Raw genomic sequence first — 72,089 nt, forward strand, 5'->3', positions numbered from 1 at the left:
AAATGACTAGTTGTACATGTTCACAATGGGCCGGCAACACAAAGGTGTCGCGCAAATCCATCTATTTTTTTTCGGAATCTATTTCGAGAAATCCAAATGGACCTCGTCGAACTGTTGCGCCAGCTCCTCCAAGTACCACTTTGATCTTTAGAAAATGCGGACCTGAGAGAACGCATCATACCGTCGGAGTGCGGATAGACTTGATTACTTGCTTCACAATGCGCTCTTCTTTGGTAGACAAAACCCAGGGAGCGCGAGGAAGCTGCACTCTCCCTTCAGCACTCGACTGCGGCCAAAGCGCCTCCATCTTACCTACCTCCTTTAAATCCATTCGTGACCCTATAGTGTCTCTCTTTCCTGTGATGTGGTCCCATAGCAAGCTGCCCACATTTTTGAAAATATGCATGGGATCCAACAAGTGGTTGACCTGTAAGTGGGTCCAATATGGCAACTCATAGAAAACTGAGAACCGTCGCATTCCATTTGGATGTGATTCCGGGTTTACCATTTTCAGCTCGTACCAGCTTGCAGCGTTCATACGTGCTGGAGGTCGTCCAAGAAAACCTTCCCTGAGTTCATGATCCTCCGGCAAGAAAGCGGCGTGTCCTTGATATACCATCTTCTTCATGGTTCGTGACCTTCGGGAGTCTAACTATGGCCCACACAATGGACATGCATGATAACGTGAGGTAACGAGACCTGCAAGGCGATCCACAACCTAGTGAATACTTGATTGAATGAAATAAAATATAGATATTACCGGCGAGAACAAAGGTCTGCTCACCTGAGCACTCTCCCAATCCCGGAAAGTCATGCATCATCCACATGAGAATGGCTCGAATGTTGGCTGACCGCCGACCATCGCGCCTGCTCATATCTTGCACCGTGACCCCCTCCTCCCACAAAATCTTAAGCTCATCGACTAATGGACGAAGATACACGTCCATATTTTTTACTTTGTAGCGGCCCGGGACGAGCAAGCTAAGGATGAGATGTCCTTTCTTCGTAGAAAGCCATGGAGGAATGTTGTAGTTGACAAGCACTATAGGCCACACACTGTAAGAAGTCGAGCGCAGACCGAATGGGTTCACACCATCCATGGCGAGACCGAGCCAAAGATTCCTTGGCTCTCGCGCAAAGCCTGGGAAGGTAGAGTCAATGTGGCTCCATGCGCGCGAATCTGCTGATATTCGTTGCTTCTGCACATGCCACGTTGTCAAGCTTGCCATGGCAGACGCGCGAAACATGTGGTTTATGCGGGGGATGAGCGGAAAGTGTCTGAGGACTTTTTGAGGGATGGTCTGCCCTTGCAAGTCCTGTCGATACCTGTGAGCACCACACTTTGGACATGTCTCCATAGTCTCGTATTCATCTCGAAACAATATGCAGTCGTTGATACATGCATGGATGTTATTGTAGTCCATGCAAGCTTCCGTAAAACATGTCGTGCATCATCACGAGACTCAGGCATGGTGTTTGCAGGTGGCAATATATGATATTTCAATAACCTGAAAAAATCATAAAACACCTTGAAAAATCCATCCATGTTTGCAATAATACTGTTTAAAAAAAAAAACCTGACATAGTCTGTGTGCAAGGTACCTGAATAACTCAGTCACACTCGTATCGCTCCAATCGTATTTTGCTTGCACACTTAAGAGTGCAAGCAATGTCTTCAACTGAGATACTCGGCACCCATCATATAATGGTATGGATGCTTCCTCTCTAAGCGGGTCAGATGTCTCAACATCCATGGGAATCAATGCATCGATCATTGCCTCCATCTTAGGCTCCAAGGTTGTAGGCAAGTCGGGAAGGTTGTCTGTCTCCTCTGGCATTGACGGTATAGATGGGCCTTGCAAGTGGTCGATTGGCTCCTGCAATCCATCCATCACACGTCCACGAACTCTTCTAATTGGCCGCAAAGGGTGCACTCCCCCTTGGGTCGAGACATCACCCCTTGGATACAAAATTTGCCAACAAGACCCAATCTTATTGTGTATGGTTTTCAATTAGCTTGAGAGTACAATGCATGAAAAATGCTAACTTCAAATTACCGTTTGCTGAAAATCTGCAATCGTCTAATCAATGATCTCAAATTGAAACTCGCCAAATCGTCGTACGTGTTCTATAGACAATCGGCGTTTTCATCTAATTCCCAACTTGCATTGAGAGCAAGGACATGGGACACGCTGATTAAGATACGACTCGCGGTCTTGAACAATAGGACCTTCTTCGTTTGCCATCTTATCTACATTACAGCAAATGAGGCTTAAATGGATAGCTTTATGGAGATGTACATCAAGTTGCAAGTTGACCATAAACCTTGCATTGTATATAGTAGTCGAGAGATTTTCCGATGTTATATCTCGGCCTTGTATCATGCTCAACGATTTGTTTGTCCCGGTAGATAATTTTTTGTTATATCTTGGCTTTGAGTATAAGTAATCCATTTTAAAATTAATGCGCGCCATCTATGAAATTTTATAACTATAGTAATAAAATTTATTTCAATCAATTCTACTCATAGTCATAAGACCTGAGAGAAATTATCCTATACTCAATTTAAGGGTTTCTTCTTCTATAACAATAATTTTGGGTTCATTTTGATGAAGTACGTGGCCGTATGCAAAGCACATTGCATACCATTATCAATACGTATATTATCTTAAATTTCCTTCCCCTCCCTCTCCCTCTCTTTCTCTCCCTCTCCCTCTCTTCCTCTCTTTCTCTCACCCTCTCCCTCTCCCTCTCGTTCTCTTTCTCTCCCTCTCTCATTTCCTCCCTTCCCCTCCCTCTCCCTCTCCCTCCCTCTTTCTCCCTCTCCCTCTCCCTCCCTCCCTCTCCCTCTCCCTCCCCCTCCCTCTTTCTCTCCCTCTCTCATTTCCTTCCCCTCCCCCTCCCCCTCCCTCTCCCTCTCCCTCTCCCTCTCTTTCTCTTTTTCTCCCTCTCCCTCTCTATCTCTCTTTCTCTCTCATTTCCTAAACAAGCAAAAAATAAAGTGATTTAAACATCCTCCAAGCAAAAGGGAGAGGGAGAGATACAATGCACTCTCCCTCTCTTTCTCTTTCTATCTCTCTCTCATTTCCTTCCCCTTCCTCTCCCTCTCACTCTCTTTCTCTCTCATTTCCTCTCCTAAACAAGCAAAAAATAAAGTGATTCAAACATTAAACAAGCAAAAGGGAGAGGGAGGGAGAGAGAGAATGCACTCTCCCTCCTTCTCCCTCTCTTTCTCTTTCTCTCCCTCTCCTATTTCCTCCCCCTCCCTCTCCCTATCCCTCTATTTCTCTTTCTCTTTCTTTCTCTTTCTCTTTCTTTCCCTCTCCCTCTCCCTCTCCCTCTCTTTCTCTTTCTCTCTTACTCTCTCGTTTCCTCTCCTAAACAAGCAAAAAAGAAAGTAATTTAAACATTAAACAAGCAAAAGGGAGAGAGAGAGAGAGAATGCACTCTCCCTCTCTTTCTCTCCCTCTCCCTCTCCCTCTCCCTCTCTTTCTCTCCCTCTCTCTCCCTCTCCCTCTCCTTCTCTTTCATTTCCTCTCCTAAACAAACAAAAGAGAACGATTTAAACCTTCAACAAGTAAAAGAAAGAGAGAGGGAGACTCACCAATGAGATATGGCGAGCGTGGGCGGCTTCTCTTTGCAACGAGGGCTCCTCCTCTCCTTCGCGAACAACGGCGGCGGCGGCGATAGCAAGTCTCTTCCTCCTCTTCTCTCACAATGCCTTGGCTCTCTCCCTCGCTCTCTCCCTCGCTCTCGCTCTCAAAAGGCGAAGAAAAGAAAATGAAAATGGCGCTCTGGTTTCGGCCGCGCTTTTTTTCCCTGCGGCGTCGCTATTGGCGTCCCTATATGCGTCGCTGCAAATGGCGTCGCATATAGCAACGCCATTTGCAGCGATGCATATAGCGACGCCAATAGCGACGCCTATAGCGACGCCTATAGCGACGCCGATATTCGCCGTCGCTAATCGGCGTCGCTATTGCCCCATTCCCTTGTAGTGAATCACAGTGCGTATGGTTGCCATTTTGGCAACAGGGCTGAATGTTTCCTCATAATCAAGTCCATATTGTTGGGCATACCCCTTAGCAACCAGCCTGGCTTTTACCTCTCCACACTGCCATCTAACTTGCATTTGATTTTGTAGACCCATTTGCAGCCAATGGTCTTTTTTCCTTCAGGCAGTGGCACAAGATCCCATGTCTTATTTTCAGCCAAGGCATTCATTTCTTCATCCATAGCTGCACACCAGTTCTCATTTTCCACTGCTTCAGCATATGTACCTGGTTCTTTGATCTCCATCACTTCTGTCATGTAAGCATAATGCTTTGTAGTGTAGCCACTATATGTCAACCTGTCAACAGGGTATCTAACCCTCTGTGAGAGTCTAAGCTGTGGTGCACTGCTCGATTCCCCTCTCTCATGAGGCGGAATGTACCTGCTCTACCTTGTGCCAGGCGTATAGACAGTCGGAATACCAAGTTGAAACCTGTAATTTTTCAGTAACCAGCAGTGAATTTACTATCAAAAACCACTTTAAAACATGTCATACATGCTCCAAACTTTCCCAGACATTTGCTAGTATATGTAGGCAACTAGACATAGTCATACGGGCACAAAACAGTGCATATCCAGCAAGTACAAGTGACATAAATTGCTAAACCAAAAAAAATATGAACTTTGACATATGAGACAATTAAAACTAGATCAAATATAGAGTTTATTAGCAAGAAAATTTCAAATCATTTGAAGGGAATGCATCATTTGGAAATATTTGGTAGTGATTACACCATGAAATATTCTAATTCTATTCCATATCTCAGATGCCCAATGGAATTCATTGTATCATGCCTTCCTTAGGCATTAGTGGGGCTCTTACACCTAAGCCAATTTTTACCTACCTACAAGCGACTAACCAACGTTTAGGTAGGAGGTCACATATGGAAGGTTTCCAATGCCAAGCAATGGCATGGATACCCTCATCCACTTGACTATTATTTGAATAAACCATGAGTATGAAAAAACTACACCAAACATCAAACTAAGTATTCGATGCAAATTCCTACACAATTATTCGCAAGGTGGAGGTTGAGAAAGACAAAAGTGATAAATCCATATCAGGAACTGACATGTGAATGATTAGCTACTATCAACCAATATGAATTTTGATAGTGAAAAAGTGTTCGATACCAACCTATAGAGTCCATTATCTACTTGGTTAACTAAACATAGGTTAGGTCATAGACCTTTAGGCTCTAATTATCGAGGTATTGCAATCCTGCAAGTAAGAGTCACACAGGAATGGTCATCAAATAGTCATACCTTTGATAGCCTAGATGATATCCTTTGGTCCTTTCTTTAAGAAACAGATCAGACAAATGTTGCACCCTACACACACACAAGAAATCAACAAAAAAGTTAAGAGAAGATAATTAATAAGCTCAGTTAAAAACTAGTTGAAAACCACATCTAAAAAAGCAAAAATATATGCTATTACTATTATTGCAATAAAAAATCATGTCAGACTACATATTAACAAACCCCTATGGCACATTAAATCAAGCATCGAATGCCTTGTGTGTTGTAAGAGAAAAATAGTTTTTATATCATAAATATCAATAGCAAAACCCACTAAAAATCGCATTGAAACACGATAATATCTTCATCAAAAATCATGTTCAACAGACCTCCATTGCTGCGACAAAGTCCACATTAACACAGATGGCAAACATGCCCTTTGCTATGAAAAAATTCCAAACCCTCATTGCTGTAGTGCCATTTTCATTTGTGGATACAATAAGGGAAGAGATTAACAACAAGAAGCACAAATTTTACCTTGTAAGCTTGAATCAAAGCAAGCAAGTGCCATCTTCACTCCAACTCCTCCTCTTTTTGCAAAGCTCAAGCTCCTCTGCGTGCGTGCGTGCGCGTGTGTGTGTGTGTGTGTGTGACTTCTATCTTTTTGCTCAAAGGAAAATTTGAAAATAGTGCATACATGATTTTAAAATTGGAGTCGTGTATATTCAAGTGTCTATTGTGTCAAAAAGGTGTATGTTTCTTTGTGCTTTTAAAATAGCATTTATAATATCATTTGTAAAAATAATTGTCTTGCACCTTCACATGTGAACTTACACATAAAGATAAACACACCTGCTATAATGCATATCATGCCCTCATATCCTTGCTCTGATTTTGTTGTGGTATTACAAAAATCTCATATTACTATGAGATTCAGCATGCAAGTGTGATTGTGTATATTCTACAAATGAAAGCCCTTTGAAAAAGGCTATCCAGTTCATTGTTGTGCACTTCTTGTAAATGCTTCTAGAAGACTTGCTTGCCATCTAGTACTTAGTTTTGTCATAATATTTGAGAACAAGGGAAATCCTATTATTAAGAAGGCAAACAAGAATAACTACCCATCATGGAAGTTCTCTATGATGAATTTTCTTATTGGAAAATGAATTTATGAGTTTGTTTCAAATGAAGAAAAGAAAATAGAGATAAGTGATCCTCTGACTATAAAAGAATTAAGGGCGTGAAAATAATGGAATGCAAAATATAAAATACAGATGTATTAATTGTCTGCAGTCATTGATAATACTATGATAGGGTATTTAAAAAATGCAGAGAGTTCACATGTAAGTTGGACCACCTTTGAAAATATTTTCTCTGTAAATAGAAAGATAAGAAAGATTCAGCTCAAGCAAGAGTAAGCAAGAGATGAATACCTTGAAGAAAGGGAAGATGTCTGTAAATGATGAAGGTACGAAGCATTAGAGATTATTTGGTAGCCATTGATGAAATGCAAAATGATAATGATTTGCTTTTGTGTACTTTGGGTGGCCTTAATAATGAGAATGCTTGGAAATCTTTTGTTACTTCTATGTATGTATGGAGGTCATTTCCAAATTTTGATAAGTTTGTCCCTCTCATTATTTACTAAAGAGATAAACATACATGGGAATCATATGAAAGAAGTGTTGAACAAGTCCAAGCATTCTACTCAAGTTTAGGTTGGGGGCTCTCAAGTCCTCTTTAGGAGACCATGATATGGGATGTACTAGAGATAAACCAAAAAAAGTGATTGAATCACTAGTTTGGTAACATGTAGATTTAAAAGGTCATTGCAATTTTAGAGGCAAGGGAAGATGCAGAGGAAGAGGTGGATGGCGAAACATAGATTCTAGTAATTTTGTTATGGTCTGTTACTACGAAAGAACATGTCATATTACAACCCATTGTTATGAAAATAATACACCTAACAAACACTTTGTCTAACCATCATATAGGGTCAAGGAAATTTTTCCAATGTGTGAGATCAAGTGGCACGAGTCATCACCTATCTCTATATATCTTAGACAATAAATCTTGTCTCTCTCCAAATCATTCAACATGGTTGGTCATATGATTAGATGTACCGGAATCAACATACCATACATTATCATATCTTCCCTTTCCTATAATAACATTTATTATATACTACATGATAAATAGGCGTACATTTTTATCACTATTCTGTCTTGAAGATGATACATAATTTTCTTGTTGCAATTTACCACTATGAATGTCATTCTTCATATATGCCATCCATCACAAGAATTCGGTATCTATTGGTCAAATGGTAGAGCAAGGGTTGCGAGCTAGATTTAATACAAAGGGCTATTTTCTAGAGGACTTCAATGACAAGTGCAATTAGTTGCAAAAGGAAGTAGAGTTAGCCACATGTTTAACTTGGATATTGGAATTCTTGTTATGAATGTTGTCATATATGCCAAAGGTAAAGTATATTTGTAGACATTGAAATATAGCACAAATGTATTGGGCATGCAAATGTACAGAGGCTAAAACATTTACCTTGGATATTGAAATTCTTATTATGAATGATGCTATGTATACCAAAGGCAATGCATAATTGTAGACATTCACATATGGTACAAACATGTTGGATATACAAATATACAAAGACTGAATTCAATTGATGAAGTCAAAGGGTTAGTTATAGGTTGGCTTGCATTAAGAGTTGTACAATTGCTTAAGGTCTATGAAGCATATCAATTTGGGAAGTAGTCAAGATAACCTTTCACATGGCATAGATGTAAGCAAAAATATTCTTGATGCTATGCATACATGTGTTTGGGGGCCTATGCAGAATGTATCTCTTGGTGGCAATATTTTGTTACGTTTATTGATGATTGTTCTAGAAGGTTGTGGGTGTATTTCATGAGGGAAAAGAGTGAAGTATTTTATCACTTTAGAACTTTCAAGGGGACTATTGAAACAGAAATGGAATCCAAGGTGAAGTGTTTGAGATTAGATGGAGGGATAGATTTTTTAATGAAGCCTCATGGGATAAAGAGACTATTTACATGTAGGTGTACTCCGCAACAAAATGGAGTTGTGGAAAGGAAATATATATATATTGCAGAAGTTGCACAAGCATTGACAGTTGGTGGTAAGGATTTACCAAAGTATTTTTTGTTTGAGGTTATTCATGTTGCTATGTATATTATGAATAGAACTTCCACAGTTGTAGTTCATAGTATGACGCCTAAAAAAAGCTTTATAGGAAGAAAGGCCGATGTATCTCACCTAAAAGTATTTAGTTCTATTACACATGTTAGTGTGTGTGATGAGTTGAGAAAGAAATTGGACCCAAAGGCTCAAAATATTATCTTCATTAGATACTCTATTGAGTAGAAAGAGTATCAATGTTATAACCATATTACTAATCAGTTAAAAGTAAGCAAGAATTTTATTTCTGATTAGATGATCAATTCGCATGCATCTAGTAGCAATGCATTAGATGATATCAACCTGCAGTAGTCCTTGGTCTAGGAGACTAATGACTGGATCCACATCTTCAGATACATCTAGAAAAAAGTATATGATGGTAATGATGCATCTACTAGTCATTCAATTCTTGATGGAGACTCTAGTGGATTAGAGAGTTTGGATAATGACTAAGACCACCTTCAAGCAACCTTCATAGACCAATCCAAGAGAAAAGGAAGAGTCCCTACTGGACCCAAAACCCACTGACAATGCCTTGTTAGAGATGTAGGCAAGATGGCTGCCCTTCATCACAATCAAACCTCATTTTGTTATAAGATTCGAGATATACGCTCGAATTTCTTATATACTTGAAATATATATGGTGAATATTATGCTAGCGCAGAGAGAGAATAGATGAGAGAAAAGAAAGATGTAGAGAGAGAGAGAGAGAGAGGAATAGAGAGATTGACAACACACTAGGGACTGGAAGATGGGCCAGTCTCCCCCCCCCCCCCTTGTGGAGTTATATTATTGACAAGGAGCAAGCTCCTCCATTACATATAAACCAGTTCTTACTTGTAGATCTTGGGAACAAGATCATAGTTCCTTGCACGGTATACAACTGGCTAACACTTGCACAACTTGGAAGTTGGCACCATTTGATCCTTCTTGAGTCTCTCCTTCTCTTCTACACAATATGTGTAGGGCTCTCCTATTGGAGCTTGATTTCAACAGAGCTTCCGCAGCACTTGCACCTTCTCTTATCCTCTTGGAACTTGATTTCAGTAGAGCTTCTGTAGCACTTCCACCTTCTCTTCTCCTCTTGGATGCATGCAAAGTGATGTTTTCTTCACCTCCCCCACACCCAGGAGAGCCTCCTCTTTTATAGGCTTTCAAGAGCTTCTCTTCTTGGAGAGAGACTTGAGTGCCAAGATTGAAAAGGTTGATCTTCATGCAAGATGTGGCTATTCTAGGACCTACTCGGCAGCACCAATTTCAAGATATCTCTCTGTGCATTGCTCAGATGAAAAAATGTCCAATACAAAAGTTGTAGATCTCGTTGTTTCCAATAATCCGCGCAAGCTGTTCAAGAAAAATAGCCTTTTAAATTGTACTCTTAACTTGTGGTCATGCAACCACCTTGAGCCATAGATAAGGAGAGTTCATTAGATTGCCTTGGGCCTCAACCTTAAGATTGAATTCCACACAAAATCTTGTGTCATTTTAGACCTTACAAAGAGAAAATCACTTCTCTCCTCACGTCCAGAGGAGCATGTCTCTCGTCTTTCTTAGTGAGAGAATTACCTCTCTTGTCTTTCTTAATGAAAGAAAAGACCTTAAACCTTGACTTGTAAGGGAGAGGATGACCCCAAATGAATGCAATGCTCTTTACACACAAGTAAACGTTCCTAGGCATCCCCGAATGCACACATAAATACATATACATAATGCTAATGCACTCCCTCTTCTTAGAACTCAATCCATCTTCATTTATGTGTAAGTCCTTGGTTCTTGTGTACACTCTTACACTTGGCAGACACTTCTTTCCCCCTTCATGACTTGTATTGCTTGTACCAAATATCCCCATCACAGTGCTCTGATCACCCCATTAAGTGATGCACTAAGAATACTGGTCTTTAAATGGTCTCATGGCCATGCTAGATCATCATCAACACTTAAAGAAAAGTGAGTCATTAATTTATTGACATAAAATTTTTAAATAGAGAATGTGTAATAAGCAATCAATTTAGTGACATCCCTCTTGCTTCTATATAGTTGACCTCAACTGTAGAGGGGATACATAGTCCTTAAGACTTAACCAAATACTTCCGTAATACCTTACCTGATCTTAGAGTATTTTCCTAATGGTGTAAAATTCTTTCAGGAACAAGGAACTCTTTTGTTTCTTCTATGTCAAGTAAATCTTCCTTGATTGGTTCCATTGGAGGTTCTCCAATATGGGGACGTAGCAAACTTATATGAAAAGCATTATGAATGTTCCAATGACTTGGTAGATCCAAACAAAAAGTCACATAGTTTATCTTATATGTGATATTGAAAGGGTCATAATAGCGATTAGAAAGCTTAACCACTTTACCCTTTTGACATTTCTACTTCTTCAAGCGAGCCTTCTCAAACTTAAGAAGAACATATTGTCCCAACTTGAGATCTAACTTACAACGATGCTTATCAGCTTTGCGTTTATGCTTCTCTTGTGTCCTTTGGATAGCAACTTTTACTTGAGTGAAAGTTGTATCAATGTCTCTAACAAACTCATCTATTGCAAAGATCTTATCCTTCGTAAGAAGAATGGGTGGTAAATGAGGCTTACCATAGATGATCTCAAAGGGTGCCTTACCAATACTAGAGTGCATCGTATTATTGTATGCAAACTCTATTAAAGGAAAATATTTTTCCCATTCTCTTTGATTATCAGAGACATAGGATTTCAAAAGGTCCAGAATAGTAGAATTAGCACTTTCACTCTGCCCATACGTTTGAGGATGATAAGAGGATGAAAACTTTAACCGAGTCCTAAGGTTCTCGAAGAGAGCTTGGCAAAAGAGGCTCGTCATATGGGGATCTTGATCACTTATAATGGACTTAGGTATGCCATCATGCTTGAAAATATGAACAATGAATAGCTTAGCCATATGATCGGCTTTGATTGTCTTGCACACACGTATAAAGTGAGCTTGCTACTGAACCTATCAATGATAGTCCAGATTGCATCATTGCCTACTTGTGTGCGAGGAAGCTCCATGATAAAGTCCATGGCTATACTTTCCCAAGGCTCATTGGGAATAGGTAATTGCTTCAGTAGACCAGGTGGTTTATGCCTGTCATACTTTACTTTTTGGCATATCTTCCACTCACGGACATATCTTTCAATGTTAGCTCTAAGAGTGGGCCAAAAGAAATATCTTTCCAACACTTGAGTAGTGGGTAGAATACCCCTATCTCTAGCGTATGGAGATGCATGTACTTCATCCATTACCTTGTGTTGCAATGGTAATGCTATACAAATTGCTTGATGATGATACAAATAACCATCTTGAATTGAGTAAGGTGTAATTGACTGACCTAAGTTAAGGACCTAAGTTAAGATGATCCCATATGGTTGAGAAGTGGGAATCAATTGCATACATTTTGGGTAAATCCATGAACTTGTTATGGTAAACACTTGTGATTGCATTCACTTGAGGTCGCCGTGATAGAGCATCTGCTACCACATTCTTAGTTCCAGATGTGTGAAGGATTTGAAAATGAAACATAGATAAGAAATTTGCCCAACACATATGTTTCTCTGAGAGCTTCTTCTAAGTGAGGAAGTATCTTAGACTTTGGTGATTTCTTTTAATAACAAAATCTGCACCAAGTAAATAGTGTTTCCATACTTGAAGAGCATGTACCATCGCCATAAGCTCTTTCTCATATACTGGAGCATGTATCTCATGGTCCTTGAGGCATTGGCTCTCAAATGCTATTGCATGATACTCTTGGTTAAGCACAACTCCAATGCAATCCCCAGAAGCATCGCAGTGAACTTCAAAAGGTTTTTGAATATCTGAAACTATGAGAACTGGTTCTTGAGTCATAAGAAACTTAATTCTTTTAAAGGCTTGTAGTTGCCTTGATCCCCAGTGAAAAGGTATTTTCTTCGTAGTAAGGTCATGTAGAGGAGATGCAACATACGCAAAACCTTGTATGAACCTCGTGTAGTATGAACATAGGCCCAAGAAACTTCTAACTTCATGTACAGAAGTAGGTGTAGGCCATTCAACAATGGCTCGAATCTTCTCAGGATCCATTCTCACCAAATTGTGAGAAACAATATGGCCCAAGTAATGAATTTTCGAAAGGAAAAATTCACTCTTCTTAGCATTGACCTGTAGTCTACACTTGTGAAGCTCTTGAAAAACAATAGATATATGTTTTCTATGCTCTTCTTCAAACTGTGAAAATATTAGAATGTCATCAAAGAAGACACCTGTGAACTTTGAGTGAGGTCTGAAAATTCTCTCCATCATTCGATTGAATGTGGCGGGTGCATTAATCAAATCAAATGGCATGACTAAAAACTCGTATAGTCCAAACGATACGAAAGCTGTCTTATGAACATCTTCAGGTCCTATCCGTATCTGGTGATAGCCACTCTTGAGATCAATGCAACTAAAGATAACAGCCCCTTGCAACTTATCCAAGATATCATCTATCCTTGGGATAGGAAAACAATTCTTGATTGTGATCTTGTTCAAAGATCTGTAGTCTATGCACATACAGAAAGAACTGTCTTTCTTTTGAACAAGTAAGACTAGAGAGCAGTATGAAGAAGAGCTAGGTTGAACTAACCCTTTTTCCAATAGTTCGTTTACTTGTTTTAGGATCTTCTCTTGCTGACTTGCACTTACTCGGTAATCACCAAAACAATCTTCATATTGTTTAACAAAATCATGTCTGGCTTGATCAATTAAAGAGAGGGGTTCTTTTAAAGTCTGAGACTTAGAAGCATTAGTTGGTATTGTGTGTTCATTAGAGGCATCAAGTGCCCTTGAATCATTAGCTTCTTTTGACTCTCTCACAAAAATCATGTACACAGAAATAGCTTTCTTCATTTCTTTAGAAATGCTAACATGACTAACCATTGGCACATGCCAATCTCCAGCATCAGCAATGCATACTATGTTTCGACCCTTGAATTGAAATGCAAGGGTCTTCTTAACAAAATCGGGAAGAGGTCTAATCTTGTAATGCCAAGGCATGCCTAAGATAACATCACAGTTACCAATGGGTGCAAGTAGAAAAGATTCTTGGTCGCGATAATCCCCAATTCTAAGATTCAACTTCCCTTGGATAGGAGTAGAATTGGTTGTAAGTCCTTCAAATGCAAAACCTGATCCAATTGGTGTTTCCAATGTGTAGCCTTTGAACAGTATCTACTAACACAAAATTATCTATGGACCCTGGATCAAAGAGTATCAAAACTCATTGATTGTTGTGTCCCCCAAGCCTTTAAGAGTTGTCTTTTCTGAATCTCATTTGAATGAGTATTAGCTTACACATCTGGAATAGGATTTGGGGATGCTAGAGGAGGATCTTTAATCACATTTTCTTGCTTCCTTTTGTGAGGACAATCAGGCTTCATATGCCCTAACTCACCACAAAGAAAGCGCCTTCCTTTCTCTTTGTACTTTTGTATCTGAGAGGGTGAGAGATACTTGCACTTCTTCTTGTTACCCTCTGTCTTTGAATACTGGTCATGGGTAGAGGTAGGTTTTTTTTAATTAGTCATGTCTCTTGGTTGATCATAGAGCTACTCTTGTCTAGCTCTATAAGAACTCATCTCCAACTTTCGAGATGTACCAGGTGTATGCAAACTTTCAGCTATGATGGCAGGCTCCATCATGCGAGATAAGGTTTCATGTGGATACACCTTCATGGTTCTGTGTAAATGAGGGAGCAGGCCAGCTTCAAACTTCCTTTTCTTCTCTTCATTGCTGATCTCCATGAAAGGAGTAACCTTGAGAAGAGTAGACCAAAACTTGTCCACATAACTAGTGACCTTCTCATGCTCTTTCTAGCTTATCCAATCCCACTCCTTGATATCATTCTCAAAATTAGGAGGCAAGAACTGAGCATAAAACTTCCTCTTGAACTTTTCCCAAGTCGTAGGTTTCCTTCCCTCCAAAATGAGAGTCAACCACGAATTGCTAGCGATGTCTTTCAAGTGCATGCCTACATGCATAAGCTTGGACTTTTCTGAGAAATTACCATCAGAAAAAGCAACTTCAAATTGCCTGACAAAGGCTAACGCCTTAGCAAGATCTCTCTTACCGGAGTAAGAGTCAAATTTTATGTCCTTATCCCAGACTTGAAAGTCTTATGCACTCCCTCTGCTTAGAACTCAATCCATCTTCATTTATATGTAACTCCTTGGTTCTTGTATACACTCTTACACTTGGTAGACACTTCTTTCCCCCTTCATAACTTGTACTACCTGTACCAAATATCCATGTCACAGTGCTCTGATCACCCCATTAAGTGATGCACTAGGAATACTGGTCTCTAAATGGTCTCATGGCCATGCTAGATCATCATCAACACTTAAAGAAAAGCGATTCATTAATTTATTGACATAAATTTATTAAATAGAGAATGCGCAATAACCAATCAATTTAGTGATATATTTCATCTCCTTTGCTCTCCTTTGCATACACAACTCCAAATTGTGGTTCTATTCTCTTGCCTTACTAAACCCTTACAACTTCCACAATCCCAATAGCTTTTGTGAAAGGCATAAATGTGAACACCTAATACAAAAGCAAAACACAAACACGAAAGCATTACTTCTTAGAAAGCTATAGATTTGCCTTAAGCCTCTTACTTTCCAAACCCCCTGCTTTTGATGTCCTCTCTTTGTGGGGTTTATAGAAACTAAAAAGTCTAATTTTAAAGTGAATGTTTAAATATTAGAACTAAATATCCTACACTTTTTACCTTCTAAATAAAGTCCAAACTACGTATAACTCCAAACTAAAATCCAACACACAAAAGACAAATTGATTGCCTTTCGACTCACCCATCCTAAGCTAATCCATGCTATGTTTCAAAGTGCAAGCTCCTATTCAATCACTCGACATAGAGAATACGCACCCCATTGATCAATTTTTTTTGTCTCGGCAATGAAACCAAATTGGCATCACTTTCACAAGCTACACATGTCGAACTTAATAGAATGATTATTGTTTCAAGCACTTCAAGCAACGTGGCTATGGCTACCTCTCACATAACCATTGCATACTCTCAAAACAAATGTAGTGAACTCACTAATTTACCTACTCGTAATCTATCTGCAAAAAAGGGTCATCAACAACTCCATGATTTAAGTGATGCACCTCAAGAGTTGGAGAGACACTATGGTTTCTACTTCTCTTTCCATTCTAAAATTTTGTCTTTCTTTTTGTGCCTCCTTTGTCATGTCTTCTTAGGAGGACTTAACATTGGAGCTTAAAGTATGTTGAAGTATAGAGTGAGCTCTTGAAGTAAACGGGGCTGCATAAGGAACATGAGACCTTCTTCAACTTGAATCGAATAGACTAAAACATGATGGAGTTGCATTGGGAGAGGAAAGGAGAGTGTCTAGGTGAGAGCTAGTCTACCAAAGTAGGTTGAATTCTTAAAACAATAGGAGCTTGGCTCATGTCCCAATGTTGAGTATATACGTAGCTCGATAGTAGATTTATGATGAGGTTTGTAGGTTCATATCCATGATGCATGCCTTTGTTAATGACTTCCTCTATATAGTTGTTTTATGTACAATTGGAGCAATAGGTACTTATTTATGTTGTAGTGAAAGCAATCCTTATTTGTAAGGGTATTGTGTGCATCTTTAGCACACATTTGCAAGGATGAGTAAAAGGCAACAAATGGACTAGTGACTTCAATGGGAAGGAGGTTTCCTTGACAACACACACTATGTGTATCTCTCCTCCACAAGGAAATCCTTGTGCTACTCCACAACTTGTGCTTCCCGTTTAGCTAGCTCCATATGCACCGGTAAGGTATGTGTATTCATGATGTCTTGTCCTTACATTTGACTTTGTACAATATATATCATAGATAAGGCACTATTTAAGTGTATGAGCACTTTAGTTGTACCCTCTTTTTGTATTTCAAGCCAAATGCTTGCTTTGAATGTGTGTGTGTGCGCGCGTGCGTATATGCGCTGACAAATGATTTTTGACATCGAGAAGTGCTTAAAAATAGCCAAAAATTCTTAATTTTAGGGGAAAAATAGACCCTGTTGAAAGGGCAACTGCAATCAGTATGATTTTAAGCGGCAATGCCCCAAAAGTGCTTTAAAGACCCACGAGCGGTGGTTGGGAAATTTTCATAATTTTTTTGACTGTCAGACGGGACTTCTAGAGATGCCCGGAAGGGCGGGACTTCAAGATAGATGCCCATAATTTTTCAGTGGTCAAATCCGAGGTCAGACGCGGGAGATAGGCCGGCAAGGAGGGCCAACACCAAATGGCCAAGTGGAAATGGACTTAGGAAACCCCAAAGGGTGTGACCTTTGGGGCCGACCTTTGGAGGCCCCTTCAAACTTGATTTTCGTGGAGGGGGAGGGGGGTCCATTTTTTGCGCATGGCTGTAGTAGGGAGACGCCATGGCGACGATTTGATGAAGAGGAGGGGAGAGGCCATCTACCACCTCAATACACCTCTACCAACTAATTATGTAAGTCTGATGCTTGCTTCCTACGCTTCCAATTGCCAGTCTTCGCACGTGAGATGGATGCCTGAAGATGAAGAACAAAAACCAGTATTTCTCTCTCCTCCCTCTCTCTCTTCCAAGAGGCAATTCATGTGGGAAGAATCAAGAAGAGAATTGGGTGGTGAACGCTTCTTTGGCATGGTACCGGATCACTCCCAAATCAATGGAGGGCTAGAGTTGGCTGTTTGGAGGTGGGCTGAGCCTTGAATGAGGGTTGATCTGTAGTCCCACATTAGATTTTAAAACCCACAAAGAAGGAAAAAATCGGTAACTCTATTTTACAATTGAAAATTATTATTATTTAAATATTTGATTGAGCCAATGTTGTTCTTATAGAGTGAAAATTGGTAGACATGCTATTTATTGTTTGTTCTATGCTTGCATAGTGAAAAAATCAAAAAACATAAAGTCAAAATGCTGGAAATAATTTTTAGAAACCCGTAAAACACTGTTTTTATGAGAAAAATGGTATTTTTGGTATTTTTGGGTTGGATAAACTAATACACATGGGATAAAATGCCAATAAAACCTATATTTTTATTGTTCTAAGAATCAAGAGCCACAGTTCTAAAAATATATCAATTTTTTATTGGAAAAATAGAGAAAAATGAGAAAAAATAAGAGAAAAATAGAAATACACCTTAGAAAAATACGAAAAAATATAATAAGTGGTTGTGGATGTATGGTAGTGACAAAGCATGAGGTTTGGCCTTAGTTTGCCCTATCTTTTTGTCACAGTGCATGATTTATTGCCTTTTATACATTAAACCATGACAAAACATGGTGCGCAGATCGGTCGCAGATAGCTCACGTGGTGAATCCCGGAAGGTCCCCAAGAACAAAGTACTCTACCTTTTTACACAAAAACCCATGTAAAAGCATGCACGACAAGAGGCAAGAGACAAATTGGGTTCAATCTCCCCCATGCCTTGTGTGAGCGCTTCACAAAGCATGTATTTTATGTATATTTCCAATCTTCATGCTCAATAATAGCCCAATTACAAAAATATGACAAGCTTTTAGCTTTTGAGTTTGCTTTCTACAAAAATAGGAAAATAAAGCTAATGGACGGTGCCCATAGTGTCTGGCACGCCCAATCTCAATGTCCAAATAGAAATAACATATCCGGGCGCATAAGCGCATAATAATAAATAATCGATGTCTCAATAGACATAACAAAATATAGGCGTGGCGCCTATCAAAATCTAGTCCAAATGTCGAATACCCGCTAGACTCCAATGCTTTCCTCCGCCACTGCTGCTATCTCTACACATCAACTGAAGCATTCACAATCGTTAGTAAAATAATACAATTAAACCGACAAAAGTGAATACCTAGCAGTCTTCAGCTACATAAATAAATCAACTGGTTAGAAATAAATCCTAACCTTAATTTATTACGAGTGCGCACTCTAAACTCATAAACGTTTATTAATTTAATATGCATTTTGCGGAATCACCCGCTATGGAATCACCCATGTACACACTAAATTAATGAAACGCCCGAAAAGGACAGGCGTCCCCATCAACTTCTCGCACAAAGAATCCTCTTTGTGTATGAGCCCTGGTCATCTAAGTTTACGGAATCCACCGTAAAACCTCACGGAATCCACCGTGGCACGGAATCCACCGTGGAATATGCCTCCTGGCATCATACCCCCGGGGTGGGATAGCAATTGACCTCAATTGCTATTAGCTCAATGTGGAGCTAACAGAGTGGGGAAAGCATTTAAGTCTCTAGCGTGCATCCATTGTGCTTCCTCTACAGGATGGTTCTTAAATTTCACTAGATATCTAGAATACCTTCGGCCAGTTCTAGTGGTCATGTAGTCAGTGTCTATGATGGCTTCTGGTTCAAGTATTTCAGTCTCTTCTTCTAGTAAAGGTGGGTTTTCATAAACAGGGTGGATAGGTAATTGGCCTCTAAATGGTCTCAATAAACTAATATGAAATGTATTATGAATTTTCCAATGAGATGGCAGTTCTAACTTGAAGGCATTGTCATTAATCTTATGAATAATTCTAAATGGTCCATAGAATCTAGGAGCTAATTTGACAACTAGATGTCTATCTACACTTTGCAGTCTACGCTTTTCTATTCTAAGCCAAACATAATCATCAACTTTGAAATTCATAGCTTGTCTTTTCTTGTTGGCTTGTTTGGTATATGATTGTTGGGCTTTAGCAATCATATCCTTTACTTCATCAAAAATAGAGTTATGCATAGTAGTAATATCATCAGCACTCTGAATTCTATTAGACAAAGATGCAACAGGTGTAGATAATCTATATCCATAAATAACTTCAAAAGGTGCTTTCTTTGTAGATGTGTGCGGTGTATTATTGTAAGCAAACTGTAATAAATGTAAATGAGTATCCCAAGTCTGAGGTTTAGAAATAGTATATACACGTAAAAGATCTAAAATAGTGCTATTTGTGGCTTCTGTTTGTCCATTTGTTTCTGGATGAAATGCAGATGAGAAATCAATCTTTGTGCCTAGATTTGCAAATAGTGTAATCCAAAAATTATTACAAAATCTAGAATCTCGATCTGAAATAATCACTTTTGGCAATCCATGGTTAGTAAAAACAGTTTTCAAAAATAACTGTGCTGCTTGTGATGCTGTTAAAGTTTTCTTACATGCAATGAAATATGCTTGCTTACTAAATCTATCTACAATTGTCCAAATCATGTCATGGTTAGATTTAGTATTTGGTAAACCAGTAATGAAATCCATAGATATATGTTCCCAAGGTTTAGATGGAATAGACAAAGGCATTAATAATCCATACTGTTTACCATGATGTCTCTTTATTCTTTGACAAATCAAACATTCAGAAACGAAATTAGATACATCTGCATCCATATGTGACCAATAAAAATCTTCAGTTAACATGCGTAATGTAGAAATGATACCTCTATGACCTTGATATGGGGGACAATGAATTTCATTCAAAACAAAAGATCGGAATGGAATGGTAACACACAGTCTCTTTTCAAAGAACATAAATCCATCATTATATGACAATGAATCAACAGGAATGAAATTATTTTGAACTAATTTTTGCCAATCAGAATGAAAAGTAATATCCTGGTGATATGTGTCTTTCATAGCAATCAAAGAATCAAAAGATATGATGGAAATATTATGAATTGCAGGTCTTCTACTCAATGCATCAGCAACTACATTTTCTTTTCCAGGTTGGTATTGAATGATAGGATGGAAACTTTGAATGAAGGAAGCCCATTTGATATGACGGTCAGAAATTTGGGGTTGGCTAAGTAGATGTCTAATGCTTTGCTGGTCAGTCTTTATCATGAATTCTGAACCCATTAAATAATGCTTCCATTGTTTTAATGCTTGTACAACTGCTAATAGTTCCTTGTCATAAGTGGAATATTTGAGCTCAGAGGGTTTCAGCTTAGAACTAGAATATGCTATTGGATGGTTGTCTTGCATTAATATGGCTCCTATTCCTGATCCGCTAGCATCGGTCACAACTAGAAAGAATGGTCTATTAAAGTCAGGCAATTGTAGAACAGGGGCATTGGTTAATGCACGTTTCAGTAAATCAAAGGATTTCTGCTGAGTTTCAGTCCATTGATAAACAATTCCTTTCTTAAGAAGTTTTGTTAATGGTAAAGCAAGTAATGAGAAATTACGTACAAACTTCCTATAGAAACTAGCAAGACCAAGGAATGAGCGTAATTCATGTACATTTTGAGGAACAGGCCAATGCAATATTGCATCAATTTTCTTAGGATCAACTTTAATTCCTTCTTTTGATACAATATGACCTAGATATTCTATTTCTGTCTTAAAGAATTCACTCTTGTCAGGATTTGCAAACAATTGATTTTCTTTCAGTAATTGAAAAACTAATGATAAATGCTCATAATGCTCTTTTTCACTTTGACTGAACACTAAAATATCATCAAAGAAAACAATCACACAATACTGATATTTTAGAAAAATACGGTTCATCATTCTACTGAAAGTAGCAGGTGCATTAGTTAATCCGAATGGCATGACTAAGAATTCGTAATGGCCAAACTGTGTCCTGAATGCAGTCTTAAATATGTCGGATCTATCTAGCCTCACCTGATGATATCCAAACTTAAGGTCAATTTTACTAAATATAGAATATCCTTGCAGTTTGTCCATAAGGTCATCAACTCTAGGTATAGGATACCTATTCTTTACAGTGATCTTATTTAATGCTCGGTAGTCAATACACATACGATAAGTATTATTCTTTTTCTTGACTAAGAGCACAGGTGCACCGAATGGAGAACTGCTAGGTCGAATTAGGCCTCTATTTAGTAATTCTTCAACTTGACTCTGGATTTCTTTTTGCTCTATTTGATTGTGCCTATATGGTGCTTTGCAAGGTGGTTGTGTGCCAGGTATTAGGTCAATCTTATGGTCTTCTGGACGTGATGGAGGTAAACCTGGTGGTAGGTCTTCTGCAAAACAGTCCTTAAAATATGCAAGAAATTCCTTATGCCTAGGGTGCATATGATTTTCCTTTGCATGCAATTCATTCACCCAAATAAGATATGATTTAGTATTCTTGCGTAGTGCACGTTTTGCTTGAGTATGCGAAAGCAGTGGAAAAATATGAGATGCATGCATACCAAATAATGTAATAGATTTTCCTTGAAAATTAATATTCATTGTGTGTGTGGAATAATCTATATTGGGATTATGTTGGTGTCTCCATGGCATTCCTAGAATAATGTCGCTTGACTGTAATGGGACAACTAAGAAATTTCTTCTTTCAATGTATGGACCAATTTGAATTTCTAAATCTTGAACTTCTTGTGTGCCATTGTACCTAGTGCCTAAAAATGCAGCTTTTATGCGATAATGCGTAGGTACAGTATGCAATTTCAATTCCTTTACCAATTTTGCTGAAATAAAGTCATGGGTACTACCGTCATCATGCAATATAGTTCTTTCTTTTCCATGCACCATACATTTCATAGTCAACAATGAATGTGAAGTAAGCATACCTGGTAAAGTGTCGGAAGTAGTAGTAGGATCATCTTCTTCTTCAGTGAAATCCGGCATATCCTCATGCTCGTCTTCATCCATAGCTCCAAGGTAGTTGATATGTGCTGATGGCTTCTTTGAATGACAATTTGCTGCGAGATGCCCTGGCTGGTGACACTTATAGCATACTATTGGCTTAGCTTTGGTCACATTATTTGCAATGGCTGGGAGTCTGGGTATATTTGGATTTGCTTGTGGAATAGGCTTAGAATTTGAATTGACAGTGGATGGTAATGCAGGTGGTTTAGGCCAATTCTTGCGGAAAGATGGTGATGAGAAACGACCTGGATTAAACCTTCGAAAATTGGAATTGAATTGTTTAGATCCATAATTACCGTTGGCTTGGAATGGCTGTGGTCGTCGATCTCTTCCGCGTAACTTATCTTCAGTGTCGTGAGCTAAGGAGATGGCATCTTCAAGGGTAGCAGGCTTGAACATGTTTACTTCAGCGTAGTAATGTCCAAGAAGTCCAGACATATACTTCCGCTTATGTGTCGTCTCTGGTACGTCTTCAAGCATGTGTAACTGTAAGAGTGCATTCCAAAAATACTCTGTATACTGTGGAATAGGCTCACGATCTCTCTGTTGAAGTAAATCCCATTGCTTGATAGCCTTCTCATGAAATTGCGGTGGAAGGAAATTTTGCATGAACTTCTTCTTGAAATCTTCCCAAGTAACAGGACATTCTATACTCTTGCGGACTACAGTCCACCAAAGTGATGCTCTGTCTATCAGATGATTAGTAACACACTTGATTTTATCTTTTTCGGGATAAGTTTCCTCATGGAAATAGTCACCAAACTGGCTAATGAATGATAAAACAGTCTTTCCTTCTCTTATGCCATTGAAAGTGCGAAACTTGAAACTTCGTTTACTTATCTTGGATTCCTTGCGAATGGTTTGTGCTTCAAGAGTGGCGTCGATGGTACGTCGAATCAAATCTTCAGCTTGAGGTTCTTCTTTATCGGTGGACGCTCTTTGTAGCTTTGTCAATTGGGCTTGCAAGGCTTGCCTAGCCCTTCGCTCTTCTTCCAATTGCAGCATGATAAGATCCAGCTTTTGTTCCATGGCAGGCTCAGGTAGGTCGTCTTCAGCCATAGGTTCATCCATATGTGGGGTAGTCATCCTGTAAAACTCAACAAACCTTTCTCACTCAAAATCAGTTAGCGGGATGAGCGTAGCTCAAATTTGGGGTTACAAGGCTATGTATTTTTGGGTATTTTTTTCTTCAATTTTTAGAAATTCTGCAATATTTCTGTCTCTGTTTGCTGAAAGTACTTCAACGAACTTGTAGATAGGTAGAACAGCTTGCTGCGAACAACTTTCCAGTTCAGAGTTTTTGCATACGAACAAGTCTTCTATGAGTTTTAAGCACTAGTCAGTTCTGATTTAGTCTGACTTGCAGAGTTGCAGAGTTGCAGACTTAGCAGACTTGCAGAGTTGTTGACTTGCTGGACTTAGGCCGACTTGCAGAACTTGCAGAACTTGATTACTGTCGACTTGAGGAACTTAACTTCAGAAGTGCGAGACCCGGAGTTTGCCGACTTGTCTGATCTGTGTGACTTGCAGAAAGTAATTAAGCTTAAGCTTATGAGCTTAAGGAGGACTAACAGGCCGCCGTTTTTTATCGTGAGGGGGGGGGGCCGTTTTTTGGCCGCGCGAGATTTTCGGCCTATCTTCTGATACCTCGATTAAGATTTGTGGAGTTTGAAGCTTGATAAGCTTGTTGAGCTTTGTCTTAAGCTTAATTGAAAGAAATAATGATAAAAACAATGGAGCTTATCTCTGTAACTCCACGACTTGATGATGAAGATGATTGCGTGGTCCTCTGCCTGCAGAGCTTGGTCCTTCGCGATCTGACAGTGGAAACAGGGGTTCTTGATCGCCAGAAGTCTGCCTGTATCGGCGGTTCGCGACGAGATTGACTGTAGACCCCGTTTGTTCCTGGAGCTCCACCTTCGCCCGAGATTGGTAGCGATTGGAAGCTCTTGGTCTCTGCTCCGCTCTGATACCACTGGTGCGCAGATCGGTCGCAGATAGCTCACGTGGTGAATCCCGGAAGGTCCCCAATAACAAAGTACTCTACCTTTTTGCACAAAAACCCATGTAAAAGCATGCACGACAAGAGGCAAGAGACAAATTGGGATCAATCTCCCCCATGCCTTGTGTGAGCGCTTCACAAAGCATGTATTTTATGTATATTTCCAATCTTCATGCTCAATAATAGCCCAATTACAAAAATATGACAAGCTTTTAGCTTTTGAGTTTGCTTTCTACAAAAATAGAAAAATAAAGCTAATGGACGGTGCCCATAGTGTCTGGCACGCCCAATCTCAATGTCCAAATAGAAATAACATATCCGGGCGCATAAGCACATAATAATAAATAATCGATGTCTCAATAGACATAACAAAATATAGGCGTGGCGCCTATCAAAATCTAGTCCAAATGTCGAATACCCGCTAGACTCCAATGCTTTCCTCCGCCACTGCTGCTATCTCTATACATCAACTGAAGCATTCACAATCGTTAGTAAAATAATACAATTAAACCGACAAAAGTGAATACCTAGCAGTCTTCAGCTACATAAATAAATCAACTGGTTAGAAATAAATCCTAACCTTAATTTATTACGAGTGCGCACTCTAAACTCATAAACGTTTATTAATTTAATATGCATTTTGCGGAATCACCCGCTATGGAATCACCCATGTACACACTAAATTAATGAAACGCCCGAAAAGGACAGGCGTCCCCATCAACTTCTCGCACAAAGAATCCTCTTTGTGTATGAGCCCCGGTCATCTAAGTTTACGGAATCCACCGTAAAACCTCACGGAATCCACCGTGGCACGGAATCCACCGTGGAATATGCCTCCTGGCATCAAAACAACCTCTATACACCTATGCAACGAAGCAAAACTTAAACGGTGAGGGGGAGGAGGATTTTGTGCAATAGGTTGAGGGTTGAAATAATACAAACTTTGATTGTTTTTCTATGCATAGCATTTAGGAAACGGCCTATTTGGAAATAAGGGATCTAGTAGCACAAGGTTCGCCTTGGTGCTAGATTCTTACAACGAAGCATATACGTATTAGTTGGAATTCATGGAAAGATTGTTTGCATACCATCACATAGGCTGATTTCGAAACATAAATGTTTGTGCACGATGAGACATCCACTATTGTATTGATCATACATATGGTATCAACTCCTCGAAATGCATAGCAATTGTTTGAATTATAGTTGACCCACGCTTGAGAGGGTGAGATTCCCCTTGCCGTAGGTTAGCCGTTCGTTTCTTGGGGGAAATTATTGGTGAGGAAACATGGTATCTCATAGATCTTGCTAAAAAAAAAGAGGAGTCTTGTGCGAATGTGTTTATATGTAAAAGTAGCACATCGAGGGGTCAATCCCCAAGATGTAGGAGAGCTATAGTGGGGCCATGACAATCAATCGATGGGATGCCTCCTATGTCTGTGATATGTGGCACTTCTTGCCAATATGTATGGGATACCCCCTTTGAGGGGTTTTGGGGAAGGTGCCATTGGACTCTTATCCAGCTACAAACGCAAATATTAGATGTATCTGTTGTGCATTTAGTTATTAGAGACGCTCCTGGCCCTTGAGGCCATGTGGTGGTAGAGGTATCTATTGTGCGCATGAGGTCCGGCTAGTGCCATAGCCAGTGCTGGCCCATTTTTGGTCCCATCACGCGCGCACACGCGCTTACATATGAGTTCCTAAGTATAGTTTAAGAACAATGCATATAGTTTAAGAGCAATGTTTGGGATTAATTTGTTTTTGTTATACCATATTGGGGTCTTGAATCTTCTTGTACATTTCATCCATCATTTATATGAATATTTGTAGGCTTTAAAAAACCAAGGACCTATTAATTGCATGATTACACCTCAAAGTGAGAGCCAACAACTCCATGTTTTTCTAATGCTAGAAAATTTTGCACCTGATTGTATCATGTAGTTCCAATGGATGGGATTTAAAAAATCCATTTTTAAGAGACTTTTACACATAGAACAGTCTCGGTTGATAGGGATAGGAAATAAGTGTTTCTTTTTCTATCAAAATATCTTAGATAATTGGGTTTTTAATTAGGCCTTGAATACATATGTAGGAAGGGATTATATTTTTAGCTCTCTAAGTACAAATGCGGTCTCTTAATATGGCTTTAACATATATGGAGATGTGCTTGTAATTTTTTTTCTTAGTTCAAAAAATGTGTGTATTTGCCCATGAATCTATATGTTTCCTTGGAGTGACTTGGCAATCTCCTCTCAATAGACTTGGGAATATGCTTTGACCACACCTTGATTAGTTGAATAAGATAGAGGAGCTTTGCTTCTAAAAAGATTCAACATACCAAAGAAATTTGTGCTTATATATTCCAAATTGTGACAAATAGATCCACCAGAATGCCATCTAGATTTGGTGCCTTACCCTTTTTTATCTCCTTCACAATAAAGTTAAGTTGTAACATAACAAATAAGCACTCGAGAATCATTACCAAATCTACCTCAACTTTTCCTCGTATCCTTTAAGAAATCTTGTGCATCCAAGCAATAATAGCGATACGAAACAAAAGGTTGAGTATGGATATTCCCCAATCTTGAACTTAAGTTTGAATGTTCTGCAAGAGACGAAGAAGAATGTCGTCCGTAGGGATGAGAAAGAGAGCACTTTACTGACGTGGCAATAAACCCCAATTTATGGATAAACAGATTTCAACAAAGGAATCCAATATAAAACCGCTGTCGATCCCTACTCTTGGCTTTCTTAAACACATGTAGGATATAGTCACGCGGGGATTGATTGTGGCATGTGAAGCGGCCCTTATGGCCTCTGACACTGCCCGAGTGATGATACATGGAACGACGCAACCAAAGGAGCGCCAAATAATAATAATAATTTGTCATTAGCTAACTAATTAATTAATAAACTCTAAAAATTCTGTGTTCGTTGGAGGAAGCACAGGGCGACACGTGGATGTGCCTGCGCGACAACACCTCGCCTTGATACGCGGCAAGCTCCCATAGCTCGACCTCTAGCATCTCTCCACATTCCTCTCTTGCCTTGCATGTCCTCCCAGTCTGCTTTTTCTCGTTGTCATCATTATGTTGATGATCATCGTCTTCTTCTTCTCGAGGTTTGTTTCTTCTGACCAGTAATAATTGTTTTTCAGGTTGCAGGTTTCCTTCTGTATCATCAATATCCCGGACGGACGTCCGTAGATCGATTTCTGCAGAGCTCCTGTAGTCGATCTTCTTATCGATCATCATCGTCATCGTTATCTATCTCTGCGCTTCGACCTTCTCGCATTGCAAAAAATCTTACAAGGTTGATTTGTGATCATGATCAGTTTCTGAGATTTTCTCTTCCACTTCAGTATCGCATTTATTCTGATAAGGTTTTGCTTCTCATCAGAACATTCGTCCCTTGTTTAATCTCTTCTTTACCTCGTTGGATATCTGGCATGCATTATTTATCTTTTTTTCGCAATCAGGTTGTGCGGCTATGTCCAAGCTCCCACAGATCGCATGCCTTTGCTTGCTTTTGCTCGCACTAGTAAGCGACCCCTCCTTCACGAATGGCATCTCTCATTCGGTTGACGAGAAGGTCAAGGACTCTGACAGAAGTGTTGGCGAGCATGCACAATCGCTGAAGGATTCTGCGAAGGACTCAGCCAACCTGAGAGCCGAAGAAACTAAAGAGGCCGTTGACAATGCAAAGCGAAGGAGCCAGGATATCACCGACAGTCTGAAGCGAACTGCGGATGAGGCCGCTCAAAGGACCAAGGAGGTTGGACAAGATGTGAAGAAGGGGTCGGAAGGTATGGCAGAGCATGCGAAGGAGAAGGGATGGGAGGCGATTGAACATGCCAAGCAATTTGGAAAAGAGACTGTGCAGAGCGCCAAGGACAAGGGAGAGGAGGCTACTTACAAGGGGAAAGAGAGTGCGGAGGCAGGTGCACACAGAGCCAGTGAGACTGCAGGGAGGACCACAGAGAAGGCCAAGGATAATGTGTGGGAGGCATCAGAGAAGATCAAGCAGAGTGCTTGGGAAGCTTCAGAGAAGGCCAAGAACAAGGGCTATGAATATGTCGAGAGTGTTAAAGAAATGGCTAAGGACAAGAGTGAGCAGGCCAAGCAGAAAGGCTACGATGCCGGTGAGAGTGCAAAGGAAGGTGCTAGACACGAGAGTCAGGAAATCAAGGATAGTGCTTACCATGCAAAGGATCGTGTGGAAGATGCCCTTGAGGATGCAAAAGAAGGGACCCAAACGTGGGCTCAGTGGGCCTTTGACAAGGCGCAATCCATTGCTAATGCCGCTACCAAGTAAGTGCCCTAAACATCTTGGAATTTATTGCTTTGCTTTGTTTGTCATGCCATCTATGACTTGGAACTCATTGCCTTGCTCACTTGAGGCTCCATAAGTCAACGTGACTTTGGAGGTTGAATAACATGTGCAAGTCTGAACTTGTTGTGGTTGCACCATGAGCTTGTGAATGGATTGTCCACATGCATGTCAATTGGTGATAGACTTAAGTCTAAGGTGGCTGCATGAGAAGAAGTGTGAGAAGCTTGCTGACCATCATCCATGACAAAGACTGCTCATCCACGTACTCAAATAACTTCCAAGTTGATGAAGTCACTTTATGAGGATACTGAGACTGCCATGAATTAAGTTGAATAGACTTGCTCTTTCAACTTGATTGACCCAACTTTGTGCACGTTGAATTGGTCTGTGTGTGTTATAGAAGATACATCCAAGTGCCCACAAGTGGGCATGCCTCCTCCAAAGATTATTTGAGAGGCGGCAAGAAGCAGCAAGAAGCACACTGATATTAATCCAATGTGTAGATGGGATAGCTCTCAAGGTTAGAGCGTGAGAATTGTGAACATAGATGTCCAATCAAGCGCTGTACCCATCAAGACTTGAACCCAGAGCCTACCATCTACGAGCCGAAGTGTTACCAGAACCTCACATCTATGAGCCTAAGTGTTACCACTAGACCATCATCTTTGGGACTGCAGTGGCTAATCTCTCTCCAATAAATTTTTAAAGTTACAAGATTATCACGCTTTAAAGTGTTTGTTTATTGTTTAGTAAGAAATAAGTTCGTCTTTGATTGTTATCTTCATTGCATCACCCTGATTTTTATTGTAACATCTTCATTATTTTCTAATTTTCATTGTGACATTTCAGGGAAGCAGAGGAGCTTAAGGATCAAGGAAAGACCTTTGCAAAGCAGGCAGGAGAGCAACTGCACTCGGTGAAGGAGAAGATAACTGGTTTTACAACAGGTTAGAACAGAATTGAGTTATGGAGATGTGATTTATGCATATAGGATGTTATATGGGGCCTTCATTATATAGGGGAATTAGGTGTGGCCTGCATTCTATGGATAGCTCGTGTATTTGGCAGACACTTTTTCAGAATGGACCTGTATCCTGTGGGGGTGCTGTCTGGCCATTTCATAATGCAAAATTTGTTTGTACCATGTTCATGGCTGTGTGTGTTTGTCATGTTTGTCGTGGAGCTATATGACAAACTGCAAGTCTGTTGAAAGTTGGGGGCTATGTGCATTTTGTTCTGAGGTCTGGTTCATAACTGTGTGGTTCATACAGTCTGATGCTAACCACACATGCTGATGCTCAATGCACATTTATTTGTTGGGCATGCACAGGTTTACTCAACAATGAGAGAGAGCACCTGTTCAACTTTCAAGAGTTTTCATTAGTCACGATGAATTGTGGTTCTAAAATTATTGTAATTAGTTTGGTATAATGTGACCCTATTTCAGGGACTGCAGAGGAAGGGGCAGAGCAGGTTGAGGAAGCAAAAGAAAAGGGGACAAGCACAGGGGAAGCACTCAAGCAGAAGGTTGGAGAAGGTACTAAGGAAGCACAACGGCAGTTTGAGACAGCAGCTGCTAATGCTGCACAGAAAATCAAGCAGACCATTGGCTACGATGACAAGGAGCTGTAGGAGGCCTGTGGTTGGAAAATTTCCAGAAAGGCATGAAAAGGTTTTATTGTTCTTCTTAGTAAGCGCCCCCATTGTTGCTCTTTAGTTGGCCACTATCTTGTGAATACAATAAACTACTCAAATTGGCGAATGTCCCTTTTCCTCCTGACATCCCCTCCTGCTGCATATGGTGTTTGCCACAAGAGTTTTAGGAGACAGCTCTGTGTAATATTTTTGATGCTTGATTCTTGCATGTAAAAACAACAAATATTCATGAAAGAGTTATTTGCTAGGGGCGTGGAAAGTTATCATTGCTCCTTGATCCACGGTTCCTGTTCTGGATCGGGAGTATAAGTTCTCTGCTCTGCAATGTACTGTTCCTGTCTATGAGTTTCCTTTTGTTCATGTAATGATCAGGTTTACATACGAGTGAATATGTCAGAGACGTACCTATTCACTGTTCATATTTCTGGGGCTCCATTTGTCTTTATCATGATGGTTCTATGTTTGAATGTGTTGGAACGAATGTATCTGATAAGTGCTGTTTGGGATATTGTAAACAAGGTTTGCTTGGGGTATTATAATCAGAACGATTGGGACACTTTTGGGATATCATAATCATAACGGTTGGATACATGTTTGAGTGAATTGTGGTCTTAAGTATTGTTTGGAATGTCATACTCAGTTCAACCATGTAATGGGCATTTAGTTCATCATTGGAACGATGTTTTGTATTTATCTTTCAGTAACTCATTTGTCATTTTATGATGTTTCTGGATCTTGGTATCACAAAGTTTGTGAGAGAAGTGGGCTAAGGATCGAGTGTGTCTAACAAGTACAATTGGTATTACAAAGGTTGTGTGAGGAGGGGCTCAGGTTGGAGTGTGTCTGACACATACAACGCGGACCTTTGAAACAGAAGTATTGGTGTTTGTATGTTGTAAACTGTGTGAAAGAATAAATTATGGGAACAAGGTGATCTTACCTTGAATCAAGGTGTTTTGTTGGTGGAGTTGTACTTGTTGAGTTGTACCTTTATATAGCTGTAGGCTTCTCTTGGCTGAATTATGTGACATGTCCCTTCATGAGGCTGTCATGTTGTGCATGATCATGGTTTTTTGTTGTAAAGCGGCCAGTGTATTAATGGTCAATGTATTAATGGTAAGAAAAAGACATACGTACAGCATCCTATGAATGGTCCTCAAAACAGAAAGTGTCTGTTAGCAGCAGCCTTGTATGCTGCTACCTGATTCTTTAGTACATTTAAAGACCCTTTCAACTCCTTGAGAATACTTGTCAACACTATTCTCTACATTTCCTTCCTAAATCTAGCTTCCTGTCTCATCTTGCAATTCCTTACTGACCATATATTCTTAACGACAATTGCTTTTATTACATCCTCTCAGCCTCTCACAATTCATTCTTGCTATTGGCTAACCAATCCTTCTCCTTAGTAAGCACGAACCTCATCTACTTCACCTCATGGTCCGTATGCTTGAATTCTGCTTGCTTCATTCTTCAGTTGCATCTGTCACTGTTCGCACAGCTCCATCCAGGCTCTAATGCCTTTCTCGATAATTGTGGTAGCTTGTTGTGGTTAGTTGCGATTAGCAGGTATTTGTCCTCATAGGCTTTACGTATGCTCGAAAATGATTGAAGCAAAGGGGGAAATCGCCGCCCCTATCTGCACCCCACTTCGCCTGCCCAATGACTCTTTTTGCTAGTTGTCTACTACTAAGAGTGCATTCCAGCCTCTCATGCACAATCTAATCCTCGTGGCAAATAGCTTTGGCATCACTGTAGGTGTAGTTGGGCCTTATTGTAATTGGTCCTCTTAAGTAATTATTAACTAGGATTGGTTGTGGAAAATAAACATCCATTGGGACTGGACTTAATAATGCTTCAAGGCCTAGGCGGCCCACTAGACCAGTCTATTATTCTTTTTTTGTCTTTGTAGCCCTAGTCAAACTTCCTTTTGTCTTTGTAGCCCTAGGCAAATGTCAAAGCCTATAAACATGGTGTACGAGAGTAGAGTATTTTGCATAAAGATTATCCTCCTTGTGAGATCCCATGTCTATCCTAGCCATCATTGTAGGCTTGCCTTAATGTCTAAAAATCAGGAAAAGTTGTGCTAGCGTGATCTGACTTCTATATGGCACACCCTAAATACTTGATTATTAGTCCATGCCAGATATCCTTCAAGCCAAGTTTAAATAGCCTCTACAGTGGCTCGCCCCATCTATATAGAGCATCTAAGTTTTGCTTGGGCTAATCTTAGAGCTCAAATCAATCTAGAAGTTATCATACAGTTACAGAAAAGCCTTTGATCGATTGTCCTTTGGTTTCCACAAGGTTTAAAATTTTTCCCTGCAAACATATGCACAAGAACTAGTTCCATCATTAGGTAGATTGATCCCTTTGATTAGCTCTTGCTCCATCTTCATTGTTGTTGAGCTTGCATTACAAGGCTTTTTGTTGACCGAGTAGTACCCTATCCAATCATGGGTATTTATTCCCCTTGTCTTAAAGCATCAATTTGTGCTACTTTCTTAAAAGGTGAAAATGAGTCATTTTATACATGAAGTGCTTTAGATGAGGAGAAGAATGGTAAAATGGTGAATGAGGTATAGTGCTAATTGGTCTTGGAACCAAAATTGGTCTTATATATGAAAGGGGTTAGGTAAAGTCCTTTGATCCAACATAGAGATTTGCTAATTGATTCTTCATGTCACAAGTCTTCAAAAGCTAATACATTCTAGCGTATGTGCTATGCCGAATGACATCACATCCTAATTGGGAGTCTATACTATGACTAAGTTGAGCTCCAAAAAACTCATTCTTTGTAGTCTAGAGGAAGTTGTTGAGTTCCTAATCTCTATCAATTCCATTGGCACCTGCCAATTCCATTGGCAGTGTATCTGTGAAGCTCCACGCTCCTCAATTGTGAGCTTTGTCCAAGAAAGCAACCTTTTCCACTTGTTCCTCCCAAGTAGTGGAAGTCAGCTCTGTGTGTGTGTGTGTGTGTGTGTGTGTGTGTGTGTGTGTGTGTGTTTGTTGAGCAGTAAAAGGCAAAGAGAAAGAGACCTAGGTGAGAGGAGAGAATGAAGAAGAAGAGAGAGAGAGAGAGAGAGAGAGAGAGAGAGAGAGAGGGAAGCCATGAAAGCTTGAAGGAAGGTAAAGAGAGACTTGATTATTGATAACTAATGCTTTAGCCGAGTCTCTCAATGTAACCAAGTATTCCCATGCTAACCATATATGTCTTATTCATCTGTCCCACTCTCTTACATTATTCCATCCCAGACCCTAAGGTTTTTTCCCTTCAAAACAAAAAAGAGGACATAGTAGTGTGGTTCATAGTAGGGTTGTAGAGTACTACTCTGTTCACCATTACAAAGGGTAATATATGTATGGGGATCCTTAATCTCATGTGGAATTTGGGTGTATAGATATATATATGGAATATGTACAACATAAACAAATTGAGTACATGAGTTTGGCTAGTAGTTCTTGATAATTAGGGGAACAAAAAATGGACAAAAAACGGATAGCATGTTGTCCAAAATAAGTCTATTGGAGAAAATTGGTCATAACTTTCTATGTGCAACTCCGATTGAGACGTCTGACATGTCAAAACAAAGCTTGTAAAACGTACTTTCAGCCCATATAGGCTACATATGATTATCATTAAGGTAGGGTAAATACTGTTCTAAAACCATGTGTTGTTTGCAAGTAGTCTGTAGGCCAAAATGAGCCAGCCAAACTACATTCTTTAGGCAGCAAAACTCCTTTAAAATGGTTGTTGGACTCAAGGAGGCTTCTTCCAAGGGTAAACCTTACCATTTAATTTAATTAGATATTTGTAAATGGATTGAATCCTCACTTTCTTTTCTCTCTGTCCAATAACTACCTCAAGAGTGTACTGGATGATGCCCTCTTCATCTATGGGTGATAGCTCCTCCACACAGTCTTTGGGAGTCTCAAGAAAAGGTTTTAGTTGACTCATGTGAAAACATTATGAATCTTAGTGGAGGGAGGGAGTCGGAGATGATAGGCCAAGTTGCCTACTCTCTTGACTATCTTGTAAGGCCCATAATAGGGGTGTGCCAACTTGTTGTTCGAGCCATCCTTTGGTATGGAGTATCGAGACTTGGGTACTTTTAGGAGAACCAACTCATCTTCTTGAAACTCAAGGGATCACATTTTTTCATCAACATAGAGCTTCGTGTGTTCTTAGGCCTTCCTAAGATTCAACTTACATTGTTGAAGCAGGACTTTCGTGTGGTCCAATTCTTTTCTTTCATGAGGGTTTAACTTCTCACTAAATATGACCATAGAAAGGGGCACCATGTACCCCACATTACCTCAAAGGAGGGTACTCCAATACTAGCATGAGTGGAGTTATTGTAAGCAAACTCAACCAAATGGAGCCACAAATCCCATACATACTATACATCATGACAAAAATTCCTCAAAATGCCTCGAGCCATTGTTTTACCCTCTTAGTTTCGCCATCCGTCTAGGGCTGGTGTACTGTAGATGGAGCTGATTTGGTCCCCATGGAGTTGAAAACTATTTGCCAAAAATGGCCCATGAATTTGACATCTCTATCATAGACAATGATTTGTGGGAGCCCATGCAACTTAAAGACGGGCTCCATAAACTAGCTGGCTACTCGAGATGCGGTATGCTATGTCTTGGTAGGGATAAAGTGGGCTTCTTTGGTGAGATGATCCACTGCCACATAAATGCTATTTCAACCCTTTTTTGTCATGGAAAAGTAAGTGATGAAATTGTTGATATATCGAGCTCTACTCGTGATATGCCAGGGTGACCGTTGTGCATTTATGTCACTGACTTGTTAGCTGTAGATGCGGTTGGTACACCGCCCATGAATAATAGCTAGATGACAGCTATCCTTATCTACTCTAGTTCGTGGCTCAGTTAGTATGCCACCTTAGTTAGTTGAGTTTGGTTTGAGACCCATATATAGGGTTCTTCTATTTCTCTGTACATGAGTTCTTTTGGCTTACACAACTAAGAAGAGGAAAACTGTTTTCAGCCTCCATCTTTGTGTGTATTCCCCCATTGTGTAAGTAAGAAAGCTACAAGTGAGACTCCTTCCTTCTCTCCCACAATCTTGACAGAAATTGATTGTAATATGTGTCAATTTTCCCTCAGGGGTAGGCAATGGCAACAATACGCCCCCTAGCTTAAGAGCGTTGTCCCTTTTTTATTGACATGGCACACATCTACATACAAAGTCCTTGACATCCTTCCATAGGCCTTTCCAGTAAAACTTCTTTGTAATTATATCATATGTCTTAAAGATGCCCAAATGGCCAATACTAAGGCAAAGAATATATCTTTTCCATTATCTTCTATGTAAAAGAATATGTGCGAGGGATTGCAATCTTGTCATGTAACCAAATGGGTCCATTTTTTAGTTGATATTGGGAGTTCTCTTCCATGATACATATTGTACCTTTTGAAAGATAGGGCTAAAGTTGTCACTAAGCAAGTAAGCCTCTTGAAGCTCCTCTATCCAATCACTATAAAGCTCCAAAATAAATAATACTTTACACAGCCACACATGAGAGAGTGAATTAGCCACAACATTATCATTTCCTCTTAGTATGAGTGATCATAAAATTGTAATTTTGTAAGGTTGACACCCACCTTCTTAGCTTGCGAGTTAAATTTGGTTGTGATAGAAAGTACTTGAGCACTCGATGATCACTTTTCACTCTAAATTGGGTGCCAAAGATAGTGATGCCACTTCCTAATTTCAAATGCAATGACATCATGTTCTTGCAACAAGAGTGTACCAATATCGTGCCCACTAGCATCACATTGAGCAATGGATTCTTCAAAGAAGTTTGGGCAAACAAGTATGGGGGCTAAAGTACACAAATTCTTCAAACGGTTAAAGCTACAATTAGCTAGAGTATCCCAAAAGAATGCATCCTTTTTCAACCTATCACTCAAAGGTGTTCTGATTGTTACATAATGGCAAATAAATATTTGATAGAATGAAAAAAGACCAAGAAACCTACGTAAAAAAGTGGTACTACTAAGCATAGGCCAATCCTTGACACATTACATCTTTTTGGGGTCAACCTGTATGCCATATTTACTCACAATGTGACCCAAGCACTCTATGTCAATCTGCATGAATATACATTTGCTCTCCTTCGTAAACATTTTATGCTCCCTTACTATGTCAAATATCCTCCTGATGTGTAGTAAGTGCTCTCTCAGTGATCTGCTATAAATGAGAATATCGTCAAAGAATACAAGCACAATCTGAAAACAAAAGGGATGTAACGTCTTATTCATGAGACTCTAAAAAGTAGTTGATGTATTTTCAACCCAAATGGCATTACAAGAAAATGATAAAGCTCACAATCTATGTGAGCTTTATCATTTTCTTGTAATATCATCACCTACTCTCATGTGTATCTGATGATAGCCAGACTTCATATAAATCATTGTAAAATGGCATTACAAGAAAATGATAAAGCTCTCAATCTATGTAAAATGCTATTTTAATATCATCACCTACTCTCATGTGTATCTGATGATAGTCAGACCTCATATAAATCATTGTAAAATACTTCACCCCCTTTAGCTCATCAAGTAAGTCATCAATCCTAGGTATGGGGTAACAGTTCCTGACTATAATTTTGTTTTAAGTCCTTGTAGTCAATACACATCTTGAAAGACCTATCTTTCTTCTTGACTAACCGGACTGAGGATACATAAGGAGAAGAACTCGGCTTAATGAACCCCATCTCAAGTAACTCCTTAACTTACTTTGCAACTTCTTTGCATTCACACTTTGAGAGCCTATAAGGTCACTTGTTCACTGGCTTTGAATGGGGTTCAAAGTCAATAGGGTGATCCACTTGTCTCTTAGGCAAGGGAGAGGGCTATTCAATGCTGAATTATTAGCTGAAGTTATGGAATGATCTGTAACTTCTTTGTTCAGATGCAACACAAATGTCATTGCCCATTTCTTGAATTTACTTTTAAGTTGTTTGGCTATACCTGAAATTATGTATTATCCTAAATTCCCTCCAAGCATATGAGTTGTCCATGCATAACAAACTCCATGTGAAGCTGAGAGAAATCCATGGTTATTTTTTCCAATTGTTTCAGCCAATCACAATCCAAAACAACATCAATGGGGCCCATATTAAGTGCGATCAAGTCCACAAATGACACATAATTTTCAGCCAAGCATAAGGGTACTCTAGAGCATATTTGAGTGATGGTTTCCTCATCACCATTTGCTAGTTGCACTCTTAAGGACTGTTGTAATTTAGTGGGCAAGCATCCCAAACGATCCACGGTTGATTTACTCACAAAATTGTGAATGCTATCACTTTCCATAAGAATAAAAATGTATTTTCTACTTATGCTCCCTTGTATTCACAACGTGCTTGGACTCTTAGAGCCCATCTCCATGTATCCATAGAGATAGAGCATATGGAAGTGGCAGCATGTGGGGGCATGGAAAAAGCATTTCCACCTAGATCATGAGGCAAACATCCGCCCAAGTCAAAGGGAAAGTCATCTAGGGGATCATAGAATTTCTCTTGACCCATATCCTCATCATAGTCCTCATGACTAGCATGTACCATAGCATTCAAATCCTCATATTCCAAAAGCCTGGTGCATAGATTGGATGCCGTATGCACGTGTAGTGAGCGTCAAAAGGTCCCCAAGAACAAAATAACTCTACTTTTTGCACACAAATCAATGTAGAAAGCTTGCACGACATGAACAAGAGACCAATTGGGTGCAATCTCCCCCAGTGCCTTGTGTGAGCGCTCCACAAAGCATGTATTTCATATATTAATAATCTTCAAGCTCAAATAATAGCCCAAATTACAAAATATCACGCTTTAGCTTTTGAGTTTGCTTTTGTGCCAATAAAGAATTAAAGCTAATGGGTGCCCAAGAAGTCAGGCGTACCCAAATACAATGTCCAATACAAATATCTAAATCGTGCACCCATGCGCATACAAAAATAATAAATAAATATCAAGCGCTTTGATAAATAAGCGCAACAAAATATAGGCGCCATGCCTAAGATACGGGCCCATCAAAATATTGACGATAAATTTGAATACACGCTATCCTCTAATGCTTTCCACTGCCACCGCTGCTATCTCTACACATCAATTGAAGCATTCACAATTGTTAGTAAAATAATACAATTAAACCGATAAAAGTGAATACCTAGCAGTCTTCAGCTACATAAATAAATTGGTTAGAAATCAATCCTAACCTTAATTTATCACGAGTGCGCACTCTAAACTCATAAACGTTTATTGATTTAAATATGTATTTTGCGGAATCACTCGCTATGGAATCACCCATGTACACATCAAATTAACAAAACGCCTGAAAAGGATAGGCATCCCCATCGACTTGTCGCACAAAGAATCCACTTTGTGTATAAGCCCCGATAATAAAATCTTACGGAATCCACCGTGGCACGGAATCCACCATGAAATGTGCCTCCTGGCATCATACCCCCGGGGCGGGATAGCAATTGTCCTCAATTGCTATTAGCTCAATGTGGAGCTAACAGAGTGGGGAAAGCATTTAAGTCTCTAGCGTACATCCATTGGGCCTCTTCAACAGGATGGTTTTTAAACTTGACCAAATATCTAGAATATCTACGGCCAGTTCTAGTGGTCATAAAGTCAGTATCTATAATAGTTTCAGGCTCAAGGATTTCAGTCTCATCATCTAATAAAGAAGGGTTTTCATAAACAAGATGTACAGGTAAGGGTCGTAATAAATTGATATAGAAGGTGTTGTGAATTTTCCAATGTTGTGGTAGTTCTAGTTTAAATGCATTGTCATTGATTTTGTGTATGATCTTAAATGGTCCATAGAATCTAGGTGCTAATTTCACTACTAGGTGTTTATCTACACTTTGTAATCTACGTTTTTCTATGCATAACCAAAAATAATCATCAACTTTAAAATTCATAGCCTGTCTTTTTTTATTTGCTTGTTTTGTATATGATTGCTGGGCTTTGGCAATCATATCTTTAACTTCATAAAAAATAGTGGCATGCATATTAGCAATATCATCAGCAGTTTGAATTTTGTTTGATAATGATGTAACAGGTGTAGATAATCTATATCCATAAATAACTTCAAATGGTGCTTTCTTTGTAGTTGTATGTGGTGTATTATTATATGCAAACTGAAGTAAATGTAGATGTGTATCCCATGTGTGTGGTTTTGAAATGGTGTAAGCACGTAAAAGATCTAAAATAGTACTGTTAGTAGCTTCTGTTTAACCGTTTGTTTCAGGATGGAATGCAGAGGAAAAATCAATTTTTGTTCCTAAGTTAGCAAACAAAGTAATCCAAAAATTATTACAAAATCTAGAGTCATGATCAGAAATAATAACTTTTGGTAAACCATGATTAGTGAAAACAGTTTTTAAAAATAATTGAGCAGCTTGAGATGCAGTTAAAGTTTTCTTGCATGGAATAAAATATGCTTGTTTGCTAAACATGTCTACAATAGTCCAAATCATATCATGGTTAGCTTTAGTGTTAGATAAACCAGTGATAAAATCCATTGAAATCTGTTCCTATGGGCATGATGGAATAGATAATGGCATTAGTAAACCATATTGTTTACCATGGTGTCTTTTAACTCGTTGACAAACTAAACATTCAGATACAAAGTTAGATACATCAGTGTCCATATGTGGCCAATAAAAATCTTCAGTCAATGTACGTAAAGTAGATATAATTCCTCTATGACCTTGATATGGAGGACAATGAATCTCATTCAAAACAAATGATCTAAATGGAACTGTCACACACAATATTTTTTCATAAAACATGAATCCATTATTGTAAGACAGTGAATCAATAGGAATCCAATTATTTGCAACTAATTTATTCCAATCAGCTTGAAAAGTAAGATCCTGATGATAAGTATCTTTCATAGGGATAAGGGAATCAAATGATATCACAGAAATATTATGAATTGTCGGTCTTCTACTTAGAGTGTCAGCTACAACATTCTCTTTTCCTGGTTGATATTGTATAAGGGGATGAAAACTTTGAAAAAAAGCTGCCTATTTAATGTGTCTGTCAGATATTTGTGGTTGACTAAGAAGATGTCTAATGCTTTGTTGGTCAGTTTTAATCATAAATTCAGAACCCATTAAATAATGTTTCCATTGACGTAAGGCTTGTACTATAGCTAGCAATTCTTTATCATAGGTAGAGTATTTAAGTTCAGATGGTTTCAGTTTACAGCTAGAATAGGCTATGGGATGATTATCTTGCATAAGGACGGCTCCTATTCCAGATCCACTAGCATCAGTAACTACTAAAAAGAATGGTCTATTGAAATCAGGTAGTTGTAATACAGGAGCATGGGTTAAAGAATGTTTCAATAAATCAAAGGATTTTTGTTGATTATCAGTCCAGCTATACACAATACCCTTCTTTAAAAGTTTAGTTAAAGCTAATGCAAGTAATGAAAAATTTTCTCATAAACTTTCTGTAAAAACTAGCAAGACCTAGAAAAGAACATAACTCATGCACATTTTTGGGTATGGGCCAATTTAAAATTGCTTCTATCTTTTTAGGGTCAACTTTAATACATTTTGATGAAACAATATGTCCTACATATTCAATTTCTGTTTGAAAGAATTCACTCTTTTCTGGATTACTATACAATTGATTATCTTTTAACAACTTGAAAACTAAAGACAAATGTTCATAATGCTCATTCTCATTTTTACTGAATACCAATATATCATCAAAGAATACTATGACACAATGCTGATGTTTCAGAAATATGTGATTCATCATGCGACTAAATGTGGCTGGTGCATTAGTTAGACCAAAAGGCATAACTAGAATTCATAGTGTCCAAATTGTGTTCTAAATGCAGTTTTGAATATATCAGATTTATCCAATCTTACTTAATGATAACCAGATTTAAGATCTATCTTACTGAATATGGCAGATCCTTGTAACTTATCCATAAGATCATCTACCCTAGGAATCGGATATCTATTCTTAACAATAATTTTATTTAGGGCACGATAATCAATGCACATACGATAAGTATTATTATTCTTCTTTACTAATAAAACAGGTGCACCAAATGGAGAACTACTAGGTCTAATTAATCCTCTATTAAGCAATTCCTCTATTTGATTTGGAATTTCTTTCTGTTCAATTTGGTTATGTCTATATGGTGCTTTACATGGTGGTTGTGTTCCAGGAATTAAATCTATTATGTGATCTTCAAGACGTGAAGGTGGTAATCCAGGTGGTAAATCATCAGCAAAACAATCTTGAAATTGAGCAAGAAATTGTGTATGCCTAGGATGCATTTGTTTTTCTTTAGCTTGAAGTTCATTTACCCATATTAAATAAGATTTGCTACTTTTACGTATTGCACGTTTAGCCCGAGTATGAGTAAGCAGTGGTAAATTATTGGAAGCGTGCATACCATACAATGTGATTTGTTTTCCTTGAAAATAGATTTTAATTGAATGCGTAGAATAATCTATGTCAGGATTATACTGATGACGCCAAGGCATTCCTAAGATAATGTCACTAGACTGCAAAGGTACAACTAGAAAATTTATTCATTCAATATATTCACCAATTTTAATTTCTAAATTATGCACCTCTTGTGTTCCATTATATCTCATGCCTAGGAATGCAGCTTTGAAGCGATAATGTGTAGAAACAGTTTGTAATTTCAATTATTTCACTAACTTTGCATAAATAAAGTCATGTGTGCTCCCATCATCATGTAAAATAGTCTTTTCTTTACCATGCACAAAACATTTCATTGTTAACAAAGAATGTGGAGTTGGCATACCTGGCAAAGTATCCGAAGTAGTACCAATGTCGTCATCATATTCCGTAAAGTCAGGCATTTCTTCACGTTCTTCTTCTTCCATTGCTCCAATATAATTGATATGGACAGGTGGCTTTTTTGATTGACAATTGGCTGCTAGATATCCAGGTTGATGGCATTTGTAAAAAATTATAGGTTTGGCTTTGGATACATTATTGGTAATGGCAGGAAGTTTAGGAATGTTGGGATTTGGCTGTGAGGATGGCTTAGGGTTTGGATTGGTGTTTGATGGCAAAGCAGGTGGTCGTGTCCAAGATTTACGGAATGAAGATGGAAGAAAACGACTTTGATTGAATCTTCGAAAATTTGAATTGAATTGTTTGGAACCATAGTTACCATTAGTTTGAAATTGTTGTGGTCGCTTGTCTCTTCCTCCAATCTTGTCTTCAGTGTCATGAGCCAAGGAAATTGCATCTTCAAGGGTTGTAGGCTTGAACATATTGACTTCAGCATAGAAATGTCCAAGTAGACCAGACATAAACTTGCATTTGTGAGTTGCTTCAAGTACATCTTTGAGCATGCGTAGTTGCAGTAGGGCATTCCAAAAACGTTCAGTGTATTGGGAAATAGGTTCGCGATCTCTTTGCTGTAGAAGATCCCATTGCTTAATGGCTTTTTCATAGACCTTAGGAGGAAGGAAATTCTGCAAAAATTTCTTTTGAAAAGTCTCCCATGTAGTAGGACAATCAATGCTCTTGCGGACCACAGTCCACCATAAGGATGCTCGATCAATTAAATGGTTAGTGACACATTTAATTTTGTCTTTCTCAGCATATGTTTCTTCATGGAAGTAATCATCAAATTGACTGATAAATGCAAGTACAGTCTTTCTATCTCGTGATCCATTGAAAGCACGAAATTTGAAGTTTCTTTTACTTATCTTTGTTTCTTTGCGAATGGATTGGGCTTCAAGTGTCGCATCGATGGTACGTCGTATAAGATCTTCGGGTTGCGATCCATCTTAGTCAGTGGTGGTAGATCGTTGCAAATTGGCCAATTGAACTTGCAAAGCTTGTCGGGCTCTTCTTTCTTCTTCGAGCTGTATCATAATCAAATCCAATTTTTGTTCCATCGTTGGTTCGGGTAAATCACCTTCAGCCATAAGATCGTCCATATGTTGTTCAGTCATCCTGTAAAATCCAAAAGACCTCACACTCTCGAAATCTTATTAGCGGGATGAGCGTAGCTCAAAGGCGGGTATACAAGGCTTGTAAATTTTGTTTGGCTTTTATGGTCTTTCTCCTTTGCGATTGCGGTATTCGTTGTCACAACCGTCTTTGTAGAAACGGAGTATAATCTTTGTATGACCTGCGTACGACCTTTTGCGTTTGCTGAAACTGGTTCAGCAAGCCTGCAAATGTGAACAAAGTCTACCAAAATGCAATAAACGGATTCTGTGCTTCTGCGTGTGAACTGCCTTTATGGGAGTTGTTGAATAAATCTTTAGTGACCTCTGTGACTTGCAGAATTTAGTAGACTTGGAAGACTTGGAGTAACTTAGTAGCTTAGAAGCTTTGTGATCAAGCGTGGATTTCGTGTATCTGAGGACGTCGTCAACGGATTCGGCGGCCGTCAGTTCATACTGACGCCACTGGCGAAAAAATCCTAGGGCTAAGCTTTTTGTTAAGCTTACTATTAAAGCTTTTTGTATACAGATGACTTGATGTAGGAGACATCCATGTGGTCCTCCGCCTCCATAGGCTGGTCCTTCGCGATAAGAGAGTGCCGAAGGGGGTTCTTGACCGCTACGAACACACTGGTATCGACCGTTTGTGACGAAACTGTCTGTAGATCTCGATCATTCCAGGAGCTCCGCCTTCGCGTAATATGGTAAGCAATTGGAAGATCTCGATCTCACTTCGCTCTGATACCACTGGTGCATAGATCGGATGCCGTATGCATGCGTAATGAGCGTTAGAAGGTCCCCAAGAACAAAAAAACTCTACTTTTTGCACACAAATCAATGTAGAAAGCTTGCACGACATGAACAAGAGACCAATTGGGTGCAATCTTCCCCCATGCCTTGTGTGAGCGCTCCACAAAGCATGTATTTCATATATTAATCATCTTCAAGCTCAAATAATAGCCCAAATTACAAAATAGTACGCTTTAGCTTTTGAGTTTGCTTTTGTGCCAATAAAGACTTAAAGGTAATGGGCACCCAAGAAGTTAGGCGTACCCAAATACAATGTCCAATATAAATATCTAAATTGTGCGCCCATGGGCATACAAAAATAATAAATAAATATCAAGCACTTTGATAAATAAGCACGACAAAATATAGACGCCATGCTTAAGATACGCGCCCATCAAAATATTGACGATAAATTTGAATACACGCTATCCTCCAATGCTTTCCACTGCTACTGCCTCCAATGCTTTCCACTGCCACCGCTGCTATCTCTACACATCAATTGAAGCATTCACAATTGTTAGTAAAATAATACAATTGAACTGACAAAAGTGAATACCTAGCAGTCTTCAGCTACATAAATAAATTGGTTAGAAATCAATCCTAACCTTAATTTATCACGAGTGCGCACTCTAAACTCATAAACGTTTATTGATTTAAATATGTATTTTGCGGAATCACCCACTATGGAATCACCCATGTACATATCAAATTAACAAAATGCTCGAAAAGGATAGGCGTCCCCATCGACTTCTCACACAAAGAATCCACTTTGTGTATGAGCCCCGGTAATAAAATCTTACGGAATCCACCGTAAAACCTCACGGAATCCACTGTGACACGGAATCCACCGTGGAATATGCCTCCTGGCATCAAAGTCATGCATACTACTAAGCTTAGCCCTCTAACAAGCATATTTTGAAGCATGATTTGGGGTGTACTTTTCCCCACATCAGAAGCATAAGCCATTTTCTTTGCACTTTCTAAAAAGATCCATCATGATGAATTTTTGGTCCCCTTGATTACCTTAGGCTAAAACATTCTTTTGCACATTTTTAGCATGTTTTGTGTTGTTTGCTATCCTAAATCTTGGCTGCTATTTTGAGTCATTAATAGCGGGTGATTGGGTATTTTAGGGCTACTATACAACATGTTACCTCCCCCATAAGCATGTGCTTAAGGGCTTTGTCTAGCTATTGCTCTATTGTCCAAAATTGGGTTGAAATCCAATGTCTTTCTTATCTTTGTGGGCACACTTTTCAGCTAACTCTATCACTTAGAAAAGTGTAGTGGGCTTTTATGTTATCACATTAGTGATAAATTGTGCTCCAATCCATATATATACTTATGAAATTTTGCATTATCACTAATACTTTCCACATACATTGTCAAGCCAAGGAATTGATTCGTGTAGTCTCTCACAGATAAACTACATTGTTCTAGTTGGTACCACCTCCTAGTCAACCGCTGTGCTTTAATCAAAGAGACAAACACTTGCACCATATGTGCCTTGAAGTCCTCCCATCTATGAATAGGCTATTTTCACACATTACATAGCACCACCAAGTATGCACAAAACCCTCAAGATGAAGTGTGGCAAAGTGTATCTCTTGCTCATTAGTCTTGTTGTAGAGATTAAAGTAGGATTCCAACTTGGCTGTTCACTTTGCTAGATCTGATGGGGATGAAGATTGTCCATTGCATTTGGTGAGAATTATCTTGTCTCAGATCTCCTAATCATAAGCATTTGGCTACCCATTCAAGCCATGTTGGCTATTGTGAGCCTACTGCCCATTATCCATAATACCCATTGTATACATGCTGCCCATTGTGACCATGCTACCCATTAAATGCAAACTGCTCATTGTGACCATGCTGCCCATTGGGGGCTTGTTTTCCATTATGCATGATGCCCATTGGGACCTTGTCGTCCATTATGTGCATGTTTTCCATTGTGGCCATATTGCCCATTATGTGTATGCTGCCCATGAGTATCAAGCTGTCCATTTTAGCCATTATGAGGCTGAAAGTGACTTAAAAGTGGGGGCTGACTCCTAATTCCAAGGTGCATAGGAAAATCACTCATCACCAAATTTTTATTTCTATTGGATGATTCACCCACTTCAAAGCTACTGATGGGAACTCCTTTACTTCCAATAATAGCGAGATGCAAGTTTGCATTGGGGGGTGGAGTAGGCTGCCTCAATTCAATCTTATCTCAACTTTCCTTGTCTTGCAAATGATTGGCGGTCATTTGAGAGATGAGGAAGGTGAGTCTATTGTCAAGTTTGAGTTTGAACAAGCATGGCTTTATTATTGGATAGGGCTATATGGTTAATAAAAAAATCCACCTTGGAAAGGCTATCCGAGCAGGCCATGTGACCAATGAGCTTATCCAACTTTAATACCACTTCATTGAGCTTCGAGGCCATCTCATTGTGCCTTAGTGCATGGTGTGTCTCATGTTGGCATAGGGTTTGATTGAGGACATTGAAGGCTCCCCATTCAGGTGATTCTTCCTCAAAGTCACCCTCGTGTGGCTCTTCAAGGCTCTCTAGCATCGATAATATCTCTCTGTAGGTTACCCTATGCCTTACCCTTGACTCTAGTTTTAGTCATTCCATTTACAGTCAACTAGACCTCCGACTGTTAGTAAAATGAGTGTGTCTTTTGATAAGAAACTCCAATTGGAGTACTTTTTTATTCAAACACAAAAGAGGGGAATTCCCTCTACAATATGATGTAAAAAAATTTATGATAGAAATTTATCAAAGAATTTTGCAATTCAATCTTTGTGACTCTCTTGGAGTAGTCTACACCCTATTCACTCTTTGATCTCATTATACTAAAATGGAAATATCTCCTAGACATTAAAGCTTCAATTGGGGAGATTTTTTATTTGAATCAAAGGGAGCAGGGCCCTCTTCAAGATGAGATTTGGGTTCCTTCCCAAATTCAATAGAAAATTTTCTACAGCATGCTTACTATGGCTGTCTTGAATTTATTGTAACTAGCACATTGCTTGTCCTTGCCCAAATTCTCACTGTTTGAGTGGCTCATGGACTACAAATCTTGTGCATCATAGAATCCAACATATGTAACATATTGAGCATGATTCCACATCTATTTAGCAAGCATCACCCTACGAGTAGTGTATTTGAAAGCCTTAGTGACATACATTCCTCATGGACTGCATGCATATCAAGTGCCATACATAGATGCATTGGTCAATGTATGTGTCTTGTATTTAGGTATCTCTGATTCAAAATGGCATAACCATTGAGTGTAATTGTAGCTACACACAAGTATGTCAGCTACCTGATTCTCTGTGCTGACATAAACTAGATCAATAAGACCTAGTAAAACCCTCTCCCGCACATAGTGATAATGCACCTCAATGTGCTTTGTTCTAGCATGATAGACTGGGTTATTTGCCAAGTGTATACTACTCATGTTGTCACAATAAATGACAACTGGCCTATCTGTAGGCTAATGCATATCATAAAGTAGCTTATGCAACCAAGCTACCTCACATGCAGCCATTGCTGCGCCCCTGTACTCAGCCTCTATGCTCGACAAGGCATGGTTGCATAAATTTTACAATGTAATTGGTTCTCTTTGATGCATCAATGCAATGAAATGATTTGGCTAATTGAATGACTAATAAAACCTTTCCATTTCAATAAGTAAAGAGCTCTTGATCAAGTAGATTAAGTGAATCTTGGGTGAGATACAATGATAAACCTCTTAATGAAGCCTGGGTTGAACCACAGTTCCATGCATGATGACCAATTTCTTCTTGAAGCTCAATCCCATGCAATGGTAAGTCATGAATAGTTGTAGGTCAATGGAGCTTCAATGGGGTGCTTGGTCCTCTAGCTTGGCTCTCTTGATGGGAATCCCCAAAGTTCATCCCCATAATGCCTTGATATGGACAAGAGACTTCAATTCCTTTGATTCTTAAACATTCTTGACAAATGCATGTTGTAGATGGGTCCTAGGTTTAGAATCCAAGGAACATTGAAGGGTTTGGGAGCTTGCAACTAAGATTTAATGGTTTCCCATGTTGTGATTTAGGGTTTTCAGAGAAGAAGCTCCAAGGTTAAAGAGGAGAGGTCAAATCCCTAAGCAAGGGGTAGTGGGTGATCGCTTGAAGCATTGAGGAGAACCATGGTCAAGGAATCTTGTTGGAGATGAAGTAAAAGAAGCTACCATATTAGCACAAAATGCATCAAATTATTCGAGGTTTCATGTAGAGCTCTCTCTTGGAGTTGTTGGGCACAATGGTAGTCTTTATGTTGAGCAAGGTCTATGGGATACTTGGTGCAAGGTTGTATAGGAAAATCTTGAGCACAAATAGCAAGAGAGAAGGTGGAATGGAAGCTTGAGAGGAAGCTTGGAAAGGGATGCTTACCGCAAGGTTGTGCAGGAAAATCTTGAGCACAAAGAGCAAGAGAGAAGGTGGTTTGGAAGCTTGAGAGGAAGCTTGGCAAGGGATGCTTACCGCAAGATTGTGCAGGAAAATCTTGAGCAAAAAGAGGAAGAGAAAAGGTGAAAGGATGCCCTCCATGGAAGCTTGAGAGGAAGCTTGGCAAGATGACGAGAGAGAGAAAGACTTATTTCAAAAAGTATTTGAGGTTTAGGCTTTTCCTAACTCCTAAGACCCCATTTTTTACCAAGGACCACTAAAATATGCATAAAAGTTTGTGACAACTTGCTGAATTATCCCAATTACCTCCAAATAAACCTCTATCTCCTACCATAGCTCTACCCCTCCTTCAATAAGGTTGCCATTTGCCTATAGCACTCCTTGTGTACTTGAGTAAAATAGGGTTTTATTGCTTGGAAAGGAAAGTAGGTTTGAAGAAAATGAAGGAAGAAATAAATAAAGCAATCGGCTTTGATACCAACTGTAATGAAGGAGACCTAGGAGAGAGAAGAGAGAAGAGATAAGGAAGAAGATTGTAGAGAGAAGAGTGAAAGAGGGAGAAAGAGAGAGAAATACTAGTAAAAGAGAGAAGAAGATAGAAAAAGAGAGAGAAAGAGAAGGGAAGCCATGAAAGTTGGAGGGAAGGTAAATATAGACTTGATTATTGATAAATGATGCCCTACCTAAGTCTCTCAACACCTTAAATATCTTGTTAGCCTAACTATGTATTCCCATGCTAACCACGTATGTAGTACCCATCTATCCTACTCTTTTACAAAGTAAGAGGGAGTGAGGAATGAGAGGATTCAATTTAGATGCATAAGAGAAGGGAGATGGCACAAGATATGGAGGCCCAATCCATCTTTTTTTCTTCATCTTCATTCTTCTCAACTCTCCACGAGGATCTTCCAAAGTGGATATATGTTTTTTGTCAAGAATCGTGTGTTGAGGGGACTTGCTTGAGCTGCTACACCAAACACACACCATACACATAAGAGGAAGCTTACTCAAGAATACAAGAAGAGAGATGGATGCCAAAATATTTTCTTGATGGTTTCTTTTTTTTTCTTCCACACACAATACAATGTACACAAAGTATAGATAAGATACAACATAAAGGAGAGTGGCATATTAAGTCAAAAAAATGCATAACTGGCTATACTAATTGACTAGCTCTATATCTATGCCAACTGTAGGTAGGTGTAACGAACTAAATATAATAAGTGATAAGTTAGTGGCCATGTGAGGATAATAATGACTATTGATGTGCTAAGTATAGATGTGTGAATCCATCTAGCCAGGGAGTCCATCATCAATGTCTGCATGTGTTGAGCTTGCCATCTCAACACTCCCCCTCAAGCTCAACCATATCTCTATAACTCCAAGTAATCTTTGAAACTTTTAAAGCTTCTCTCCACCCAATGCCTTTGTGAAAATATGAGCCATTTGATCTTGTGTGCTAACATATACCAAGTCAATCTCTCTTACAATTACCTTCTCTCTCACAAAGTGGTAGTGTATCACAATGTTTTTTGTCATAGCATGGAACACTAGGTTTCTAGCTAGCTATATGTTGCTCACATTGTCAAAGTGAATGATAATTGGACCATCTCCATGCACATCAAAGTCACCAATAACTTTTGCATCCATACCACCTCACATGCTGCCATGGCAACACCTCTATACCAGCCTTTGTACTTGGTAAAGAAACTATAGGTTGCTTTTTTTTGCTCCATATAATTGTTGCACTACCAAGGGAAAACATGAATCCACTAGTAGATCTTTTGTGTGACATGCTACTAGCCTAATCTGCATTTGTGTATCCAAACAACTGTACATCCTTACCTACCTCATTAAAAAAATCCACAATGTAAACTAGACTTCAGAGACCTCAATATGGGTCTAATTGCATCCATATGATACTTTCTAAGCATTTGCATAAATTGACTGACAAGTCCAACAACATAGCTCAAGTTTGGCTATGTTATAGTTATGTAAATCAGACTTCCTACTATCCTCCTGATAGTAGGGTCTTCTATCTTATCCCCAACATCAACACTCAACTTCACATTTTGCTACACTGGTACTGAAATAGGTTTACATGCTGTCATACCATACTTGGATAACATATCCAAGCCATATTGCCCTTGGGATAACCATATACCATCATCACATCTGATCACCTCAATACCAAGAAAGTATCTCAGCTCGCCCAAATCCTTCATCTCAAATTTCTTCTTCAAGAAGTCCTTAATTTCAACAATCTCATTGTCATTATCACCATTAATAATCAAGTCATCCATATAGATGACTATGATGACCAAACCTACATCTCCCTTTCTCACATAAAGTGAGTGATCAATGTTGGAAATATAAAAACCGATATTGACAAGATACTCTCTGATCTTGTCAGACCATGCTCTAAGTGCTTGCTTCAACCCATAGAGCGCCTTCTTTAACGTGCACACATACGTGGGACGCTCTAAATCCTTATAAGTTGCTGGCTACTCCATATAGATCTCTTCTTGCAATTCACCATTCAAGAAGGCATTCTTAACATCCATTTATTGCAAACTCCAACCTTTGGCTGCTGCCAAAGCAATCACGCATCTAATAGTTGCCATCCTAACTTTCAGACTCTATGATTGTGCATTTTTAAGATGCAAGTACGCCAAAGGAGGCATGGGATACTTTGTCAAAAATGTATAGCACAAATACGCAAGCCAGGAAAATGCAACTCAAGCAAGAGTTGCATAATGTGCAAAGAGAAAATATGAGCATCAATGACTACCACATGAAGGTGAAGAAGATTGCAGATGCACTTGCTTCCATTGGGTCGCCAGTGGAAGATGATGATTTAGTTTCTGTGACCTTGAATGGTCTAGGAAAGGATTATGCATAGTTCTGAACATCCATTTCCATCCGTGAAAGATTTCCTGATTTTGAGGAGTTGATTGCTCTTCTAATTTCTGAGGAGCAGAGAAATGGTGGTGCATCTTCTTCAAGAGGAACTTCAAAAGAAGCTATCTTCTACTCAAATGCTGGAAGAGGTAGAGGCAGAGGTAGAGGAGGCCGATTTGGAGGCCGTGGTAGAAATCAGAATATGCAGCAAACTCAAGAAAACCAGTCCTATGGAGGAGGACGTGGTAACTCTAGAGGCAGGGGGAGCCAAAGAGGTCGCGGTGGATGGCAAAGAGGCCAAAATGCAAACAACAATGTTGAATGCTACTACTGTGGTAAAATGGGTCATATGGCTAAAGACTGCTATAAAAAGCAGAATGACATCATGAATGGAAAATTGCAACAAGGGAATTATGCATCTTCTAGTAGACAGGGTGATGACAGAACCAGGATTTGTGGAGACTAGTGATGATACTGCACATCCTATTGTGCAGATTGGAAAAATTCCTTTGTCTATGTAGGATGGGAAAAAGAAATACCTGTCCGATGTATTTCATGTCCCGAATATCACCAAGAATCTGGTTTCTGTTGGTCAAATGGTTGAGCAGGGCTTGCAGGTCAGATTTAATCCTCATGGATGCTTTGTTGAGGATATGAAAAATAAAGGTCGCTTGATAGCAAAAGGAAAGAAGAAGGGCAGAATGTTTACGTTGGATGCAGACATGCCTGAATTGAGTGCAGCAATGTTTGCACATGGGACCGGTGTAGTTGCAGATATTGATATCTGGCATAAACGCATTGGTCATGTTAATGTACAGCGACTTAAATCAATGCAGGCCCAAAACATTGTTGCAGGATTGCCTAAATTCAAGGTTGCAGAAATGCATAAGGTATGTGAAGCCTGTCAATTTGGAAAATAGGCAAGGAAACCATTTCCTAGACATGTTCAAGAGAGTGAGAAGCTGAATTAATCCACTCTGATGTGTGGACTACTAAAGCTGCATCTCTTGGAGGCTGTTATTATTTTGTCACTTTTATTGATGACTATAGCAAAAAAAGTTGGGTGTATTTTATGAAAAAGAAAAGTGAAGTTTTTGGGCATTTCAAAACTCTTAAAGCTATGGTTGAAAAAGAAACAGGCCTGCAAATAAAATGCCTAAGGTCAGATGGAGGGGGAGAGTACCTCTCAAATGAGTTTGCAAGGTTCCTGCAGGAGCATGGCATAAAGCAGCAATATTCATGCAGTCATACCCCACAACAAAATGGAATTGCAGAAAGGAAAAACATGCATATTGGAGAGGTATCTCGTGCCATGCTCAACGAAAAAGACTTGCCGGGCTGAAGCAGTTGCTACAGCAGTCTATATAATGAACAGGACTCCCACTGCAGCAATACATGGGATGACTCCAGAGGAGAGGTATACTGGTAGGAAACCAGATATTTCTCATTTGAAAATTTTTGGTTACATTGCCTATGTACATGTGCCAGATGAGTTGAGATCCAAGTTGGATCCAAAAGCTGAGAAGTGCATCTTTATTGGTTACTCTCTGCAGCAAAAAGGGTATAGATGCTATAACCCTTCTACTCGTAAGTTTACTGTGAGCAGAGATGTTGTTTTTGATGAGATGAGTAGCTGGTATAAACCAGTAAATGTGATTTATGATGTAGATGCACAAAACGGTAATGCTGCACAGAATTCACAGCAGCAGTCACAAAATATTAGTGGACCTAGAGCGTCCTCTAGCAATGGTTCACATTCTTCGCCATGGACAGGCAGATTGAGATCAGGAGAATCTTCTCAAAGCAATGTAGATAGTGGTATTCAGGTATCACGAAAAGGAAAATAGAAGGTAGATCAGCCCATGTTTGATGTGAATGCAGGTCACTCTTATGTGGATGGTGAATCCAGTGGCTCAGAACAGAGCATTAATGATGAGTTGGGTATTCCTTCTATTGTTACACCTGGAGTAAGGAAGACCAGGGATGTTTTGAGAGCACCTGGGAGTGAACCTACTTTGCGTAGGTCTACCAGACCTAGGTATCCTGTGGATAGGCTGAAATATGATGGATTTACAGCCATTCACTATGCATATATGGTCAAAGTGATACAGGAATCAGAACCCACTTCTTTTGAGCAAGCCATGGGAAAAGAAAAATGGGAGAAAGCCATGGATGAAGAAATGGATGCCTTGGAAGGAAATGCTACATGGAAATTGATACCTTTGCCTAAAGGTAAGAATGCAATTGGCTGTAAGTGGGTTTATAAGGTGAAGCACAATGCAGATGGTTCTGTGAATAGATACAAGGCAAGATTAGTAGTCAAGGGGTATGCACAAACATATGGCATTGATTATGAAGAAACATTCAGTCTGGTTGCAAGGATGGCAACCGTAAGAGCAGTCATTGCTATGGCTGCATCAAAGGAATGGTCTTTACATCAGATGGATGTAAAGAATGCCTTCTTGCATGGTGATTTGCAAGAAGAGGTATATATGGAGCAGCCACCAGGTTATGTGCATGCTGTTCATCCTGAGTTTGTTTGCAGGTTGAAGAAAGCATTGTATGGCTTGAAGCAAGCACCTAGAGCATGGTCTGACAAGATAGGACGGTATCTTGTCACTATTGGCTTTCAGATTTCCAAGGCAGATTTCTCACTTTATGTGAGAAAAACAAAGAAAGGTATTATGCTACTTGTCATTTATGTTGATGATTTGATTATGATAGGTGACAGTGATGAAGATATCCTTCATGTGAAAATGCTATTGAAGCAAAAGTTTGAGATGAAGGATTTGGGAGAGCTGCGTTATTTCTTGGGCATTGAGGTGATTAGATCACCAAGTGGGATACAGCTCTTGCAGAGGCAGTATGGATTGGACATGCTGTCCAAATATGGGATGACAGGCTGTAAGCCTATTTCAGTTCCTTTGGAGCAGAATGTGAAGCTGAGTGCAGATGCAGGTGAGCTTTTGGAAGACCCTACTATGTACAGACGCATAGTAGGAAGTTTGATTTATATGACTATTACCAGGCCAGATTTGAGCTATGCTGTTAGATTGGTAAGTCAATTTATGCAGGCTCCAAGGAAACCGCATTTAGATGCGGCTAGACGCATACTCAGGTATGTGAAGTCCACATTGCAGTATGGACTATTTTATGAGACTGGGGTTCAGATACAGTTGCATGGATACACTGATGCTGATTGGGCTGGTAGTATTTCTCATAGAGGATCTACCAGTGGATATGTGTTCTCTTTTGGGAGTGCTGCAGTCACTTGGAGCAGCAAGAAACAGCCTACAGTTGCCTTGTCGAGCACAGAGGCTGAGTACAGGGGTGAGCAATGGCTGCATGTGAGCTAGCTTGGTTGCATAAGCTACTTTATGATATGCATCAGTCTACAGATGGACCAGTTGTAATTTATTGTGACAACATGAGTAGTATACACTTGGCAAATAACCCAGTCTATCATGCTAGAACAAAGCACATTGAGGTGCATTATCATTATGTGCGGAAGAGGGTTTTACTAGGTCTTATTGATCTAGTTTATGTCAACACAGAGGATCAGGTAGCTGACATATTCACGAAGGCATTGGGCGCAGAGAAGCTGCGCAAGTTCAGAGACCTGCTTGGTGTGCAGGAATTGGGATTGAGCTCGAGGGGGAGTGTTGAGATATCGAGCTCCACTCGTGATATGCTAGGGTGACCGTTATGCATTTATGTCACCGACGTGTCAGTTGTAGATGCGGTTGGTACACCGCCCATGAATAATAGCTACATGACAGCTATTCTTATCTACTCTAGTTTGTGGCTTAGTTAGTATGCCACCTTAGTTAGTTGAGTTTGGTTTGAAACCCATATATAGGGTTCTTCTATTTCTTTTGTACTTGAGTTCTTTTGGCTTACACAACTAAGAAGAGGAAAACTGTTTTCAGCCTCCACCTTTGTGTGTATTCCCCCATTGTGCAAGCAAGAAAGCTACAAGTGAGACTCCTTCCTTCTCTCCCACAATCTTGACACATAGGAGGTGATCAGCCATTGTTTAAGGGATTGGTCTCGAGATATCTCGGCATTGGAGATCAATTCCTCCATGATTGGGGGGGTTTTTACCATCACGAATTCGTATTCCTCCCATATGCATGTCTCATGGAGTGGATATCCAACATTAAGGATGGATCATGTAGACCTAGGTCCAAGCGCTCATAGCTCTTAGCAAGTAGGGTGAATGTGGCATCCAAGCATTTGATGCATGTGATCAGGTTGTCTCCTGTGTTGTCAACTAGGTCTTTAGCCAATGTGAGGATCAATTGTCATTCGTAGGATGGCTTAAGACCTGATGGCGAGTGGGGTTTGACTAAACTAGATAATTTGGCAACTGATGGTTGCAGCTTTAGTTGCTCTTGAGAGTGTGGTTGGGCTTCTTGTGTGATGGGCTTGGTTAGAGTCACGAGTGCCATGCTACTAGATGCTAGTGAGGTCTTAGGGGCATTAGTAGAACCAGGTTGAGGCATGTGTGAGTAGTAGGGTTCGATTTTGGTCGATAGACTTGTTTAGTCTCTGCCAGCTTCTATGTTGAGGCTCTATGTATTTCAAAATTTGAGTCATTTGTGGCATTGGTGCCTTTTGTATCACATGGCTTAGTGTGGGTAAGTTTGGGGGCATTGTTGGAGTAGTGTCCTTGGCCATCCTGGCTTTAGGTACCAAAATCCAAGTGTTACCCTCGTAGTAGCATTGTGCTTGCAATAAGGTCTTGGGAACCTATCACGGCTTGGCCATTCATCGATGCCCGTAGTTTCTTCTAGGTCTCCTAGGTTTTGAGAGAATGTTCCTAGCCTTATGAATTCGTGGTTGGGTGCTCCTAGGCAAGGTCTTGGATGCTTTGGCACCCATTTGAGCTGGTGTTTAAAGGTTTTATCTTTGTGGTTAACTTTTTGTTGGTATTGAGGTTTGGTAGGTGGTGACGAATCACAAACCCACTCCTTAGGCTCAATGGTGGATTTCTCTATTGGTGGCTTTGCGGACTGTGATGGAGTTGCACAGCCCTTGCTAAAAGCCATGACTATCCGAATAGTGCCAATGGCAAGGTGAATGCACTGTGAGTAATAGTCAACATTGCAGTGTGCTTGTTTCTTGAATGTGTGTCCTAGCAATGATTTCTTACCAGTGGTCTTTGTGTTAGGCATCACATAGAAGATCATAGGTAGGCTTTTAGTCTCAATGGAGACCATTATTTTGCACTTCCCGAGCAATGAGTAGGACCGTTTTCCAAATGGATTGAGTTTGGTATTGGTGGGCTGCAATTTTGGTTGACCAATGAGAGTCCAATGATCATGTGTAAGGATGTTATAGTTAGCTCTCTTGTCAATGAGTGCGTCAAAGATGTGTGTCTTTTGGGTAGTCACTAACAAGCGTACGTAGGCAGGTGCCACCACTTCCTCATCTTCATCTTCAATTTTCGTGATGGTGGCCACTTGTACCTTGACAAGGTTGGGTTGTCTATGAGAGCTCCTTGCCATCATGCAGATTGATACTAGGAGCATGTCACTAGGCTCACCAATTCTCTTAGTAGCTTGCTTGTACTTCTCACTATCTGAGAATGGCAGATTGATCATGGCTAGCATATGCATCCAATCTCGGTCATCCTCAGGACTAGGGATATACTTGGTGAGTGGCCCGTATGATTTTCTAATCTACGCATCACGCTTCAACATGGTGGAGATGGCATCCAGGTTGATTAGTGTGGTTTTCCATGTATCCATCTCTACTTTTACTATCTCCATTCGATTGCCTAAGAAGATTAGACCGTTACCCTAGTCTTCTATGACCCGTGCATTGCGCATCCAATGCCGGCCTAATAGAATGTCATAATACACTCCCTTCATGACTATAAAGTCAATAGAGAATTGGATTCTTGCGAACTTCAATGGCTAGTTCTTTAATACTCCAAATGGCTGCACTTTCATTCCATTGGCTAGGGTGACATTGAACCTAGCATTCTCAATAGGCGAGTTACCCCAGTCTTGGAGTATTATATGGCTTGGCACATTAACTCCTACTCCTGTATCCACAATTTCCGTTCTCATGGTGTCTCCTAGAGCTAAGACCGGTAAGACTACATGCATTTTGGTGCCTTTTCAAAAAGCATTGATGTGCAAGGACTTGGGCACTAAGTGCAGCGTTGGACTGGGTATCTGAGTTACTGCATCATGATCATGTAGATCAGCTGCCCCTTGCTCCATTGGTCCTTCAACCCACTACTTCAGTTCTTGCCATAATGTTAGATGCTGCCTAAGTATATCTCTTAGGCTTAGAGTCATGAGAGTGGTCACTAGCGTGGTGAGGAGGTCGTTAGTTGCTTGCCTCTCTCCTAACTCTACGTTTCTTGGCCAAGGGCCCCGACTCGTTTGCCGGTCCATAGTGTGTAGACTCTATTTAAATGGCACTGCTTGTGGTACAATCGCGTCCCTCGACTTTGGTCATGGAGGCGAGGCTGGTGTGCTTATGCTTGAGAGATCATCGATCTCATCTTCCAATATTGGCTTAGCATCCTTCAGGTGCTCTTGGGCTTCTTTCACCCACTCATTGACCTTTTTGATGGACTTGAGTTAGCACTTTGGGTTGGGGTACTCCTTGACCTTTGCACTCCCCTTCTCAACCATTTTTGGAGCTAACGTTTTTGCTTTTGCATCATTCACATTTTGTCTGGAAGGCAGCATCATGGCACTTTTGGTTTTTAGCATGATCTTTGCGTCATCTTTCTTTCTCCTTCACCTACGGCTCTTCTTTCCAATTGAGGCTGCATCCAAGTTGTTGGATCTAGGCAGTGATATGATGGCCTGCTTTGTCTACGTGTGGGTCATGACATGCAATGGGATGGGTGTGTCCTCTTTGTTAAATGTCTCAACTCCAAACATCCCCAATGGTACAAATGGCTCGTTTTCTGCACTAGAGGGTAGCCTTCGTCTAGGGCTTTCGGCAACAGGTGAGTGATTCCACACTTTGGGCATCTAAGATCATCCTTTTCCCAATTAGCATGCTCCCGTTCAGGGCAGCATGAGGAGATGTGTCCTGGGTGATCGCAATTCCAACAAGAAATTGATTCTTGGGTCTACCTCCCTAGGCCTCTACCTCTACCCCTTCCTAATGCCATCATCGGTACAGGTTGGTAGTCCATAAGGATTACATTACCCTCTTCATCATACAATATGTAGGGGTGCATGTAAGACTCTTTGTCATTTGGCTCCTTCACATAGTAAACTTAAGTGTTGCTCGGTGGATGGGTTACGTAGGGTCCATGTGGTCTAGGTATGCCTATGGGATAGGTAAGGCCGTTCGTATGGTTGCAAGTATAGGAATCTCCTCTGTAGGTTGCAATGCGGGATATCATGGCTGGAACCTATCACAATTAGCACAAGGGTGGGACCTCGGGTCCCGACACTTTGCTGGCAAGTGGTTTCTGTCACAATACACGCATTGGATGTGAGGTTGTCTCATCATTTCTTGTAATTTGGGTAGCTCCATCTTCATCTCCATTAGCTCCTGATTTGCATCTATGCCCTTTCCTTTATCTTGAGTACTTGGGCCTGATTTTTTGCTTGATGTCGAAACTCTCTCAAAGTTTCTAGTGCTAGTCTTCTCTCGAGTTGAGCTCTTGGAGCTTCTCTCTTTGAGGTGGTCATCCATTCTAATTGCCTCATCAAAGACCCTAGCTAGTATGTCTTGCTGCATGCTTGAATTGCCTGCCAAGGCCTTATAGAGTTCCTCACTCAGTACCCTAGTGCTGCAAATTGTGGAGACCGCTCTTTCAGTGGGTCGCTCACTAACCCAAGTGTCCTCCTGCTCCAAGTAGCACCCATGGAGAGACCTCTCGCGGCGGGTTCGGTTCACGTACCCGGCGCGGCTAACAACCCCCTTGGATAGGGTCAGGCAGACAGTCGGGGGTAACTGAAGCTGCCTTTCCCTCCAGGCCTTCAACTTGAAGCATTAATTATTTTTCCAGCTTTAGTTCATTGAGCAAAGAAGTACAAACAGTGCTCCTAACTGTACAAACACAATCAATCCAGTGGTCATTTATTTAGCCAACTACTAAGGTGTGAATCCTTCTCTCCGAATGCGTCCAGCATTCGATCTAGATCAATTACGACTTGGCAAGATCCCAAGGGTTTTATTGTTTGTTTACACTTTTATCCTTGGGTTAGTTTAAAGAGACTTCGCATGTGGGTGACGTAGTCTCTGATGTCCTCCTTGTCTTTCTGCTTGACATTCATCAGCCGCACTAGAAGGTTATCGAAGTAACCAAGCTTAAATAATCTCTTAATGAAGAGACTCTTGAGGTTGTTGAAGTCAGTTTGCTCAGTAGCATCCAGACTCATGTACTAGGTCCTACCCTTATCTCCTAAGCATAAACTGATTTACCTATAAATTTCTAAGGTAGGTAGGCCTTATGATATGTTCTTTAGCTTATCACTTGTTCAAATTTCATTTGAATTTTTTGGTATGGATTAGAAGTATGACATAGAAGTATGATGTCCATAGGAGTATGTAGGTAGTTCTATGCATTTTTACGCGGCGTTATCGGGACGTTCTCCATAGCTTGTTCTTCAAGCCATTTAAGCTGCTTCGTTTTTCTTCTTCTTCTACCCTTCGCGTCAGAAGCCATATCGCAGGCAGCCACAGATCGCCATGTCTCGCCGTTATGACAGCAGGACCACCATCTTCTCCCCCGAGGGGCGCCTCTACCAGGTAGAGTACGCCATGGAAGCCATCGGCAACGCTGGTGCAGCCATCGGCGTTCTCGCCAAGGACGGGGTCGTACTGGCGGGAGAGAAGCGGGTGACCTCCAAGCTCCTGGCCTCCTCCAAATCCACAGAGAAGATGTACAAGATCGATGACCATGTCGCGTGCGCCGTTGCTGGGATCACAGCTGACGCCAACATCCTCATCAACACTGCACGGCTCCAGGCCCAGAGGTACACATTCCTGTACCAAGAGCCGATCCCTGTCGAACAGCTTGTCCAATCGCTCTGCGACACTAAGCAGGGTTACACGCAGTTCGGTGGCCTGCGACCCTTCGGCGTCTCGTTCCTGTTTGCAGGGTACGACAAAAATTTCGGCTTCCAGCTCTACATGAGCGATCCCAGTGGCAATTTTGGGGGCTGGAAGGCTGCTGCAATTGGCGCAAACAACCAAGCTGCCCAGTCTATGCTTAAGCAGGATTACAAGGAGGAGATCACCAGAGAGGAGGCCGTGCAGCTGGCGCTGAAGGTGCTCAGCAAGACTATGGACAGCACAAGCTTGTCATCCGAGAAACTGGAGGTTGCAGAGGTTAGCCTTACACCTTCTGGGGATGTGAAGTATCAGGTTTGCTCGCCCGATGAGTTGAACAAGTTGTTAGTTAAGTTTGGCATTACTCAGCCCTCGGCAGACGAAGCCTGAGCTTCTTGTTGGTTTTCTCTTTTGGGAGAGGGGGCATCATGGACAGACCTAATACAAATTATAATCCAAGTATCGTTTGGAAATAGAAGTGCTAGATTTTTGACCCTGCAGGGGGAGAATATTGAGATGCAGATATTTCTGCTTTAAAACTTCTTTTCAATTTGTTTTCTTCCAGGATTTTAAGTTAACCGCCATCAAGTGGTTTGAATTCCCAAGCTACTTGCAGCAGGCAGACAACCTGATAGCTGAACTGCTAGCCACGATCAGCTTATTTAATCATGATTTATCTTGGTATAATGCTCTAGGCTGTACAATAGCTCTATAGATGAAGTCAATGCCTGCTTGTAGCAATATCCAATGCCTTTGGTAGTCCATGGACATGGAAAACAAGTCATAACTGTCAAGTCATAGGAAGCTTTGTTTTACTTTTCTAAATGTTTGAAATCTTAGGTGCATGGAAACGGCAACAAATTTGTGCTGAAAGGTGTAGGATTTTGGATACATGTTTATCTGTCGTATGTACAAGCTTGACACGCACAATTTTTCAGGAGCATTCCCTCTCATAGTTTTGGACTCATTGTGTGGCTTTGAGCAATGGAGCTATGGCCTTTTCAGTTTGAAAAGATGCTTGATATAGTGTCTTATCAAAGTTCTTTTCAGCTAGTAAACAGAAGTTCTGGTGCCACAACTTTTATTTTGAATGATGGCATGAAGCTCAACAATGTGAAAATTAAGCAAAGCAACTAAATAAACTCTTTAGGCAATTTTCTTCTTGCTGATTAGTTGAATCAAAAAGAGCTTGAATTAAGGAGTAGACTAGTGTGGTGGATGGACAATGTTGGCTTGTATATTTGACATTGTCTAGTTTATGTTTGCTGCAAACACTTGAGGTTTTAGAGTTTTGTTTTTAGGACTTGATTCTTGTGTTAGATTGAAGATAGATTAAGGAACAGCTTAGGATTTTCTCTTGTTTTAAACACCCTGAGCATTTCTCATTTGTGCTATAGCTTGCAAATATTTTGTTGGAACTTTGAGTTACAAAGAGGTGGTGCAATTAAAGGGTAGGTGTGAAAAGGAAGTGGGATTTATGGTAGGAGTTATAAGAAGATAAGGTTCCAATTCTATGAATATTAATTGTATCTTTAGGTATTGTTGTGAGTACTTGTTGGCTGGTTCTTTGTCTCTATGAAGGAAGAATGTGCTAGTTAGTGCCTCGCAAACTTGCATATTTATAAGGATAAGTAGAGAGAGGATTTGAAGCAAGTTTGGTAATATAGTGAATGTGAAGATCTCATGCCTCATTCCATGAAGATACTTTCTTTTCAAAGAGCCTTGCCTTGTGTTAGACGATTTCAGGATTATGATAGGTTAAAATTACATTACAAATGTTGGTCCTTCCTTGCGTCAAATATATGGTGTTTGTTTCAATTAGTTAGATGATGGAAAGTTTTTCTTGATGAACTTGTGAAAACCATGAAGAGGATACGTTGCCAACCTTGATAACAATGCTCCTAATCACACTTAGAAGCCTTTGTTTCTAACCATCTCCTCTACTTGATGACTAGATTCATCACCGCTATAGGAGGTTTCTCCTATTTAATCTAGTGTTTCTAGGGGATTGATACACTCAAGTGTGTTTCCACAATACATCAGGTGCTCCAAATCTTTGAATTCGGCTTTTTGGCAAATGTAAAAGAATAATATGAGCTCCTTGTGCTTTTGTCATATTGTTCTAGTCAGCACTTCACATTCGAGGACATAGATTGCTAGAATATTGTGGATCAGCTCCTCAAAAGTTGTGAAATTTCCAAAGAGTTTACTCATAGATGATGTCTGTTTTGCCAAACTTTGCTTGGTTCTGAGCCTTATTTTGAGTCAGACTAAGACATTTGGAGCTTTGGCACTATTTCTCCAAGTCATTTCTGTTGTGTATGTTTGTCCAGGCCCAACCTTGTACTTCCTCAAATTTCTTTAGGCTAGCCTTAGGTTTGGTAGTCACGCTCCCTTTGAAAGGCTAACTAGTAACTAGTCCTATATGTAGACTGCTCATACGTTGGTCAATTTTTGTGTTGCATTTGGCACTTGCAGGGGCAGACTCTTAATCTCGATCTCAGATTCCAAGTTTGAGTCTAAATTGACACGATGGGTCTTTAATCAATACAACACATGCTGACAGTTTACCAACTATTTTCCCAAGCCCCTCAGGGTCATTTGAGTACAATTGGTAGATTTAGCGCATAGGTCCAACCTGTAGTTTCAGGTTGGTCAGTTTGCTGATCGTTGTCTATTTAGGTTGCTGGGAATTCATTCATTCTTTTGTACATTCTCTTCGTTATCAGCTTTCCTCACCTTGTTGTTAGCAGCTTCCTTCACTTTGCTGCCCATTTTTGCACCCTCCAGACCTGTCATTACATGCTGCCATTGTTTTCAGCATTCTCATCAGTCCGCGTTCTTCCTTCCTCTCCCTTCTCTCTCTTTCTCTCATTGTGTTCAGTTTCTGCAATGCATACTCATAGGGTATTATTGCCAAATGTTCTTTGAGAGATCTCCTAGCTTTCTGGGCTGCTGCTGCATTTTCCCTACTGCTGTCACATTATAGGCCTGAGTGTAATATTTCTTGCATAGAGGCTTCTTCAATGATATTTGGGTGGGTTTGTGGCTAGTAGATCATCATTGCTTTGGCAATGTTCTCAGTAGATTTGAAGATTTGAAGATGGCAGATCTAATAGCAGATAGCAATCGCATGTGTCATTTTTGGTCATCTCGTGCTTGTGAGCCTTAGTTTGAAGCTAGGGACATTTGGAGCTTCAACATTTGAGTTTGTCTGCCAATTTATGTGTTGGAGGTGATGTTAGCAGATTGGCCGGTTCATGTGTGACTTTAGAGTTGTATTCAGTAGACTGTGCATTTCTTTTCCAGTGATGATTTATGGTGGGTGCTAGTTTATTTGCCCCAAAATGTGGCCACCTGTCATTATTTTGAATGGATGATTGCATATTTTTGGGCCCCTAGATGCTGGCCGACTTTTTCATGATTGTAGCCTTTATATAGGCTGGGCTCCCTCCTCCTCAGATATATGGTCAACATATTTCATTACTTGTAGGTCCTGTTGGAGACTTTCATTACTTGTAGATCTTGTTGGAGAGTGGGTGCCAGTGCCAGTGCCTATTTAGGTCTTGTTGGAGAGAGGGTGCTATTGCCAGTGCCTACTTAGCCGGTGACTCACTGTTGTCTTGTAATGTCTCTTGTCTTGGTATATGGATTTCTTTTTTTGAGCATTTTTCCATGGAGTCCTTTTGCAGTTTTTTTTCTTTTCTTTGTAGTCCCTCTTCTTTCTTGTGTTCTGCAGTCTATTACAGCAGATTCTCATGCTTCCATCTTTGCACCCACTTCTGACATGGTAGTAGAGGTTCGTATTCGCTCTTGTGGTGCTGGTTTTTGTTGTTGCAGGTCTGCTCTCTCCTTCCATTGCTGTTGATAAGCCTTTCCCTGCCCGCTGCTGCTTAGGTGACCTGTTTCTCTGATCAAAATTGTCCTGTTTCCAGCCTTCTGCAATCTGTGTTGCATGAAAAGTGACATGCGTTTTTATTTTTTGCATTATTTTCCTGCTGTGTGGCTGCATTTAATGCTTGGACTGCATGTGCTTTTGACTCAGCTACCTGTGCAGGCTGGTTGATGAGATTTCAAGCTTTTGGCAAAGTTTGTTGGCGTAGTTTTCTGATTATTCCTTTTTGGCTGTGCTTGATCAGATTTTACCTCTTTGCAATAGTTGTTTTGTGACCAGCTGCCGTATACACTGTGTTAACTCTTGCTAAGTGCAATCTGTGCTCTGTTTTAGCTGTACTCTCTCTCGATATCTTTTCTTTTCTTCATCTTCACTTCTTCCCGTCTCGAATGGCCCCTGCTCAGTCAGGCCATGTAGGATGCCACGTGGCAGTCCAATTGTTTCTGCGCAGTGTTATTGATTACTTTATTAAGCAATGCTATTTTTGCTTATTTCTTTGTGATAAAAGTTTGCATTTTTGAGTTTTCATCACCATTGGCAGTTGAAACATGTTTGGAACAAGCAGAGGAAGCCCTAGCATGCACCATTTGTGGAGTTAAAGAGGGGATTGCCCTTGTTTTGGTGCAGGTTATTCAAGTGACAATGTCTTTGGAGATTGACTTAGAATTTGAGGCTATTATGGGTGGTAAGGTTGTTAGCCTACCTATTTTAGTCATGTCAGTTTGTCATCCTCTAGTTGTGAGCTCTTGTCAAGAGTTTGATGGAGACATAGAAGCTTTGGTAGCTTTAGGTGCATTTCCTTTAGTTGCCGGCTTCTTGAGTGCATTTCTAGGTTAGTTTCTGCTCTTCCCAATCTGTCTCCACTTATTGGACATTGTCCTTGTTAGTTTGCCTATGTTAGTCATGTCAGTTTGTCATCTCTTGGTCATGAGCTCGTTAGAGCTTGATAGAGGTATAGGAGCTTTGGCAGTTTTAGGTGCATTTTCCTTTAGTCGTTGGCTTCCTGTGTGCACTCCTAGGTCAGTTTCTACTTTTCAAAGTTTGTCTCTATCTATCGAACATTGTTTTTTCCATTTGAGATTTTTCTATGGCCACCCCCTATTTTTGGGCATTTTTGCTAGTGTGATCACCATTAAATGTTGGTTGGTTAGCATTTATTACATCTATAGGTGTAGTTTGATCAGATTTTGGCATTGTTGGCTATTTATAGCTTGGCTCTTTCACTTGGTAGACAAACTCTCTATAGTCTTTAGTCCTTCATTTGTAGGTGCACACTTCGACACTATCCCCTTATAGATGCCATCCGTTACAGGTGTCTCTTTTCCCCCTCATCTGGCTTATTGACACATAGTTAGATATTTCTTTTGTCATGGCATTGTTGTCTTTTGACTCTCACTTTGGAGCATTGGAGAGCGGTCTTGCACATTCTTTGTTATTTATAGGGGACTCAATCCTATGGGATATGTATGGAGAAGGGGGTTACTCTCTTTGGTTGGAGTGACTCTGACTGGGCTAGTGATGTGAATTCTAGACGGTCCAGTATAGGTTATGCCTTCTCCCTTGGATCAAGAGCTATCTCATGGAGAAGTAAAAAGCACCCTATTGTGGCTCTTTCTTCTACAGATATAGAGTATCATGCATTATGTTCTACAACTATGGAGGCAGTTTGGCTTTATTGCATGTTGGTGGAGATTGGCTTTCCCTAGCCTGGACCTATGAAGCTACATGTGGACAATTGGAGTGCTTTAGCTTTGGCAAAGAACCATGTGTTTCATGCTCGCACGAAGCATATTGAGGTTCATTATCACTATGTTTGAGAGTGGATCATGGATTTCAAGTTAGCGGTGGCCTACTGTCTCACAATGGACAACATAGTGGATGTCTTCACGAAGCCTTTACCTTAGGCTTCTATGCTTCATCATGAGGTTGTTGGGTTTTTAGACCCTCCTAGGATTTGAGAGGGGATGTTAGCTTGCATATGTTAGTCATGTTAGTTTGTCATCTGTTGGTTGTGAGCTCTTGTCAGAGTGTGATGGAGACATAAGAGCTTTGATAGTTTTGGTGCATTTCCTTTAGTTATCGGCTTCTTGTGTGCATTTCTAGGTCTGTTTTTACTTTTGGCAATATATCTCTACTTGTCGGATATTGTCCTTGTCATCTAGGATTTTTTTGTGGCCACCCTTCTTTAGTGTGACTTGTTGCTCCTATAGGTGTAGGTAGGCCATATTTTGGCATTGTCCGGTATTTACAGACTGCCTCTCCCACTTGGTAGACAATCTATCTTCAATCTTCAATCCTCCATTTGTAGATGCACACTCTAATACTTGACACTATGTGCTTGGTGTTGTCATTGTCATCAGCTTGATTTAGTGTCCTCACTAGGGTTGTGGGCTATGTGCAAGGATTGATCCGTCCATCCCCTTTGTATCAATATTCTTCTTCAGTTAGTTCGGTATCCTTTCTTCATCTTGTACTCCTTTCTTTGTGTGTGTGTGTGTGCCTCTTGGTATTTTTTTTGACATTTTTCTAGTGTGACTAGCACTAAATGTTGGTCAGCCAACATTTCTTGCACCTATAGGTGCAGTTGGCTAGTGTTTGGCATTCTTAGCAAATTATAGCTAGCTTTCCCACTTGGTAGACACTCTTTAGTCTCCATTGTTTTATTTGTAGGTGTATACTCCAACACTATGATACTTTGTGCTTGGTGTTGCCATCATCATTAGCCTTAATCTGGTGTCCTCACGGACGTTGTGGGATGCGTGTAGGGATTGATCAATCCATCCCCTTTGTATCAACATTCTTTAGTTAGGGCACTATTCTTACTTCATCTTCTGCTCTCTCTCTCTCTCTCTCTCTCTCTGATTCTGTATTTGTGTTTCTCTTCCATTGTGCATTCTCACATGGTATCATTGCTAAGTGAGGACATAGTTTAAAGATTTCTCATAGAGGAGTAGGTGATCTTTTGTTGAGGAGTAGCAGTTCTAGGTGGCAGCTTTTGTGGCTAGGTAACAACTTTTGACGACTAGTTTCCTACTTTTTGCAAGTGATAGTACCCTCGGTGCAGGTGATATCCTTTGGTGGTAGGTAACATCTTGTGTGTATACGACATCTACATTCATTGTAGTTGATTGTCTTCCTTCCATATCGTCCAAAACACAGATTTCTAGGTGATTGCAGAATCAACGATGTCTTACTAGTTCACGAGCTTTGATGACTCCAAGGAGGAGCTTCTTTCTAGATACTCTTCTAAGCAGAGAGGCGACAATTGTTAGTGGGGGGGGAGTCTCCCATTTGCACCCGTGCCCCTTCTATTATGTATGACATAGAAGGCTCCATTTGAAGTGAAGATGCCATCCTTAATACCCTCTAGTGCAGTTGCATGTTTTACCTTCCTTACCCAAAGAAGACATTGTATGGTTCAAACTATTTGTTGTGGTCGTGTAAGATGGAGTGCATACTCAATACCATCGGTCTTTCGGAGCTTATTTTTGATCCTATCCCCTACTCTTAAGGAGGATCCCACACATGGGACTTTTATGGATTGTGCAGCCTTGTGGGATTGTCTCCTTATGAGTTTGTAGGATTTTGTCCTTGTGATGTTCGTAGGTTGAAAATTGCAGTGGAAGTGTGGAAGAAGCTTATGTCTTTGTATTAGCACAAGATGTTTTCCCACAACATTTTCCTCGAAAAGAAGTTGTGATTGCTTAGTATTGACGACTCTTGCACAAAGGAGCCTATCACTAAGATGGAGGACATGAGGGGTGAGCTTGTCTCTCTTGGTTGGATGATATTCTCTGAAGACATGGTTATGATCCTTTTGACTCAGTTGCCATATCCTTGGTTTGATGTCTTCTATACCATCCTTATCATATCGAGGATTTGCGAGATACTCTTATGGTAGGAGCTTTCATCGCTTGTCTTGGAACATGAGGAGCGACTGAAAGGTTGGGGCTAGTGGTTCTAGCTCCACCAAGGCATTTATTGTAGGTATTGGTGGAGGGGAGGAGGAGGAGAAGGCCAATGAAAAGCCTTATGGATGGATGGGTTCTCGTGGATCTCTTTATTCTTACTATTTGTGCATTTAAGCTTTATATTGATGAGGTGACATTGGTGGTTTCTATTTGTTTATGGTTGAAAATACTCAATGGATGGTTGGGTGGAGGTGTTGTAGAGTTGATTTTGAGTGTGCCTTGGGAACGTGCTTGGGTTGTTGATGTGTACTTTTCCTTGGAGATACCAACTATGGCAATCCGGTTTTCTTATTTGAGTTGTAGCAATGTCCTAAATTTCTTAAAGTTTATGAGACTTATGGGCAAGAAGAGACCCAACTTTTGCAAGAATAGCCATCAACCAACGAGAAGTAAGCCATATAGTGAGGCAGTATCGATGGGGCCACACAAACCCTAATGAACAAGTTCTGCAATACTTAAAAGGCATGGATTGGGCAATTCTTGCTAATTTTTCATCCTCAAAGCAAGACTTGCAAACTCGTTAACGATCCTTTAGTGGAGGTAGACGTGTAACAATCGAGCAACACTAGACTAGGCCATCTTGACAAGGGAAAATTTACCTCTAATGTTGAAGGATGGAAGTGTTTGAAGTATCATTGTAGCATAGAAGGTGCCGATGTATAAATATTAAAAGTGAGGAGTTAAAAAAACTTATTGAATCCTTTTGTCTACAATATCACACGTGTGGCACATTAAAACTTTTTGTTACTTGCAAATCCAACCAATTCCAAGTTGTGAATGCAAGACAAATGGCTAGCACAAGTCTTGCGTTAGATTTCTATTGACAAATACCAAAATTAAGTTTGACAATCCACATGCAAATCTTCAAGTGAAAATAGGAGTGTGTTTTTGGAGTGAGTAGTGCATGCAATGAAAATGTGTTACCAAGTGTTGTGCTTGAGAGTGTGACTAGATTATATTACATAAGACTATATGAGTAAGTTACAAGTTCTCACATGTACAAAAATAAAAATAAAATGCATAGCAAAGGTTGAAAGTATTTCCAAAATTGGTAAATGCTTATATGTTGCTATGCTTTTCTAAAAATGCGAAAGCCATTTTACCAACACTAGAGTGAGCACAATTCAAATTATGAGATTTGCCAAACTAGCCATGGGAATGCCTCAATAGGGACAGTCTTAATAGTTGCGTTGTGCATGGGCATGTCCTTAAATATATTCTTTACTACGTTGGCTTGATGGATGTGTATAGTATTTTTCACATCTTCACCAAGGGTCATTTAAAAAAACGTGTATATGTGCATGTGGTAGGTATTTGTGAGAGACCCCCCTTGTTAGGGTCTCTATGCAACAGACCAATCTCAAGGCTTGTAGTTTCCAACTCTCTTGCCTCTTGTAACCTTAGGTGTGCCTATAATGATTAGCCACGTAGGTAGAATATTGACTAGAGGAGCTGGTGCTACCTTACTAATTTTCTAGCAACGCTTCATATCATTGTTGCAAGAATATCAAAACTCTTTTCATTGGCCTGAGTGGGAGTTAGTATAGAAGTTTGAAGCCACCTCTTTGCATGAACTAAATCATTGCATTTTTTTCTTGACTCCCAATGATTGCACGTCCCATTAGCTATTGTAACTCTTCTCAAAACCCATTGCATGAGATGAACCTCTTTGTCTACTGTCATGTGTAGGTGATGTTTATAGTTGCTTCATCTACAATATTAGCCTAATCATAAGAGTGCTTGACTTAGAGTATTTTGTTCTCCCTTGAAATTAATTTTCTCTATAGAAACATTGGAGTACTTGTAATGACATCGTCAGTTGCACACAACCCTTAATGAAGTTGTGCTTGTGTATTATGAGAGTGCTCTCTCTATTAAGATTTTCAAGCTAGGCATCCCATTGGTTGCCTTTAAGGAAGCTAATTGTCTAGTAATTGAAAATATGCATCCCATTGGTATACTTGCCTTTAAGGAAGCTAATTGTTGAGTAATTGAAAATATGCATCCATGAGATCCATAATACAAGTGTCATATAGGGTGATTTTGTGCTTGTATCCCTCCCTTGCTAGCTAGCTTGCAGGTTTGGACTTCGACAAATTTTCCATGGAATAAGTGCATTGATGATTGGGTCACCATCCTAAAAAATAAACATTATCCCAAAGCATGTCATTACAACTTAGTAGAAATTATGGTATATCTTCATAGCCTACAAAGTCATTATCTTGCCTTCATTACAAAATGTGCTAAACAACTAGTTCAATGATGCAACCAACCAAGCTAGCTCTCTAGTTTGTAGATATTTTGACCATGTATCTTCCTTGTCACCCACCATGCCTTAATTTTTTGAAACTTTACCAAAGCTTCATTCTTTATGGTGGTTGCCCTCTATTTTTTGCATATCAGTGTGATTATCTCTAAGCTCAGAGATATGTTTTTTTTTTCTATGAGTATGGAGCTTTTGACTCTCCTTCCAAAGGAAGAGGCATGATCTCTCCCTTGCTTCCTAGGTCTATCTTCTTTCTATTGTAGGTTTGTCATGCATTATGTGATTATCGAAGCACCATTGATAGATACACTAAAAAAGCAAGCATCCTTTTGGGACTCCATTGTTGATGTTGATCATAGCTTTAATTAATTTAACGAGTTTTCTTCAACCCTTATCCTAGTTTGCCCTAGTTTTTCAAAGGAATTATCATTCCGTGTGACACTAGTGGATGGCATATTGGTACTGTCCTACTAGCTATCTTGCATGCTATTCCATCTAATTTCCCTTGTTGATAACTAATTTTTCTTTGGCCTTGTTTGCCACAACTTGAAAAGTTTGTCAAGTGACTCGTGTGTTCCACCAAGACCTCATTTTGGTTCTCTCAAAATATTGACAAGCTACTCTCTCTCCTTTGAACTTACATGTGGTGATTGTAAAAAGCTCTTTTACACTTTAAGATTAAAATTTTAATTATCCAAAGGGTAACATGTTCTCTAAGACATTTACTAAATGGTAAAGGATAACCTACAAATGGTCATACACATGTGGTGATTGTGTGTTTTGTTTGATGAACATAATTGAAGCACACCCAAGATTGCATGAGATCTCCATTTGTCGAGGCCTTCATGTGCTTCACTATATTGACTTCTAATATAAGGCCAATGATCGATATTTAATTATAAAAAAATCACTCGTTTCCATCCTTGGTTTGAGGAGGGGAAATCTCAAATCCATGGAAAAACTCAAAATGACACTTTCTTTTCAGCTCAAGGATACCCACAAATCCTTTTGCATGAGACCTAATGATGTTTTGATTATGCATGACTATTTCTTTTATTCTACAATCCATTGCATCAAGCATGAAAAAAAACAAGGTCTAAAAACCAAGAGGTCAAGAAAGAGGATGTGAATATTACTTATCTTTTGAAGATGACTACGGATTACAACTCTTGGGATGTCTCCATTAGCTCCTTTGCTGACATGATTTTATGGTGTGCCTTTTTGGTCTAAGTGCGTGCTCTCAAAGTCATCTCTTTTCCAACAATCATTGGCACTCACTTGGGCCTCACACTACAATCCATACTAACTACTTGAAATATCAAATTCTTGATGTTTTGTAATAAACTTCTATGCATTCCCTTGGGGATGCCATTTGTGTGTTATCCATCGTAAATAAAGAGAAGGATGTGGGCCTTTTCTCTAGATATGCAATAATATTCACATGTCTTGTAAGTTTTGATACAAAATGACGTGCTTGTAGAAAAAATGCTCTAAAGTCCCTAGACTACCAATAATCAGGCTTCTCTCTTTTGGTAACTTCAACAAGTGCTCATTCGAATGTAGTCTATCGGCTTGATTGGTTTTAGCAAGAAATGAGCATGGTTCATTCATGCACTCAACATCCCATCACAAAAACCTTTCCTAAACCAAAATGATGTG

At 39.9% G+C, this 72,089-nt stretch overlaps 2 protein-coding genes across 3 annotated transcripts; both read left to right on the forward strand.

Moving 5' to 3' along the window:
• Positions 1 to 27,009: 27,009 nt before the first annotated feature.
• Positions 27,010 to 30,557, forward strand: LOC148039462 (uncharacterized). 2 transcript variants are annotated; one of them, XM_087690985.1, is made up of 5 exons: positions 27,010 to 27,143; positions 27,304 to 27,458; positions 27,625 to 28,456; positions 29,328 to 29,425; positions 29,926 to 30,557. In XM_087690985.1, the coding sequence occupies exons 3-5, from the start codon at positions 27,636 to 27,638 to the stop codon at positions 30,108 to 30,110; spliced, it is 1,104 nt and encodes a 367-aa protein (XP_087547111.1). In that variant the 5' UTR covers positions 27,010 to 27,143; positions 27,304 to 27,458; positions 27,625 to 27,635; the 3' UTR covers positions 30,111 to 30,557. The 2 variants fall into 2 exon arrangements, with proteins under 2 accessions (XP_087547111.1, XP_087547119.1); XM_087690993.1 differs by lacking the exon at positions 27,010 to 27,143 and having other exon boundaries at positions 27,177 to 27,528.
• A 29,245-nt stretch (positions 30,558 to 59,802) lies between these two features.
• Positions 59,803 to 61,041, forward strand: PAC1 (20S proteasome alpha subunit C1). Its single transcript, XM_087691006.1, has one exon. The coding sequence runs from the start codon at positions 59,936 to 59,938 to the stop codon at positions 60,686 to 60,688; it is 753 nt and encodes a 250-aa protein (XP_087547132.1). The 5' UTR covers positions 59,803 to 59,935; the 3' UTR covers positions 60,689 to 61,041.
• The last annotated feature ends 11,048 nt before the right edge of the window (positions 61,042 to 72,089 follow it).

Source organism: Lygodium microphyllum, chromosome 2, assembly GCF_053477565.2.
Source record: "Lygodium microphyllum isolate KBCC chromosome 2, Lygodium_microphyllum_v1.1.10, whole genome shotgun sequence".
NCBI lineage: Eukaryota > Viridiplantae > Streptophyta > Polypodiopsida > Schizaeales > Lygodiaceae > Lygodium > Lygodium microphyllum.

What these genes read in the sequence shown, in the direction of transcription:
- PAC1 (XM_087691006.1), top strand. Translation starts at nt 59,936, where the DNA reads ATGTCTCGCCGTTATGACAGCAGGACCACCATCTTCTCCCCCGAGGGG.
- LOC148039462 (XM_087690985.1), top strand. Translation starts at nt 27,636, where the DNA reads ATGTCCAAGCTCCCACAGATCGCATGCCTTTGCTTGCTTTTGCTCGCA. An exon ending in ATTGCTAATGCCGCTACCAA is followed by an intron (nt 28,457 to 29,327) that starts GTAAGTGCCCTA and finishes GTGACATTTCAG; the next exon opens with GGAAGCAGAGGAGCTTAAGG. An exon ending in GATAACTGGTTTTACAACAG is followed by an intron (nt 29,426 to 29,925) that starts GTTAGAACAGAA and finishes ACCCTATTTCAG; the next exon opens with GGACTGCAGAGGAAGGGGCA.